The sequence below is a fragment of the Enoplosus armatus genome, chromosome 4 (assembly GCF_043641665.1).
Source record: "Enoplosus armatus isolate fEnoArm2 chromosome 4, fEnoArm2.hap1, whole genome shotgun sequence".
Lineage (NCBI taxonomy): Eukaryota > Metazoa > Chordata > Actinopteri > Centrarchiformes > Enoplosidae > Enoplosus > Enoplosus armatus.
In genome coordinates this window covers 21,082,406-21,142,500 of record NC_092183.1, presented here as the reverse complement: position 1 = coordinate 21,142,500, position 60,095 = coordinate 21,082,406, and the positions used below count along the sequence as shown (strand labels likewise).

The 60,095-nt window shown below is 43.0% G+C and overlaps 4 protein-coding genes across 6 annotated transcripts; 3 read left to right on the top strand and 1 right to left on the bottom strand.

Annotated features, from left to right (window-relative positions):
• Positions 1-3,702: 3,702 nt before the first annotated feature.
• LOC139283821 (leucine-rich repeat transmembrane neuronal protein 4-like) lies at positions 3,703-6,061 on the top strand. The gene is made up of 3 exons (XM_070903861.1): positions 3,703-3,818; positions 3,902-3,996; positions 4,443-6,061. The coding sequence occupies exons 1-3, from the start codon at positions 3,703-3,705 to the stop codon at positions 6,059-6,061; spliced, it is 1,830 nt and encodes a 609-aa protein (XP_070759962.1).
• A 13,141-nt stretch (positions 6,062-19,202) lies between these two features.
• On the top strand, positions 19,203-24,851 carry vsig8b (V-set and immunoglobulin domain containing 8b). Its single transcript, XM_070904377.1, has 9 exons — positions 19,203-19,281; positions 19,457-19,639; positions 19,983-20,062; positions 21,659-21,828; positions 21,989-22,190; positions 22,456-22,608; positions 22,712-22,834; positions 23,061-23,199; positions 23,313-24,851. Exons 3-9 carry the CDS (start codon positions 19,990-19,992, stop codon positions 23,551-23,553), a joined length of 1,101 nt encoding a protein of 366 aa, XP_070760478.1. The 5' UTR covers positions 19,203-19,281; positions 19,457-19,639; positions 19,983-19,989; the 3' UTR covers positions 23,554-24,851.
• A 1,772-nt stretch (positions 24,852-26,623) lies between these two features.
• On the top strand, positions 26,624-27,601 carry tas2r202 (taste receptor, type 2, member 202). Its single transcript, XM_070903860.1, has one exon. The coding sequence runs from the start codon at positions 26,624-26,626 to the stop codon at positions 27,599-27,601; it is 978 nt and encodes a 325-aa protein (XP_070759961.1).
• A 2,576-nt stretch (positions 27,602-30,177) lies between these two features.
• dock5 (dedicator of cytokinesis 5) lies at positions 30,178-58,672 on the bottom strand. Of its 3 annotated transcripts, none has more exons than XM_070903615.1 (51): positions 58,529-58,672; positions 52,543-52,626; positions 52,264-52,304; positions 52,115-52,170; positions 51,742-51,838; positions 51,451-51,599; positions 51,203-51,338; positions 50,935-51,092; positions 50,411-50,492; positions 49,676-49,805; positions 48,909-48,981; positions 46,526-46,668; positions 46,238-46,363; positions 45,977-46,101; positions 45,262-45,360; positions 44,945-45,017; positions 44,750-44,853; positions 44,335-44,515; positions 43,911-44,008; positions 43,701-43,790; positions 43,205-43,305; positions 42,928-43,062; positions 42,724-42,835; positions 42,292-42,362; positions 41,948-42,054; positions 41,633-41,769; positions 40,392-40,487; positions 40,128-40,226; positions 39,628-39,798; positions 39,403-39,503; positions 39,262-39,320; positions 38,852-39,006; positions 38,632-38,717; positions 38,137-38,293; positions 37,973-38,013; positions 37,801-37,891; positions 37,558-37,677; positions 37,211-37,300; positions 36,633-36,737; positions 36,208-36,349; positions 35,660-35,741; positions 35,465-35,549; positions 35,200-35,286; positions 34,906-35,082; positions 33,702-33,785; positions 33,477-33,614; positions 33,075-33,247; positions 32,761-32,905; positions 32,491-32,650; positions 32,119-32,237; positions 30,178-31,971 (listed from the first exon to the last, which is right to left on the bottom strand). In XM_070903615.1, exons 1-51 carry the CDS (start codon positions 58,569-58,571, stop codon positions 31,870-31,872), a joined length of 5,616 nt encoding a protein of 1,871 aa, XP_070759716.1. In that variant the 5' UTR covers positions 58,572-58,672; the 3' UTR covers positions 30,178-31,869. The 3 variants fall into 3 exon arrangements, with proteins under 3 accessions (XP_070759716.1, XP_070759718.1, XP_070759717.1); XM_070903617.1 differs by having other exon boundaries at positions 32,491-32,638; positions 32,749-32,884; XM_070903616.1 differs by having other exon boundaries at positions 32,761-32,884.
• Between the last annotated feature and the right edge of the window lie 1,423 nt (positions 58,673-60,095).

Below are 60,095 nucleotides of genomic sequence, written 5' to 3'. Positions count from 1 at the left end.
CATGTTGGATTTAGCCTCAGCACCTGAGACATTTGCAAAGCCATTCCACATTATTCGTTCAACTCTTTCATAAAGTAATCTGCTGCTTGACTTACCAGAGCAATTCATTTTAAGTTAGAAAGGCTAGATTAGCTAGGTTAGACTTCCATATATGAATATACAATGATTGTTCAACAACATCAAGTTCATCAAATTTAGTAGCACATTCAAAATCTCTCCTTCTTTGAGTCAATACAAACCTGTTATTGTCTCACAGTTCTTATAATGGGTAAATCATCTCGTAATAATGTCCCATTTTTAATTTGTGATTTTGTGAAGTGCATTCCCTCCTTAAAAAACGTTATCACATAGAAACCACAGAGTTATGTACAGTGATACGTCTTCTGAGTAACTCCATGTAATGAATTTATTTCTGTATCACTCAGTCAGCCACCTGATAGTTTCTTTTTCTGTCATACTCTTTCATTTCATTGTTGATTGTAATGCAGTATGGTTGTTCCTACCTTGTTTGTACTTTACATGCAAATACAATTTTAATGAAGCACCCGAGTTTGAGTGAGAGTCAGGTATTTGCATGAGCGACGGGATGCTCTGAACCCCCACCCCCTGACACACACACACACACACATTATCAGTCTTAATATGGGTTCTTAGGCACTCAATTCAGTGTACCCTGTCTTATGGTAGTAAAATATAAAAAAGATCAAACATTTCAAAGATTAGAAACAGCCATCACATAACAAAGCCCTGTCAAAAAAGTAGGCAAATATCAGAAAAACATCTTGCAAATAAGCAACAGAACCTTGATGTCTTTCTGCACAAAGTTGCTGCCGTTTCGCTGCTCTGCACCTCGAGTTTTGAACATGATCAGCAATAGTGATGGAATGGGTTGCTGCAACGTGTGCACCATGAGATATGAAATGGGAAAGGTTTTTGTGGATTACTAGAATGCTATCCACCCTTCTCAAGACAAAGGCCACTGACTTGTATCAAAGAGATTACCTTCCAGCTTAGATATTTCAAATATCAATAGAGGCCATTTTCAAAAATATAAGCGTGGATGACAATCTGCTGTTTGCATACAACAGGGGTTTTAGTTACGGCGACATGGCTGCACCGTTTGGCCTGACAAACAATTGCTGGGAAATAGGGTTCAGTGAGAAGAGTAAAAGCTCAGGGAAATATGGCTGAGCGGAGGAATGAAGCTATCTATCATCTGTCAGTCCACCTGGCTGTATATTACATTGATAACAATGACAACAATCTGCAGATACAGTACGTGTGCGCGTGCACAGCATTGCAGGCCTTAAACAAGTCATTTTTTTTAGCTCATATTGTAACATTATAAAGGTCTATATGAGTATCATTTAAGGTGGAATCACATTTTGATCTCTCTGAAGGGGTTTGAGGTTCATTGTGCAACATAATAAACTCTCTGTATGTCTTCTGCACTTGGCAGTTAGAAGATAGTAGTTGTCACCTCTCTGAGGATGATTACATTGTCAAATCTCTATATTTTCATATACAAGATAAGATCCGGTCCATAAACTGATGGTGGAGCTGACACGTTGTCACTGACAGTCAGTGCAGCACGTCCTCCCTCACTGTGTACGGGTTTCGCGGTATTCATCTGCCTAAATGTTTTGCAAAGCAAGCCTCGTTTTACAGCGTCATTGTCGAGCGGCACGTTTTTTCCACACTTTTGGGTGCACATTTCATGAATGGCATGTGATCCCCCAAGACACGTGTGAGGCAGCGCACCCTTTGAAGAGCAGCTTTTGTTTGACATTCAGTCAGCAAAATGTGCTACTATAAGTCTGGGAGGTATTATCTTAACAGAACGGCTCATTTTCACACCTCTCTCCGATTCACTCCTGCTGTGGTGTTCATGGAGCACATTTCATTGAATACAGTCTTCTCCTACTTCTCAATACAATCCACAGGCATCAGAGGAAATCTTGTTTGACCAAGAATATTACCAGGCCCCCTGCCAAATATTGATATGAATTCATTAGCTCACTTCTTTTAGCCACAAGTGATCTGGATGCTGATTTATCTCTCATCTTTGCCGAAGTCATATATTTGTAGATCAGTGTCAACAGCTCTTCGTCAACAGGACATTTCTTTTTGTGTGCACAAGGGGTTGCTGTTACCACACATTACAACTCAGGCTCTCCAAGGCCGTGCAGTCAAAAATGGTGTTTTCCACGCTGTTGTGTCCGATGTGATGAATGTCTGTTCAAAGCAGACTGAGCAAAGTATAAAAAAGGACCACAGAGTGACATGTCTCCCTATCTCTACCTACTTGCTTTTTTACATCTTTCCTCCTTCCTCTGCTGTCTGTTGACTGCCCACTTCATGAGGGCCGTTAATTTGAATACCAATAATCCTACTGTTGCCACCTCTTCAGCAGCATCTCTAGACAGCAAGAGGTGTTAACTGTTTATCTACATAAACTCCCCTGCTGCCTGAGAGTGTAGATGGATGCTGCGTGTCAACACCACACTTAAGCTGTTACCATAATTATCATTCTAGCAAGATACTGATAGAGATCCAAAGTCCTCATTACCCAACTTCCTGTAATTTCATTTTCAAACGAACGATTGAAAGTGTGAATGAATTTGGATCATGCTGCCCCCTTATTTTGATGAAGGAAGTAATATGTCAGATGTTATGTCACCATCGTCCTCCTCGTCATCATGGTCAGCGGTGTGCACTATTACATTGTGTATAGTACCAACGTTACACTGTGGCTCCCCACATCACCCCCCACTTCAGCAAGTTTTGGATTATAAGAAAATAATTTGAAATCCCAAAAATAAAAGAAGATTTTAAAAAGATCTAAATCTAAGGGATACAGTGAATATATACACCAAATTCCATACATTTTGTCAACATACATGTTTAGAATTCATGGAGCACCCTATGGAGCAAGGTACATATATATCTTAACTTACATTACAGTGTCCATATATATATACATATATATGTATATGTGTATACACATATATATATATACATATATATGTATATACATATTTAACATATATTACGAAAAAAGATATGGCATTCAATTGAATAATCAAATATCAGCTGAATAAACATGGATAGGCTTATATGTGTGCTTAAAGACGCCTACGCCTCAGAGAGGAGGCAGAGAGAGAGAGAGAGGGAGAGAGAGAGAGGGAGAGAGAGAGAGAGAGAGAGAGAGAGGGAGAGAGAGAGAGAGAGACAGAGAGAGAGAGAGGCAGAGAGAGAGAGAGAGAGAGGGAGAGAGAGAGGCAGAGAGAGAGGGAGAGAGAGAGGCAGAGAGAGAGAGAGAGAGAGGGAGAGAGAGAGAGAGAGGAGAGAGAGAGAGAGAGAGGCACAGAGAGAGAGAGAGAGAGAGAGGCACAGAGAGAGAGAGAGAGAGAGAGAGGCAGAGAGAGAGAGAGGCACAGAGAGAGAGAGAGAGAGAGAAGGAGAGAGAGAGAGAGAAGGAGAGAGAGAGAGAGGCAGAGAGAGAGAGAGGCACAGAGAGAGAGAGAGAGAGAGAGGCAGAGAGAGAGAGAGGCACAGAGAGAGAGAGAGAGAGAGAGAGGCAGAGAGAGAGAGAGAGAGAGGCAGAGAGAGAGAGAGAGAGAGAGAGAGAGAGGCAGAGAGAGAGAGAGAGAGAGAGACTGCATGGAGTGCAGGATTGTGCATCAGTCTATTGGCGCTCAAATGGGTTATTGCGCACACAGCAAGCTGCACTACAGCGGCGGCTCCAACTACGACCCCAAGTGCGAATGCGTCCCCTCTCTGAGCGGCAGACAGAAACCAGCGGTGTTCGGACCGCTGCGGGAAAACTTGCGCGTTTGTTTGTTTCTCTCCTTTCTAATTGAAGACATAAGTGATGCTCAGTGTGCGGATCGACTCTCAGGCTGCCTGAACTGCGATTTCTCTCATCTCGGAGCAATTTGATGTGCTCTTTACCCATCCATTTGAGAGGATTACTCCTTCCCTCGGTAACGATGGGTAAGTCATTATGCTCTTCACAATTTAGTGGTACAGTCTCTCCCTCATGAGGCTCTTCTAGCCAAGACGACGGCTGTGATCACTGCTTGCAGACAGATTTATTAGTTCTTCAACTGAATGTCCTACTCAAGAGAACAAGGAGGTGTACAATTTATCTAAGCATTCATTTAAATCATATTACCCCTTTCCCTCCACATGTTCCTCTGTGTCTGATATTTCCACATATCCATACCTTAAAAGTAGCCACTGTCAGGCTCTTGTTATCAATTCTTCATGAAGCAGGTCTGGTGTCTAAGACATCAGACCTCAAGCTGCTCCTCTCTACATGATCTCCTGTTGGAAGAATTCATTTCTCCACTTCTTACTTATTCAACCGTATTTGAGCACACATTTTCTAAAACCAAGTCATCCTTTTGATTGCCTGTGCCCCACTTTACCCCCAACAGGTTCTGTGATGTTGGACTGGAGGTTATCCTGTCTTCTTCTGCAGGCAGCTGTTTTGCTGCTGCTCGGCAAGGGGGAGAGGATGTGCCCCGCGAGTTGTCGCTGCGAAGGGAAGATTGTTTATTGCGAGTCTGGCATCTTCCAAGACATCCCAGAAAACATCACCGCGGGATGCCAAGGTCTGTCCCTGCGCTATAACAACCTGCTGGTTCTGTTGCCGTACCAGTTCGCTCATCTCAATCAGCTTATCTGGCTTTACTTGGACCACAACTCCATCAATGCTATAGATGCTTTAGCTTTCCACGGCGTGCGCAGGCTCAAGGAACTGATCCTCAGCTCCAACAAAATAACCCATCTGCACAACAACACATTTGGCGCCATACCAAACCTGCGAAATCTGGACTTATCATACAATCAGCTGCAGTCTCTGCAGCCAGGACATTTTTATGGTCTGCGCAAGCTGCAGAATCTCCACCTTCGATCCAATGGACTGAGACAGATCCTCGTCCGCACCTTTCTGGAATGCCGCAGCCTGGAGTTTCTGGACTTGGGTTACAATCGCTTGAGGAGCCTCACCCGCACAACGTTCTTAGGCCTGTTCAAGTTGAAAGAGCTTCATTTAGAGCACAATCAATTTTCTCGGATTAATTTCTTCATTTTCCCGCGCCTTACCAACCTCCAGGCTCTTTATTTGCAATGGAACCGCATACGATCCATCAATCAAGGCATGCCTTGGACCTGGCACAAACTACAGAAATTGGACCTGTCAGGGAATGAAATCCAAATCTTGGACCCGGCGGTCTTCCAGTGTATGCCGAACTTACAAATACTCAACCTTGAATCAAACAAGCTCAGTAGCGTGCCTGTGGAAGCTGTGGCAGCGTGGACTTCGCTGACCAGCATCAGCCTGGCAGGTAACTCCTGGGACTGCAGCCCCAGTATCTGCCCTCTCATGGGGTGGCTCAAAAACTTCAGAGACGCCAAAGACATCACTATGATCTGCAGCAGTCCCAAGTCTGTGCAGGGCGAAAGGGTCGTGGAGGTGGTGAGGAATCACTCGACGTGTTTGGACGCGTCAAATGTGTTGTCAACCACTGCCCTCATCATTCTGACTTCCTCCCAAGCTGACATCACAACACGCCTCTCTCCGTCTGGAGTCACAGACCTGGCTCGCATTGAGTCACCTGTACAGAGATTAACCACTTCGCCTGTCCATCCCGTTGGGACAGATATAAAGGCAACAGAGTCCACAACCATGAGCTCCGCATCACCCATCTCCCCTGAACCCCCTGCATCATTTATCCCAGAGCTACAGTTTGAACATATGGCTTTCCATAAAATCATTGCAGGCAGCGTAGCCCTGTTCCTGTCAGTGTCATTGATCCTTCTGGTTATTTATGTGTCGTGGAGACGCTACCCCAACACCATGAGGCAGCTGCAGCAGCACTCAGTCAACCATAAGCGCAGGAAAAAGGCCCGCAAGCAGGATCAGGATCTTAACTCTCAGTTGCAAGAGTACTATCTGAGCTACCACTCAAACTCAGAGACAATGGACTCTTTGGTGAATGAGACAAGGCCGTGCACATGCACCATATCGGGATCCATAGAATGTGAAGTCTGAGCTGCCCACTCCACCTTAAGAGACTAAAACTGCAATTACTAAGCAGAGGTAAAAATGCATTTTTCTGTGGTTTTATCTCTAATGTGAGATGATAGACTCAGCAGCACTGAAGGAAATACTTGGGGGCATAGTACAATATAATTATGTGCGCAGAAAATAAGACTGGAATGGAGAGATATATTTGGAGCTAATTATCACCATGACTGACATGAGAATGGTGGCGGGGTCAGCCAGGTTAGCCGTGTACGATCTGGACCTCTGCTACAGTAGAAGTCTGAGGAGAGGCTGACCTTATTCTTAGTCAAACTATATCGCCATAGAACATGTGAACCAACAAAGCCACTTTTTACTTGCTAATTTTGATTTTTATGATGTAGCTTGTAAAGCATTTAGGGTTGTATGTGTGCATCATTGAGTGTATGTGTGTGTGTGTGTGTGTGTGTGTGTGTGTGTCTGAATGTGTGTTCTGGGGATGAGCTGACAATCTCCTGGTTTACTGACTTCTGGAAGAGTTACAGTGTCGCACCTTATTCTCACAGACACTATTTGTCCAGTTAAACTGCTTTGTATTTGGCAAACTAGTGCAGCAATTAGAAGCCGCACTACCACCAAAACTGGGGGAGAGACCATCTTGTCCTGAGACATTTTTGCATGAATTCATTCTCCTTATCTAAGATGCGTCTCTCTCATATTAAATGATCAGTTCTAATTGATGATAAAGCTGCATTTTGGTTCGTTGTGGTACTAGCTAAACAAGCTAACTCTATTCAGAACTCACGAGTCTAATCTCAGGACCGATATTTTCAAACTGTAAAAATCTGTTAGGTCCAGCGAAGGCCTTGATGTGTCAGAAGTAATGATGTTGACTTTCATAAAGAATTTTGTATTGATTATTCCTATCATTATGGTTATGCATTGTTTGTGTAAAGACATGACAATATGGGTTCTTGGCATTCTATGTGATAAACGACTGTATAATTAAAAGAAACACTGACAATTGATGAAAAACTGTGTGTGTGCTGAGAGTATCGACGACATCGGCATGACATGGAGGGACAAAAAGAAATCCCTTCTCTACATCCAGGCATTGTGCTCTTGATGTTATGCATTTCATTGGATTTGTTTGCTGCATGCGAGAGGAGCTGCCATATTTTCTATCGCATTGTTTTCTGGCTCTCTTCTCTCCTCTCCTCTTCTGGCACGACAGTATTGACAACAGTATTGATCGTAACTGGGTTACACACCTGACGCTCCGGGTAGGAGGCACATGTCAGTCCCTGGGACATAACAGAGCTGCTGTAGAAATGAGCTTTTTTTTTTTTTATTCTCTCAGTTTCGCTTTTAGTGTAAGTGGAGCCCAAGCAGGCGATGCTGTTCTTTGCTTGTCCATGAGACAAAAAAGACATTCCGGTCCCTGAAACCAAAAACAGATTGTGAGTCTCTCTTTTATATAACCATGTATTCTCTGTCAGTTTTGGAAATAGTGCTCTTGTGCTGTGAAAGCAAAGGGAGTACAGAGGCAGGCTGCTGAGGGACTGTGGGTGTTACGGGTCAAGGCAGTTATGCTATTAAGATATCACCCACCTTGGTGTGTCTTCTTCCCGTCCCTGTTTCTTTAAAAAAAAAAAAAAATTTCGGCTTCTCACTGCGAGGAGAGAAAATTAACCATACATCAAGGGACATACGGTATGTGCATGTGTTAAACCAGACAGGATTAGGCAGTGCATGTAAGAGTATATAAAAGGTGTTGATTTTTTCCTGTGTGGACTGAACTAAAATAATCTATTGCTTATTTCAGTCCTTCCCCCACAGCTGTCAGTTGTTTTCTCCGACCTGTTGTGAGGTAAACAGACATTCCCTATCTTATCGTTATCAGCCATTAGCATGTTCACACATCCCGTGTGCAGTGGGCTCCGTATGAAGTTTCTGACTGGTCAAAGGTTGTTCAGATAAGGATTTACGATCTCCCATAATTCACTTTCTAAACATGACTCAGGCTTTCTTTAGCCCCCAGGCAGGCGTGGAGGCCCGCTGCCAACAGAATTTATATCCATATATTCAGTTTCTTGCTTATATGATGAATTTCTTTCAAGGGCCAATGGGAAAATCTGCGAGGCCATACGAATAAAATGCAAAATGAACAGAACAAATGATTTGTTGACCTAATTTTGGCAGATATTGTAATTAGTGTTTGATTTGTCATATTGTGATTGATGAAAAGCAATTCCCCGTGTTTTGAAATCTTTTGGTGTTATGTAGCCAAGAAAAGAATGCTGATTAGAGCGCTGCGGTCTGCATCTTGCAGATCATTATTGAGGATATTTGTTTGGATGAAAAATTGTGGGGATGCACGGTATTGACTTAGTACAACAATGCACAAATAGAACCACACTCCACCTGCAAAATCTGGAGAGAAAAAAAAAGTGGCCTTTACGCTCTGAGAAATGAAAAATGTCTTTTTGAGTTAATGGAGGTACCTAAGCAGATGAGCAAGGCCAAAAACAGAATCAGTGAAATCATGCCTGAAAACATCCAAACATGCAGCATGTTTTCTCTTTGCTTCCTGTAAACACTCACTGTGAGCGGTAACTTGCTCAGCCCTCACTGGCAGGCATGAAATTTTGATTTACATCTCTCACTGGGGATCTTTTTCTAAGGTAACAAGTGTGCAACATTCTGTTCAGCGTTGCCAAAGGTTGCGCCTGTGATTTAAACGGCAGGCACAATAAACTAAAAGCAGCCCTGATGATATTTCATCAGTTTTATTGTCAGTATGCCTCAAATACACGTTTTCTTTTTATCTGGCAGCCTGATTTCCATTCATGAGATTCAAGTAATAGCTCAACGTTTTGGTAAATATGCTTATTTGAGTTTCTGCTGAGAGTTAGATGAGAAGATCGATATTGTTAAATTCTGTAAATGCTCGTAGCTCTTTTCCGAGAGCACTCCCTGTTGCGTCTGTACTTACCAGCCCACCATCCACTGGAAGGGATTTCTTCAAGGATGATTGAGTCAGAGAGGTCTTAAATTGGACAGAATGAGCTCACTAGACAGAAGAGGGTCGCCTTTTCTTTCGTTTCTTTCTAGCAGCATTACATCCACTCTTATACAAATTTAAGGATCCAACATGTAGCACCTTTAAGCTAGCAAGTCAAAATAATGAGTTCCAGGCTGTTAAATCCAAATTATCATTACGTCAGCTGAAAATAGAGTCAGTGAAGAGTGAAAGTATTCAAAGACAGTTGTCGCAGTTTGGGAGGAAAAGAAAGTTGCTCTGTCTCCTGTGCTCCCAAACAGGATTTCTTTGTTACCCCACCTTTTGTGCGGTGTATGTCACCTGTAAAATTCATTTGAATACTAATGCTTCACAGCTTTTGTTACGTGTCCCAGTAGTCCCTCATTGGAGGAGAAAAAACTGCTCCTCGCTGCTGTTTTTGTTCATGTCAAAGTGGTGGTGGTGGTCAGAAAAAGATCTTTCAGTGGCCAGTAAAAGCAAATAACATCATTATTCCAGCAAGAGTACATTAGTTATGAGTGTTGCCACAAAGAATTTCGAAATAAGAAAATAATTTTGCACCATAATATATTCATTCATTCATATTCATCATTCCAATTCACTGCTCGCTTGAAAACTTGAACATATACAGGATGCTTAATGAGGAAGCAAGAATTTTGATTGCTCCGCATTTCATCTTAAAGCAGGAGGAGGAAGAAATCAGTCAACAAGTGTATTCATTGTGTGCTCTCGTCTGGTCTGTATGTGCTCCTGCAATGATTCCGGTATTCGCAAGGTTTTTCACAATAAAATAGCTTTCTATTACAGTGAAATCCTTTCAGCGATGTTGTGTGACATTATAAGAGACAGAAGTGGAAAGGTTGTTCCAAACATCGAGTATAATATATTACATTTTACGAGTTACTTCCTCATCCATAACGAGTGATCCCAGAGCAGCTTTGGTTTACTTAACATCAGGAAATCATTTGCAGCATAAACCCAGTTAACAGCTTGACCTTTCTAGCTGCCTTTTTACTTCCCCTTGACAAAATGTCTACAACATTTAGAGCCTTAAGTCATGTTTATATATTTATATCTAATCGTGTAGCCACAGATTTAGAGCCATCTTGTATCTAACACACTCTGTACATGCACACTGTATGATGTAACAGTAATATAGTGCTTTCTTTGAGATGTTACCTCATTGTTTCATTGTTTCTTTGATTTATTTCCCCTGATTCTTCAACAGCTCTGCTTCCCCACACCAGGGAAATCACCCAAAAGCCAACAACAATTAAATGTATAAGATTTATAAGCAGCACCCCTCGTCATATTGTTGTTTCCTGAGTAATAAAACATCACTATGGTACCTATAATAAAGACATTGTGGCAGTGTCCGCGGAGGATCCACTTTAGAGGTAAAAAAAAGGGAAAGTCATTCAGTTCTGTGAAAAGAAATTTCCTCTGTTTGGTAACCTCACACACAAGACTCAGAGTCTCCTTTCAAAGACTGCCGTGTGATCTGAAAACTGCCTGTGTGGCTGACAGACAAGCCGACCTGCCGAAACTGGAACAAAGAAAAATAACAATGATAAATAAAGTATGTGAATAGGCACACATCCTGTCCAGATTCTGTCCATTGTCATTGTTGTCATTTTAGGAGCTGGAATAAAATGCAATACGATTGATCATTTGGAAGCAGATTAGGTATTTAACTCGACTCTGGAAAAACACATTCAAATTGCGGTAAATTCAGGCAATTCCAACATACTGCAAGTAACAGCACAAACACTGCCATTATAAACGGCTGTAAAATATTGCTCTTATTAAGTTTTTTCTGCATGGGGACTCTTTTTGACAGAAGTCCCTCAGGCTCAGTGCTGTGGGCTTCTCTGCTACTGCATGAATGATGGCAGCATTAGTGCAGCAGAGGCACACAGAGCCACGGTGCTCTAAAAACATCCTAATAAAGATAAAAAGTACCAAACCCATCCTTATTACCACAGAGGCTCCACAGTGAATGTTGTTAAAGGGCGTTGGGGAAAAAAAAACAAGTTACACAGGAATGAATGGGCAGCAGATTGCTGTTGGATCACTGGGGTTTGACTGCCTTTAACAAGATGAACCATATGAGATTCCCCCCACAAAGCCCTCTCTGGTTTCTGTGCAGCAGATTCTTCTTCAGTTGGTTGACCTCTATCGGCAACGAAAGAGCTGTGACAACATCAGCACCAGTCTGGCTCAGCCGACACCTTGGCATAAATAATAAAACCACATTTTCAGCAGAGCCTGTTTGCTAATTAGAGCAAAGATCACATCAGCAAAAAAAGTGGACATACATCACATTTGACGGTGGTGTCATTATAATGTCGTTTTGTCATTTGGCATCTTTTTGGCTCGAGAATCAAATCTCTCGGTCGCATCTCCATCCTGCATCAACGACGTATTGCTCATTTTTTGCCGATGGGACGGCAAAACTCTCACTTGTTGACAAATCATTTCAGTTGACAAACAGTGCAATCTCGTGTATGATTGAAGTCCTAGGTGTGACCGTCCAAAGACTCCCAAGCATCATTCATCACAACTATTGTTGCTGCAGACCTGCCTCCTCACAGCCGATTTAAACTGCCTGTTCCTGTTGGCTTTATTTGAACGTTCTTCAAATATTGATCTATTTAAACGCTACATACGAAGACGTGTCTGTGATGGTTTGATAACTGATCTATCTATCTACTATCTGATTATCATCCTGATTTTCTCCCTCCGTGTTTCAAATCAACAAGCCAGAGTGAGTGAATGCCACTCGTACTGTATGTCATCTCAGGGATGCAATTACTTCTCAATGCTATATTTACATTCAGTTCAGTAACACACCAATCAACTGTATATTCCCCAGTTTAATCTATAACTCATTACATTTATGAACAAGGCCTTGACTATAACATACCTTTGGCATTGTGCTTCTCAGGGACAGAATTGAGCTTCTGCACATCATCATGAGTGTGATGATTGCTGCAGCTAGAAATAGTGAACTAATTCATTAGCTGATGAGAATTTCTTTTTGTTGCCTTCAGTGCCCTGATTGCTCTTGAAATAATACCATTCATCACTGTTGGGTATCCATTGAATAATTTTATGTTGGTACAATTAGCATTTTAATATTTTATGCAATATGTAAATGCCTTTTATTAAAACACATGACTGTAATATTCATGTACTCTGTCCTTAATGCCGTCATCTCTGTAATGTTATGATAATTTGTGTAGTCATGTGCAAAGAGTGTTGTCATAGCAAATTGCTTTGCCTGGTTAGACTAGAAAGACATTTTAACATTTTAAACAGATTTGATTTATTTATCTACTTTATTCCACACATGGAAACGATGCCAGAACAGCAAGTAAACTGAAATTACTGAGCGACTGTCTGTGTTTGGGTATTTGAAATGTGTGTGTTTGACATGTCTGTGGCAACTATGGAGTTTATATTACCATAACTTTTTAACATGCTATCGTCTGTACATGACATCTAAAATGTGCATTTGAATTGCAAAACCAGCATACAAATAAATAAAACATGCTCAAGTAATGAATTCATATATTAGTGGCTGCACTGATATGCATATTTACAGCAGCACAAAGTTGCTCTCAGTAGTTTCTTATGAACAGTTAAAGGATGAGGCTGGCGATATTCTATACTTTTGTGTTTTGTCAACAAATCCCATTAAAACACCAAAGCCATCAATGTGTTAGTACGTGTCTAGATACTTTCAGACTTCCTCAGCCTGTCTGTGGGTCTCAGCCCTATACCTATTGGTTCCTACTGAAGACGTGAATCTTTACAAAAAGGTCACAATTCATTTTTTTAAAGAAAGGCTTTATGATTCCCCAAAACAGCTGGTCGTTTTTATCAAATATTACTTTAACCAGATTTAATGGAGCATTTGTTGGGACCATATTCAGCCACATATTTGGTGCTCTAGTGAGCATTTCTGGCAGCAGGACGGCGCATGTGGGATTGATTCAAAAGAAACTACGCTGGTCAAGTTTATCATAATGAAATGAAATAGAAGACTTATTGGAATCTTTAAACCTCACATTTTGTGCAAGTATTTTACCTAAATGAAGCATGCATGACACATCTTCTGTTCACAAAGTCTTGATTAAAAAAAACTATATGCAACTTTATTTCAATCATTTGTAAAATCATTTAAATACGTGTTCAAATGTGCATGGCAGACTAACACCACAGCTGCAGTCAATGCACAATGCGTAAGCTCTCACCAGGATACAAGTTGAGCGCATCGTAACAATGTATCACACCTGTATTAATAAAACTGAAGTGAAGAATGGAAAGTTTATCAATGAGATAGCCTGTGTAACACTATGCAGACAAACAACTGGGCCTCTCTAGAAGTCTATAACCTTATCAAATCCTCTCAGCTAATTTGCGCAGTGAGTCATTAAAGCACTCATTAAACATCTTGATGAGGGATTGACCCACGCGACTGCTGGAGCGTACAGTACCTTATCACACATGCACACTCTGGATATTGAACTTCGCTGCAACATAACAGATGAGCCCACATGTCCCAAAGCCTGGTCTATTTATCATGACTCATGACCAAATCCGGCTTTTTTTTTTTTTTTATCTGATGTTTCTGGCCAGGGAAAACATTAGCTCTGATGTGGATGAGAATCTGCAGCCTGATGCAGTTGACAAGAAATATACGGAGCAGTAAATATAATATAATATATATTTTTTTTCAAATAACAAGTAGGTGTCGATGTATAGATTCACGAACAAAGATGGTTGTTTTTCATGTGACTGTGTTTTATCTTTAGAATAGATCTTTAGAGAACTTTTGAACATTTTGAGCAAGATTTAACTAAAACTGCGTTACGTTGCTTGTGTCACCTATTCTCAAAAGCAGCACTATTTGTTCTGCGAACAAAGGCAAAAGACTGCACAGATTGAATGGTCCAGCCCACCTAATCCTTATTGAAGTGTGTTATTTGGCATCTGTGTGTCTTAAGTGGAGTGTAGCCAGGGCTTCTCTGAGTTCGCAGTTCGGCAAAATCACAAATCAAAAGTATTTCTGTCCGATTTCTCTCTCTTTATCCCACCAGACTTGTGTCAAAACTCTTTTCTTTCCAGTTCAAATGGGCAGCTCAATTCAGAGCGGGCAATCCGCCCACACCACCCATTCATCTGCGTAGATGGATTGGGTGTGTGTGTGTCTGTGTGTGTGTGATGTGAGAGGGAAGTTTTAGACCTTCAGAGTATTATGTGAGGTCATTCTGTGATGTCTTCTGGCCCGTCCTTGCTTCTTAACAGGCTAGTTTATGAATGGCAGTTTGATTTAAAGTTAAAGTCAGGATTAGGCTGGTCTTAAATAAGAGCTGTTCGAATCAATGATCTCATATTAACAATGGGTCAAATGACTGTGTGATGTGAAAGGTCACATCTTAATGACAAATCCACAGAGAATTATCACCAGATTCAGCTTTACAGCTGCTTTACAGAGCATTTTGCTGTCTTTCAGCTCATTGTTTTGATTTTATGGCCCACAACTTTACTGTTTTGGTTCAGACTCACCGCACACATGCACATCAAGTTGTATAATGCCACAACAGGCAGCTGTTTTCTGTGAAAAAGCCTCTGCACTACCTGCCCAGCACCAAACAGACAGACAAAGTTAGCGACTAGCTGGTGAACTTAGTGCATTTAGCCACTAAAGAGCCAGATATTGGAAGCAAAAACAGAACTACAACAAAGTGTACATTGGACTTAAATTTTCACCAGGTGGACACAAACACGACTCCAAGTGAATGTTAATGTTGCTCCGTGTCTGTTGGATATATAAAAAGACAACTGTTTGCTAACATGTTAGCCATATCAACTTTATGGACCTCGTGGGTTTCAGCTGCAAGGACGTCCTTTAACTTCCCGTCTACACCGGAAGTGGGAATGTGTCATGTTGACATCTGCTGCTTCTGACCACCTTGCGCCTACGTTTTAACAAAACATCAGTTTTGTAATATAACGTACAGCATGAAGATCTGCCAGAGCTGTAAAAGAAAATGTGAGACTTTCTTCTACAGCAGCCTAACAAACGATCCCCCGCTGTTTACATTAACAGCACTAATTAGATCAGCTCTCCCACACCAGGATCAGCTGGTCATCTTACTGTCACAACAGTATGGTCACGGTGTCTTGTCAGAATGTGTTTATAACAATATGAGTGCACAGTGGGGACTCATTCGGTTCGTTTTTTTTCTTATTACACACGGTCCAGCTTATTATTGTGTAACAAGCTAATTATTCCCAATCGTATTATCAACAGAATATACATTATATTATAAAGTTGGGTAAAAAGATGACGAAAAAGTGTTTTAATTCATCTTCAGAAATTCAATTCCAGACCATAAATCCAAGGTCGGCTGGTTAAGAGACTGTTTGTGCAAATAATGTCAGTAACATAACAGCCCGCATCATCATACTGATAACGAAGCATCGAGCTCTTGAACTCGCAGTAAGCCAGTTGAGCTGGCTGTAGGCTAGCTGACGCCGAACGTAACTTTGCACCAACAATCGTCCCGTTAATCTGATCTCTCTGTGGTGGATGGAGGTGTGTTGTGACTTTCTACTTGCACTCACTATAGCCAGCAATAGTAGCCGGAAGTGAAGAGACAAAACCAGAGCTGAGGTCAATAAGGCGATAACATGTCAATCTTACAGCTTGATGTCCTTCTCCGGAGTGACCGAGTTACTTGCTTATTTTCATACTTTGAAAGGGAATACGCTACTTCCCCAAAATGTTGAACAATTCCTTTAAGGGTTGGGTCACACTGAAGGTTAGACCAAGGGTTATAAATGACGACAGTGGATGGAGTGTCCTCCCAAACTGTCTTATAGCATGAGCACTTGTGTAAATTCTGTGTGAGAGAGTCTCCTGTTTGCGACAGTGTCGTGTTTCTATCACTGCCCAGCATTGACCGTAACTCCCCGAATACAACAAAGTCAAGTTCACTAATTTGAAGCTGTGACAACAACAAAGACATACAGCATCAAAAGAATGCAAATTCTACTCCTCTAACTATTGTTGGTGTTTTGATGAAAATTGCCGTTCCTCTATGAATCATTATGTTGCTTTCAAGCATGGCCAAGCATGTATGCGAGTCCATTCGGCTGAGCTTCAATTCTGCAGAAATAATTTCCTCTCCAAATGAATGTGTGTGATTTTGTTTTTTTTTTATTGACTGAGAACACAAGAGACAATAAACAACCTGTCTTTTGCCATAACACAGTCGGTGAACCAGGCTGTTATTTTCCTTAATTCTTTTTTTTTTTTTAAAGAGAGAGAAGCATTAGATTACATCATTATGTCATAATTCCCCAATGTGTGTGGGAAATACGAGCTATCGTAGAAGCAGAGAGGGGCCGAGAGATCTGAAGTTCTCTTTCAGAGAATACAGTTTCTATTCCACTCCTGCGAGCGAAGCTTAGGGACCGTACTCTCCATGGACTCTTTCTGTGTGCCAGACTTCACTGGGTTTAGCACAAGAAGCACAACTTATTGGATTATGGGGTCCACCGTCTATGCACATATTGCTGGAGGCTGTGTGTGTGTGTGTGTGTGTGTACGGGGGTATAGATGTGGGTGGGCAGCTTGTGAACCGAGGGAGGGATGCAGTAGAAATACACGATAAATTCCCATTTACTTTCCTATTTCACATGCAGACTTTCTCATGGAGCCCTGCCTTTTCATGTTCAGAGGTTAGAAGTTTAAGCAGGCCAGAGGAGCTGCCTACTGTAAATGAAGCAGGACCTAATTTCCGTCCTCAGGAGGTGTTTTGTCTGCACGGACAGGATAAGGTTTTTGGCACACATTCCTGGTTAGATGGACTCCCTGCTGATGATATAACGCTCCATAATTGTCCACATGCAGACAGAGATTCGCAGTAGAAGTAATTTACTGCAACAAAGAAACGGTCTCCATTCGTGTCCTTGGTGCCTGTTGGGTGTAGTCACCCTGCTCACCCTTCACAGATTTCAGCCTAGGTAGTGTGGGATGTTGTATTTTCAGGCGGAAGTTAATCTCTCCTTTTCTCTTTCGCCCTCATCTACTTTTACGTCCTCTTTTAAATGCTGTAGTTGTAAAGATAAAATCATGATAACACTGTCTCTAGCTGCACTAGTTTCAATACTGTTAATACGAGAGAACGAAAGCGTAGCAGGCAGCCAATGGGATTTTGTCCTGCTGTGTCCAGCACCATCCGAGCATGTTTTGATGGCAGATGTGCCCTTTCCGTAGTGGGTTACTTACTGAGATAAAGAATCACAGAGGCTGGGAGGAATCCTTACATTTGCCTCTTTATTATTTATTCTACAGCATGGCTCATGGAGAGCATGCAGGGCAGGAGCAGCTGAAAACTGCTGGGTGAGAGGAAGTAATCAAACCGGTTTCATCTTGTAACAAGACAACGGATTTGGTTTGATTCAGAATTGGTGAATAACGATGCTACCTCCGTACGCGTTATTGCATGGTGTAACTAACACCACCCGGGCTGCAGAGTGTATGTTTATGATGGGCAGGACATCTGTGAATAACGGCTGATTGTTGTAGAGGAGACAAAAAAATCAATTTCACTGTCAGAGTGGACATTTAATTGCGGAGATTCAGGGGGGTCATGAATATAGTGTGTGGCCCAGAATGCGCTGGCTGTATTCCACTCACGTAGCTCTTTGAGGGGCTGCTTCCCTCTGCCAGAAGCGCCATCCTTGTCCCTGTGGCGTTCCACCTTAAAAAGATGAATATATGTGCCCAACTGGCTCCCTGACATTGACACACCGTGACTCACGCTGCCGTGCTATTTCAGTATGGCTGCTGGCAAGCCCAGCCTTTCTGTAGCCTCTCCCCTCCCTGGTTTTGGCCATTTTGTTTGTCTCCCCGGCAAGGCTGTTTACTTGTAATTTGGACATCTGTCAAGGTGGTTGGTTTGCTACCCTGTGGTGTGATTAGGCTACCTTTGCCAAATCTTGGAGGATAAATGGGGTTAGAGCAAGTCTTGGCTTTAAAGACAAGGCTGGAGTTTGGCTACCTCTCATCTACCAATTTTTGGAGTGTAATTAAGAAACCATTGGGTGACAAAAAGGGTGTCACAGCAGTCACAAACGTATTCATCATGCTTGTTCACACTCTCTCCCCTGCACTTTGCATGGTGGTCTCATACAGTGTCCTAGTACTGTCTGTTTGTCCCACCTTGTCACACAGTCTGTTCAACGCAGCGCTCCGGTGCCAGAGCCTCCTCCTACACCATTGGGGGAGGGGGGGGGGGGGCAATTAACCACCTACTGGTAAAGCAGCCATACCGCATAGCCTCACACACACCCTGACATTTGGAGGATCACTCGCACACACTGCATGAAGCTCAGGTATACACAACGTGCAGCAAAGGGTGTGGGGGGGGGGGGGGGTCGGATCTGATTTCAAATTTGCTTTCTGATCATGTTTCATCCTGAGCATTACTAATTTGTTCATCTCCTTAATGAACATTATTGGCAGGATTGCATTAACCCAGCACTTAAGTTTTCTAATGGCGAGCGCCATGCCCCGTGCTCACATCCCACAGCCTACTGCACACTCTCACTCAATCAATACTGAATAATTTCACTGCCCCATCCAACTTCATCGAAAACGTCTTTCTTTTCGTATTTTGGATCATCAGCCGCAGTGAGATTTAGCACCTTCAACACAGACGATCTAGACCACGACGACCAATCATCTGGAGCCGTTTTATCTCCAAAATCTCCAAACTCCATTTTGGTGAATCATTCACAGCTGATGAGACGTTGTGGCAAAGTAGGCTGGTTCAAATAGCTGTATTCCTGTGACAAGCTTGATCGCCTAATGAAGGCTTTATTTACAGCCAGGACACTGCACAAGTTTGCACTGCAGTTCTACCACACTGTCTTGGCACTGAGGTAGAAATCGACTTGCCTCTCGTAGTGTGTCTGTGAGCAACAACAACAATGAGAAACAACAATGTTTTCACGGGTGTGTCAGCAGGGTGTGTCGGGGAAGGGCTGGGGGGAAATGTCACATTGCTGTTCAGTACATACAAAGCATTCGTCATTTTGAGAAATCTATGCAGGAACTTCTGATATGCATTATCATGGAATGGCAGGTGATAGCATAAAAGGCAGTGCAGCAACACTGGCACAGGTAATCATTAATCTCTGTCAACAGCTGCTGTGTGTAGGCGTGTCATCAGAAAACAAATACAGACAGTTTGACCAACAAAACTCTTTGTCTGCATTATGATTCTTATTTTCTTTATTATTTGAAACACATTTCCAACCTACAAATGTGCGTTTCCACAAATAAAACCTCTCTGAAGGAGGTTTGAAATGTTCCCAGCTCTAGGAGTGGCCAACAGGTGCACTATGGACAGAGAGGGTGTGGCCATAGTTACTGCTGCTGAGTTTCACCTGAGAACAAAATAAGCAAGCTTCACCAGTACTGAAACACTGCCAGGCCTCAAAGGACGTACTTTTGCTTTGGATTATTCTTTCACTTTAAGGTATGTCAGAGCTATTATACTTTTCTCCGTTTTAGTCTCTTGGTTGTGTGAACCTAAGAAGTGAAACAGGTTGTCTTTCCTGTGCTTGTTCTACATTGATATTCACTTTCATTCTAGACCTGACTCCTTCTAACAAAAAGGGAAAGAAATTAAAGAGCAGTACAAGGTTTCGTGTTCGGTTTAAGATCTGTGTTAGAGAGGTGGAGGACAACCACCAGTAGACATCTTTTCACTTCCATGGAATTAAATTAGAGGCCAAATTCAAGCATTCAAAGATAATACACAGTCATTGAAATTGCAGTCTCTGAATCATTTCTTCTCTTCATGTCACACTTGCTCTCAGGTTTATAATGGATCCAGTATTCACAAGCGTGAGGCTAAAGGTGGCTGTGCTATTTCTGGTAACAATTCAGCTGAGGACAGGTGAGTCTGATTTATTTATCTCAGGAGTGTGTTTCTGCTTCCGGATAAGTACGGCCAAAGCAAATACAACATTTGATATGTCCTTTTAGTGCCCCTTTTCTCTCCCGCTGACCGCCCTTCGTACAGGCAGGCTTATTCTGATCAAAGCAGAGAATATATGAACAGTTGCACCAGTCTGATCACAACAGACTGGCGAGGAGGACGTACTCTGAGCTGATGAGCCGACAGTAATACCACTGGGTGAATTGCATGCAATCAAAGAACCATGTACATGTAATGTGGGCGGCTGATGGGTACCCTGCATAACGTTCACAGCTCTTTTCATATGTCCTCCTGTTGGTCAGGGTCCAACTGGCGTGTGCATTCTTAAAGTGAGACCCTGAGAGACTTTCTCGTCCCCACTGGAGAAACTGGTCTCCATCCAAGCTGTCTGTTTTAATAGACGAACAACGTGAAAACGGAAGTGAAGTAAAATGAAATGCACGCAGCAGAGTGAAAGTAAACAGTGTACATATGGAACACACATGCAAAACCGTTATCAGGATTCACAAAAACCTGCGAGCCTACTGTCTGGGCCAATGAGGAGGTGCACAGGATCTGAATAGTTAGTAGTAGCTTTTTGTGTCAAGCTCAGTGACTGCATTCACTGGCAAGTTAGCTTAGCTGCCTCTCCACATGGAAAACATGTCGTCCTTAGATCACAGCATTTTGCCCACGGGGGCTTTTGCAGTGTAAACATTTGACTGACTAATTTGAGCTTTTTCCAGACTCCCTTCATCACATCTGCCGTTTACACGCTTTCATAAATACCTCTGATGTACTTTGTTTTGTTGCAGTGGCGCTGAAGTGCTTTCAGCGTGCTACAGTGGATTTGGTGATGAGTGGTGTCAAAAGAGAGGCTGATTTGATTCATCAACGTGGCCCATTAAGATATTTAGTGATTGTTAAACATCTAAATGTGGGAACGGTGGAAAGGAGTTCGCTCCAGATGTCTGAGAGTGAGTGAGTGACAACATTACCGAGATAAATAACGTGGATCTGGTGAAACGTGTTGCCACTTAATAATAACCACCGCTGAGTCCTTTCTGTAAATGTCAAGCTATCAGCAATAATTAAAATCCATGACCATAAACAACGGTGAGTCAGCAGGGTGTGTGTCAGCCCAGAAACAGCTTTTAACTGCCACTCGTCAAGAACATTTCTCATGTTTGCGCATCTATTCAGTTTTCATCATCATTTACTAATATATTTCTGACGACTAATGAGCCTCGAGAGTTTTAAATTAATACGTAACTCATTTTTGCAAAAAAAAAAATACCACTTTTATTTCTATTCCAGCTCCAAACTCTAAAATCCTCCTTAGTTTGACTTAAGAGGCCAATTAGTCTCAGATCAGTACCTACTCCCCTCAGAGAACTGTTTACGAGCGCAGGCCCAGAGCCTGAATGCCATTAAGTGGGGAAAAATATTAATGTGTTTGAGAGAGAAATTAGGTCTTTTTATATTTGTCTTTTGGCCTGGGTAGACGATTATTAAAATTGGAGAGGGTGGAGAAGTGTATATTATGAATTCTGACTCATTTTTCGCACCCATCAGATGTGGGCAAGGCAATGGAGGTGACATCCTCGGGGCCACAGACCATTCAAAAGGCCAAGGGGGAGACGATCAACCTGGGATGCACCTACACCCCCGCCCCCCAAGACACAGGAGAACTGGACATTGAGTGGTCCAACCTCAGCCCGGACATGACACAGAAAGACCAACTGGTAGGTGTACGTTTGAGGCCTGAGAGGGATGACCTAGAGAAACCAGTCTGGCAAGTTGGATAAATGACTGTGGGGGTTATCTTTTACCGTGGGGCTCTGTTAGTGGAAAAACCTGCTTTGAAGAAGCGTCATCACTCAACGCAATCTTTTTGCATGTCAGATGTTGTCATACACAGGGGGCCAGATGCACCGATACGGAGACCCCAGCGTCTCCAACAGGCTCAACTTCATAGGGAACCCCAAGCAGGGAGACGCTTCCATCTCTATCTCCGATGTGAGGCTCTCAGACGCCGCCACCTACCAGTGTAAAGTCAAGAAGGCGCCGGGTGTCGACATGCGAAAAGTCTCTCTGATGGTGTTGGGTGAGGAGGAATTCCTTTCTACCGGTTCTACCTGTTCATTTTCTCAGCCGTCTCATTATTCTTTTAAATGCTGCTCTCACTCGCGGGGAATGCAGAGGCTCATTCTTCTCTCTGCTCCTGTCTCAGTCAGTTATCACGCCTTTCACCTCAGCCATGCCTCTGATTGTTCTCCTCCTTCACACCTTCATCCCTCCCATGATGAACTGAAGCTTTTGAAGCGTTTTCTCTAAAAGCTGTTTTTTGTGCCATGTGTCGATTTCACCAGTTCCCCCGACGGCGCCAAAGTGTTGGGTTGAAGGCGGCGAGGAGAAAGGTGGCACAGTCTCTCTCCGATGCGAATCCTCTCAGGGATCCACTCCTCTCAGCTATGTGTGGAGGAGAGAGAGCGGCGGAGCAATGCCATCCACTGCAACCCAAAGTGAGGAGGCAACACGACAGACAACAAGGGCTTTTCTCTAATACATTCGTGATGCTGTATTTGTATAATGTGCTTGTACTGAATGTTGTCTTCTTTCATTAAGACCCGGAGACTGGGGAGCTTTTGATAAGGAACCATACAGACAGCAATGTTGGAAGTTACGCCTGTGAGGCAAAAAACGCTGTCGGCAAAGCACAGTGTAAATATGCACTGCATGCATACAACCGTAAGTCTGTGATACCATCATCTAATTTTACTCTTAAGTGCTTAGCACTCTTACGTTCCTAAAGCAAACTTTTTTTTTTTCTGCTTCATGGTTTAAATATTTGCTGTAGTCTGAAATGCAAGTTGTAAAATCACATGTAAGCCTCTTGTTGAAGCTGGAAATTCATAGCTGCAAAGAAGGAGAGCTGCACTTGTTTGATCTTAAAGCACCACATCTTCTCTTCCAGCCACCAACAAAGTGGGTGTCATAGTTGGGGCGGTGATAGGTGCTCTCCTGCTGCTGCTCCTCCTCCTGCTTCTCATCTGGCTCCTGATCTGCTGCTGCCACAAGCGGCGCTATGAGAAAGAGGTGGCAAATGAAATAAGGTATTTTGTGTGTGTGTGTGTGTGTGAGCTGGAAACAATTTCCCAAACATCCGTGAGATAATCTCAAATCTGAGAAACCATCTGACTGAGACCTGTGTGACTTGTTTCCTCAGGGAGGACACCCAGGCCCCGGAGAGCAGACCATCCAGCAGAAACTCCAGTCTCCGCTCAGTGATGGGATACCGCACCCACCCCGGGGTGCAGTACAGTTCCGTGAGGAACCACCTGCCCAGCGTCCGTGAATCAGGCCTCAGTCCCGTCTACACAGGCGGGAGCAACGGCACATCACAGCCAACTGAAGGGGGAAATCCTCCTTCCCTAAAGTACGACCATCGATACGGATACCCTGTGTAAATGCCTGATTTTACTTTGCTAATTTTTTTTTACTTTTAGTATAAAACTAAGCCTTCTGAAGAAAAAGACTTTGCCCTTTAAGTATAAAACATCTTGAAAAGAAGATGCTGTTTAAAGTATGTATATGACAAAAGGTGCAATACTATATATTTTACTGGAGAATAATGGGAGTGCTGGTATACAACTACTGGGGACACACCAGCCCTTGGACAGACATAAATGTACAGCTGGATGACATTCACAATGCACTGTAGCACATCATTACTATTGTAAACAACGTGGATTGGTTCAGATTATTGCACTGATTTTGCTAAAACTGTGTGTAAAATGTATATAGCAAAAAAAAACTTTATTTTTATTGGTGCTTTCTTTTGACGCATATGTTGCTCAACCAAGTTACTTTTTTCTAAACACGTTTACAATAAAACATGTTTTAGCTGACAAAATCGGTGAGGAGAGTGCCATGTAACGTCACGTTCAGGGATCAGTGAGCGCTCAGATTTTTGTGCCATGGCTCCGTCTTTTATTGCCTGATGATATCTGCGCTGATGAATTAATAGAATCCTGTTTGAAACACGTCTCCCACTCTCAGGATGTAAAAAAAACAGATAAAAACTTAATTGAATGAGTTGTGTTTTGGCATCATAATGAAATCAGACATGCCAAATTAGGTATGATTATGTGAAACCAGTCGAATTATCTATATGGTCAGAGGTTCAAATATAACTCCATTAGAGGGAGTTTGGAGAGTGCATTAACTAGGCGCTAGAGCTTAGTGCAGAAACATGGTCAGACAGGCTGTTTTCATAGCCTGCTGACTGGAGACTGGCTAAATTCAAACTTTGAGCCGCTTATGAGTCAGAATATTGACAGACAGCGAAGTCAATTTTGCCTCTGATCCTCTTATGTGCGTTTGCCTCCTGGAACATTTTCCATTTGTAGAACAAAGTGCTGCAAAAATTGCCTTGTTTGTGGTGTGTGTTTCTCCCATTTGTTTTTGCAAAGCCGCCAGTAAAGCAGTTATTCGTCTAACAGCTTGTAGTTGTGGCTCCACCCTGCAGCTGCCACTCTCAGATTCCAGAGTCAGCACCGTGCCCGCGGCCCCGCCTCCCGTCTTTAGTGGCCTGATCCCATCTTCAAAAGGTGTGTGTTGAATTAACAAGAGCTGCAAGAAGTGGTGAGGGTCGGAGGGCCCTTCGGGGCGGGGGCTGCCATCCGCTAATCTGCAAAGGCTGGCCGTTAACAGTGTTACTGTTCCAAATCATCAGAAATAAAATGCATCAAAATTAGACTTTCAATTTTGGACACGCTTCCCTCACTTTTAGATTAGCTTTTCTTGGAAATTTCACTAGCAGCACTTTAGTTTGCATTCGCCCCTCCACCGCGCACACACACACACACACACACACACACAAAAACGACGGTCAACTTTGGTGTCCACGTCCATATCTTTCTGTTTGCTCAATTCAAATTTGTAAAGAAATGCACACCCACCAGAAGGACCAGTTCTCTGTGTACAGAAGCCTTTTTTTGTGTGCAAACACAAGTCTGTCCTTTGATCCATGCATGAACTGGGGAAATAGATACAATAATTAATTACAAATAATTTTCTGGCAACTTCACTTGGAAACCACGTAATCTCCTCTTGTAATAATAAGTTTCTTAGAGGGTGGAACTTCTAACAGGATTGGCATAGTAATTATTTAACCACTGCAGAGTGTTCTTTCACATCTAGATTCAAAGAGCTTTTTTTCTGAAAATAACTTTTTATGCTATTGTGCAAAAAAAAGGCAGAATCAGACCTTTAAATTTGACTTTGGATTGTTTGGTCTAAAATGAACTATTCGTTATAATAACATATTTAAGTTAAAGTGCTATTCATGAAGAAAAACATTGGTGAGGACCTTGGCAAGCCATATTAATTGCTTACGTGATTAGGATCCTGGAGGATCAACATAAAAGTCAAAGTCTGTCTACAAAGTTAGTGTCCTCCACAGCACAAGCTACAGTGATAAGGTGTCGCTTTAGCAAGGCTCCTGAAGGTGACTCAGAGGTGATTTGCTTTTCTTATCAGGTAAATAGGTGTGTGTCCTTGTGTGTGTGTGTGTGTGTGTGTGTGTGTGTGTGTGTGTGTGTGTGTGTGTGTGTGTGTGTGTGTGTGGTTTGGTGTTTGTAAATATGTGGCCGACCTGCAGGAATAACCATTTGCATGCAGAGTCCGGGTTGAGTGTGGTCTGCGGACTGGCTGAGCTGTCATGCTGCACCGATCGACACACAGTAAAGTCGCCGGATATTCATAATGAGCACATGTCCCGCACCCCCCCCCCCCCCCCCCCCCCCCGTGTCAATGCAAATACACCGTCACCACTACCTGTGGTCATAACTGATGCAAATCATACCTAATGCTTATATATAAATCCCAGCCGGAGAACACTTAAATCCTACGACTTCACCTTGCTGTGTGCATCGTGCAGACAGCTTTGGGCTAGGATTAATTCTTGGATAAACAAAACAAAACAAAACAAAGGATTCTTCAACTGCAGCCGAAGGTATTGAGTAAGACAGCGTATTGTGGCGACTAGCAGGCAAAGAGAAAGTAAGCGGAAACCTTGAGTAGGATTCGGAGTGATGAAAAGCCTCATCCAACCCATGGGAGCTTCATTTGAGGTAAAAATGTTTTACCCGAATTGCTCTAACTCTCTTAACTCAGCTACACTCCACGTCCTTTTGGAAACGACCACCTGAATTGTAGATTTCACGTACATTTTTAACCAAAACAGAAGATTTTAAATTGAACCCATTTTGATCCGTTTCATGTGCTCCAAAAGCTAAATGTGTCAATCTTCTCCCCAGGCCCCACCGACAAACTGTGACTGATTCCATTCTGTGACAGAAATGAAGAATCGTCTGGTTTGGAGTGTGTGTGCATAATTTTTTGTTTCTTGTCATCTCTTTGAGCACAGCAAAAACAAAACACTTTCCGATCCCCACACAGCCGAGTGCTGCATAGGGGTCTAAAAAAAAAAAATATTCTCACAAAGGTTTACACTGCAGATGTGTGATCGTCATTATGCTTGGGACAAATAAACTAGCCCTCTGGGTAATGACCGGTCTGTTGGCCATCACAACTGTCTTCTTTAATGTCTACATCTTCTTGATGAGTCTGTGGAACTACAAGCAGAAGAAGCAGTGGACTCCCAGTGAAACCATCGTCACGGCTCTGTCGGTGGCCAACGTGGCTCACCAGCTGGTCTGTTACTTCTGGATGACCATGGATGAGGTGGACAACAAGTGCCACATCGTCCAGATGCCTTATACCATCATGCTGCTGTTAATCTACAGCCTCAAGTTCACCATCATGTGGGACACCAGCTTTCTCACTTTTTACTACAGCACCAAGCTGGTGAACACGCCCAATCGCTGCTACACGCACATCCAGGCCGCCATCCTCAAGCATGTGAGCTTGGCTGTTTTTCTCCTCCCTCTGTGCGGCCTGGGCACCTGCATGCCGATGCTTGTGGTGTTTCACCCCGACAACAACACCGCATCGAACAAAGACTGCGGGGTTTTGATGCCCGACACGCTCCCTGGCCAGGTCTATGAAGCCGTGTACCTGCTCCTCGCTGATGTACTGCCCGGGGTGCTCATGGCGAAATGCTGCATCTCCATCTCAGTCCACCTGGCCATCCACCTCCGCCACATGAAAGCCAGCACCAACGGAGCCCACCGCCCGAAGCTGGGCTCCCAGATGAGGGTGATCCAGATGTCTTTGTCTCTGGTCGCCATCTTCATCCTCTTCCTCGTGATCGACCTGTATGTCCACTACCAGATAGCGGTGAACCACGAGAACGTCATCGTGCTCACGTTCTTCTTCACGTCCATCTACACCACCGCCACCGCCGTGGTGCTGATCTACGGGAAGAAGACTTTTTGGAAAGCTCTGCTACACGAATTTAACGTCTGCCTGGACGAATATCCGTGTTTGTCTTGTCTGAAGGTGCCTGAACAAAAGACTAAACCCAGCACTCCTGCAAAAGTTAAAAACTGAGAAGCCAATTTGCTTTGCGCTGAGGGTCTTTGTGCAGAAATCAATTGGTCATTGTCTGAACTTATTAAAAACTTTGAAGGAACTTTTTCTTTTTATCTTTCCTGCTAGCAATTTCAGTAATGACTACTGTCCTGCTGTATCACCATTAATTACAATTTCTTATATCAATAAGGTATTTTAGCTGTGTTAGCCAGTCAGAGCAGGGAGGGTAGACGCACAGATCACACAGCCAGGTAACCAGCTTTCCATCTGAATCACAGGCGCAAAAGACTGCACCTATGAATATGAATATTTCAGTAGAACAAATAACAGTCAGGCCTGTAAAATAGATCCCCAAGCATGGTTGCCTGGACATGATGTAACTCCGTACCCATCTAAAAATGTTAAAAAATACATGTGACTGTAGTGAGAGTACAGAACATATTAATAAAACAAGAAAGCACGCACAACCTGAATCCATCTTTTTTTTCTGTTATCGTCACAGGGGTTTTAAGGGTTTTTCCTCAGTCAGGTTGCAGATAGTAACTGGAAGGTTGCCAGTCCAAACTCCTGCAGCAGTTTGCGGGGAGGTAAAATAAACTAATCGCCCCCATCTCTTGTGTATCTGCTCACTGGTCCTCAACACAAAGTGTGCAGGCCTGTACTCGACAGCTCCCAGGTGTGACTGCGTGTAACTGCGATTGTGTGTGTTGGTGTGACGCTGGGCGTAGCTGAAAAATGCACTCAGACCCGACAAACTTACCATGAGTAAATAGAGGTTTAAAAAAAAAAAAAAATGCAGCAGACCTCTTTGCAATGCTCCATTAGTTCACATCCTCCAGCACCACCAAGTGAGGTTCAAAGCGGAGACACAATAGTGCAGCTAATCCCACTCCACACGGAGGCTCGGGATCCCTCCAGCAGCTAAATGGACAAAGTAAGAAAGGGCATATCTTCCTTTGATGCACTAGCTCCACCCTTCCTGTCTTTCTATCTCTGTCGGAGGGAGTTGGGTTTGGCATGACAGGGGCAAACCATCTCCATATGATCAAATACTGGCCAATATGTATGCAAATCCCCACTGTGGAATATCATTCTCTATGAGATGACAAGTGGATGGAAGAAGTATTTGGATCCTTCAGTAAAAGTACCAATACAACAATTCAGAAATACTATATTACAGGTAAAAGTCCCGCAGTCAGAAAGTACAGAAGTATTATCAGAAACATGTACTTAAAGTATCCAGAGTGAAAGTACTCCTTCCTCAGAATGGCTCCATTATGACAATTTATATGAACTACTATTATTCATCATATGACATTATTACGTTGTTAATACTGTTGCATTCTTGTATTAGCAGTGTTTTACTGTTGAAGCTGGTCGAGGTGGAGCTAGTTAACTTTAACTACTGCAAACACAGTTAGTTCAGACCAGTCGGCCACGAGATAAATCTCAGGGGTCGTGGGAAATATTGGATCATTTTACTTCCTCTGGGCCTCAAACAGTTATTCAAATGAAACCATCAAAGAGGTTTAGAGAGTAAATGTCTCCAACAACTCAAAGACATCTGAAATGTAACAAGGAGCCTCAACCAGACACTGCTTTAGTGTAAGAGGTCACAAGACAAAAACGCTTTTTTAATGTAAAATCTAAATCTGAGAAGTCACTATAGCTGACAAATGTAGTGAAGTAAAAAGTACAATATTTCCCTCTTGTGGTGGAGTAGAAGTATAAAGTACAAGTACCTCAAAATTGCACTGAAGTACAGCACTTGAGTAAATGTACTTAGTTATGTTCCACCACTGTGAAATTACAGTTTCAACCATTTGTGTAGCTTTCTGCTGGGGAAAAAACTTTCCAGCTGCTTTCCATCGAGTGTTGTCTCAAGGTAATGGAAACTGTGTGTGTGTGTGTGTGTGTGTGTGTGTGACCTCAGACTAACAACTCAAAGTTAGACGCAGATGTGTCATTGGCGTAATGTCAGTGGAGAGGAGGCTGGAAACGTCTGCAATATAAATGAAAGGAACTGGGCTGTTGTGATTGATGTCCTCAGATTCTATACAGCATGAAGCTGTAAACATGTCTATGGTATGGAGATTGTTTCCATGGAGATGTTCCTGAGCATCCAGCTAAACATGGCAGTTCCAACGCTGCTATCCTTGCATGGGTGAACATCACTTCAAATAGCTTTTGCTGCTTGAGACTTGCATGGAGAGTGATATCCTGCGCCTCACTATCTGACAGGAAGGAACAGGCTAATAGCAATCCAGATTAGCAAAACCAGCACCCATCCCACAACTCCCATAAACATCAGACAAACTCCTCCCTGCAGACGGCCTCCCATGATAATGCATCTTTAGCTGTGCAACGTGAGCTACAAAAGGAATCATTTCCCTACACCTACTCTAATTGCATTTGAAAAACATAAATCACCAGTACCGTGCCAAATCGTTAGATGTTTTGAGTTTGAATGGCCAATTTTTCATGCCATCAGCAGCGACTGTCGGCGTGAGCGCCGAGTTTCCAGCGAGGGCACAGAGAGATGGAGAAGATGCCTTTCTAAAATGATCATTGTTGCCACAAAAAGGGAGTTTGCTGGTCTTTCAACATGTCTTTATTTTTGTTCAGTCATCAACAGCTTGTTCATAAAAAAAAAAAAAAGATCATTATATATCTCTTGAGGCACTGTTTGTATAAAAGTTCTGTTAGGAAATGTGTACAATACAAAAAAAGTGAATCCCTTGTAAAACTATTTAAAAATAAAAATAAAAATAAAATACTGACACCTTATTTATCGATTCAATTTGATCATTTTCAAAACAGCTTACATGCATAGATTTAGCACTCTGAAGGCACATAAATGTATTGCTTCTTTTTGAAAACAGCGCACAGTTAAGCAGTATGTTGAAATTATTCTCAATTCATGCTGCATAAAAATATACCACCTCTGTACACACCGGGTGTGCAAAACAGTGGAAATATCAAAATTCCAAAAATAGCAATAATTTAACTTTCAATAATGAATTTATTAAAAAGAGAATCTACCAACACCTGAAAAATAAAACTAAAGTGAACTTCAAAGGTATTTATGCTTGTACCGTCCAGCGTTTAGGGTTCTTTAAAAGACCAGTTCGAAATTTTGGGAAGTGCTCTTACTTACTTTCTTGGCGAAAGTCAGCAGCCAGTTAGCTTAGCTTAGCATAATGACTTGAAACGGGGAAATGGCTAGCCTGGCTCTGTGTGAAGGGAAAAAAAAACCCACCTACCAGCACCTCTAAAGCTCACTAATAAACACATTACATCTTGTTTAATAAAAAACAAAAACAAAGTGTAAACATGAAACTTGGTGGTTTGATGGGGGGGGGGGGTTATGTGCTGGACTGTTTCGTGGCCGGAAGCAGCAATTTCCTGGAGTGTTTGAGAGCACATTTCCCAAAATGTCAAACGATTCCTTTAAGGAAGAACGTACTTCCACTGAACACCAACATCAAACGTGATGCAGTTTGGAAGCACCAGTTACAGTATTCAGTTTATCATAAACATCTAAACAAATGCATACTCTGCAACACATTCATTAATGCCATCCAGTGTCTCTAAAACATTGTGGTTTAAGAAAACGGGTTTGATCATTATATTACCGAACACCATCGTAATAACTACATTTCAAACAAACAGTTACATTCTGTACATTGTATTCCCTGCTCTTGATCAAGTTTGACGTGTATCTAATGCTGCTTTTTCCTGTCTGGAATGCTGGTAAACTGCTAGCGGGGTGGGGGGGGGGGCAAAGTCATCCAGTGTCACTCCAACGCATAAAAGCAAAATATTGCATTGGTCATTCCTTTTCCCTGCGAGTGATAAAGTCTGTACAACATACTGACTTTTCTTCAAGAAAAAAAAAAAAAAAGCATCCAATCACTGTTTCATTGCCTCTTAAAAAACACACTGAATCCAAGGCTGTCGTGACCTTATGTACCCAAATATATCATATATCCTTTTTTTTTGCACAGTAGCATAGTACCCTCTTACGACAATAAGCCCACACATATTCTTCCTTGCGGCTTAAACAACAGCTAAAACTTAAGAACAAAGGACTACTCTGAATTATTAGTGACTTGCATCAGAAAGAATTTCTTTCAGCTGAAAATCTGGCATACATCCCACGAAGATGAGGTCCTGCATCTATACCCGACTGTGGCGTTTCCACAGCGCCGCCAATGCAAGTGCGCTCTCGTCGCGGCCAAAGCAGAGAATTAGGGAAACTTTAAGGCCTATGTGTGGGTGCAGCCTTAGTGGGGGGTGTGCTCGTATGAGGGGAACATTGACTTCCTCGTTTTTGGAGGTGGCGGAGGAGGCTTACTCTCAATTTTCATTGGTAGTGGAGGAGTGAACTGTGGGGAAAGAGAGAAGAGGGTTCATGTTAGAACTTCAAATAAAAATAAAAACAGAATATTTTAACGTTTACTTGTCATTAAATATGCATCAGTAAAGGGGTGCTATTTTTCCCAGAGCAGACGTATCTCTTCAGAGGTACGTACCTCTGAAGAGAACCCGGGGATGTCAATCTCGTGCGGGTGTTTCTTCGGAGGCATGGGTGGGGGTGTCCCTGGGGTGTCAATGGTATTGGCATCATTGTCACTGAGAAGCGACGAATAACCTACCACAAGAGAGAGGAAATACAAGCTTTTCAGACCGCATGCATCTGTGGATATGCGTATGAGTATGAGTGTGTGTGTGTGTGTGTGTGTGTGTGTGTGACCTGATTAGGGCTGTAGACCAGAATGTGCTTACACAAGGTTAGTAGGCATGATATTCCCCCTTGTCTGTGTGCAAGGCAAATTTTTAAGAGAAAATAAAGTGATGACATGCAATGCGGTGTTTGTCAGAGCTGCAGTGTTTTTGCTACATACTGGAGCTGCGTGGTGTGCACGGTGTGTTTGGAGAGGCAGGTAACGGGCTGAGAGGGTTCGACAGGCTGAGCTGGGATGGAACACCGTGGAACAGGGAGAGGGTAAGCCGTCGGTCTCCTAATTGTAAACTCTTGGGTCTCTGCTGCTTCTCTGGAGGAGTCTGGAATTAAATGACAGAAACTTAATATTAGCTCATATGCTGGTGTACAGGGTCATGGAAACGACAGCAGAACATAAATATAAAAATAACACCGGAACAGAAGGCCTTACCTCATCTGCATCTGACTGCCTCTCCAGTAGGACCTGCGACTTGCTCACACTCCACTCCTTCCTGTTCTTTCTAGCGATCCTGTTGTCCTCCTCCGAGCGGGACAAAACCGAGGCCCTGCGATCGCTGGGACGGGACAACAAGGAACTGCTTGTGAATAATCAAGGGCAAGGAGAGAGAGAGAGAGAGAGAGAGAGAGAGATGCAGAGAGATGTACGATCATAAAGACAAACGGTGATTTGCGATTTGAGCAAAGACAAAATCAGTGTTGGAAGAAAGCAGTCTGAGGAGGCAGGGAGAGGATGCAGGGACTGACTCTTGGGAGGAAATGCAGGAGGGCCCATCTGAGGACGCGGAGCCGCTGGAGAGGCCCGAGGAGGCGTTGGAGAGGGTTGAGACAGTGGACATGCGACGCAGGGTGGAGGACAGGATGTAGGGCATCACCACAGAGCCCACGCGACTCTTCTTCCTCTCAGTGAGGGAGCAGGGCTGGGACACACAAATGGGATTAAGCATCATCGGGGAATCTTGGCAGGGGAGGAGCACAATGACAGGCAAAACTCGGGTTGCAACGGACTGGCTAAAGGAAGATTTATGGTCCTGCACTAATATAATGTACACTGCTTTGAATGAGAAGCGTTTGATAGGAAGGCAAGAGGGCCAATAGCTTAAGTTGGCACCCTCTTACATTAAATTGAGTTTGCGGTTGGCAACGCACCAAGGTTATGACGCCATAATGCTTCTCCACTTTCTCCCGAAGGTCTTGGAAGCATGTAACCAGACGGTTGTGTAAGGGCTTCAGCTGCTCCGTCGTCTTCTCCCCATGTATGCGAATCCCATCTGCCAGGAGGGGGATCTAGAGGGGAAGACGGGCACTTAAGCATTACAAAACGTGTTCTGCTTTGAGGTCAGTGTCAATGACAATGATGGTGGAAGGATTTACCTGCAGGGCGATGAGGTGTTTAAGGACCTCAATGCGCTCGTGGTCCTCTGGGTGCTCTTGGATGTAGGTGTCTGTGAAGAATGCCTACAGAGGATGAAAACAGGAAAATTGGGCAGCTTTTTAAAACACACTCGCTTAAAATATCGCCGCAAATAACATTGAATAGGTTTCCACAGCATGACAGAGAGGCCACAGCGGTTCCCTTATGAATAAAACTTTGTAGCTCCTAACAGGCTTGAAGCCAGCCAGAATTCATGTTAATGAATAAAGGATTTACACATTCATATGAATGTTTGCAGCTGTATGATTTATTTGTTATCAGTGTAGTTTGGCAATGTTAGATAGGTGTGTATTCTTCTCCAGAGCAATTACTTCAGAGCCAAGTGTGCACAGAACCTGAACCTGATTTAGCAAAAAGCTCAAATCTGACATATACAGTGCTGTCTGTAAGAAGTGGGAAAGTGAGTTTTAGGGTGGGGCTCTGTACTCGGGATTTGAAGACCGGTTTCTAGCACTAGGTACTGTTCAAACGTAACCTATTACAAGCCATATTAGCCACACGGCTCTATTGATGGCAATGCCGGTCTGTCCGTCAACCCCTTTGGTCCAGATTGAAATAATTCAGCTACTATTGGATGGATTGCCATGACATTTTGTACAGACATTCATGGTCCCTGGAGGATGAATCCTAATGACTTTGCTGATCCCCTGACTTTTCTTATAGGGCCACCAGCAACCATCAGCCTTAGCTAAGATGGTAAAAATGCTAAACATTATACCTGCTAAACATCAGCATGCATATTAACCTCTTCATTGTGAGCATATTAGCATCCTGATGTTAGCATTTAGCTCAGCCTCACAGTGGACATGGTAAACATTATATCCAAACATCAGCATGTTAGCGTCGTCATTGTGAACATTTAACTCAGTAAGTACAGCCTCACAGAGCTGCTAGCAGGACTGTAGACTCTTGTTGGGATTTATTTGATTGAGACTTTCTATGATGGTTGTGATTATTTCATGTCTTTGTATGTTGCCCATAAAGTGAGAGTTCTGCTTGTCTGTCTTTTTTGTGTTTCTTTGTTCCAAGGCCGCTTTAAGATCCCGACCCCAATCGGAGGACAGGATTAATCCATGCCGTTTATTTATCTGTCTATTTGTGCACTCTGGTGAAAAATCGTCTTATTAAACAAAAAAGTCAAACCTTCTCATAGTTGGAGAAACCGCCCATGACAGCAGGGTCAACAATGCCACTGAGCATCATGGACAGTGGGTTGATGGACAGCGAGCGATCACAGGCTTGCTGCTGCACGAGGTTACTCAGCTTTTCATTGGCCATCTCCATGGTCTCTATGGCGTTCGCCAAAGGACTGATCTCCTCCTGCCCATCAGAAGAATTACATGAAGAATAATGTGAATTTGAGGAATATGTCAAGTGAAATTAACGGAAAAAAACAAAAACAAGAAACACAGTTTGAGCATCAAGGTTGTTTCTTACCACCGAGACAGATTTGACTTCAAACCATTTCAGAATCCCTGGGAAGCGATAGGCGGTAATGTAAGTTGTTCTCTCGATCCACATGGTCTGTAGCGCAGAATAAATATCAATGATTTATTAAAGGGTGACATTTTAATGTCTTTATTCATCTCCAGAGTGAGGCATGCGCAAAGACAAGGTTGTTTATGCATTTTTTTTGCAATTTATGGGTGTGTGCTTACACATATGAGCTTAGTGCTTCAAAGTAAATTTAAAAAGTGCTCACAGCAAATTCATTGTCTGGGTCCTTTTCACCTTTCCTGAAGGGCCTGGAATACTGGAACTGGTCCACTTCATTGGTTCTGTAATAGCTGCAAAAGAACAGGGAAGGACAGCAGTGAGTGAGCTGTTTGACCAGAGAACTATAAATCCCAGGGTATTCACGAGAAAATAGATCAGCCTTAAGTGTTCTGTTACGTACTTTAATATCTGCTCTGGAACCCCCTTGTCTTTAAACTGGTGCGGCACGGTGAGAACAGGCTTGACAGTAAAACACTGGATGTCTGTGAAGTTCAGCTAAGGATAAGACCAGGAATAGTGTAGAGGAGCAGACAATGACACACAATAGCAATGCTAATATGCTGATGCTAAGCAGGCATAATGGTTACCATGCTCGCCATTTTAGTGTAGCTTATTAGCATGCTAACATTTGGCAATAAACACAAAGTACAGCTGAGATTGATGGGAACGTCATTGGTTTTGCAAGATTAGGTCATAAATCAAAGTATCAGACAAATGTAAATAATGACCTGATGATGGCGCTGGATGAAAAGTTACAGAATCACCAACGTTTTTACAATTCCCCCCCGAGGGAGACATGAATGTCTGTACGAAAAATCAATCAGTATGTGCTCAATACTTCAGATATTTCACTTAAAACCACAAACACCGGCTTCCCTAGAGTCATGCCGCTGATGTGGCTAAAAACCTTGATAAACAAGTAGCGTGTGTCTTATCATACAAGGATACTCTGTGTGGGGGAGTTGTGAATGTTGTCTCCAGGGGGCGCTGTGCTGGTCATCCGTACTGCATTAGGGAACTGAGAGAGCAACTTCAAGCTGAAGTCTTCCAGCCACTCGTACTCCTTGCCTCGGTAGATGAACATCTTGTTCTGCAGCAGACAACGGTAACACCACACATGAAGCTCAATACAAAGCTAGAATTGACGAGGGCGCTCATTTTCCATAATACATGAGAGGTGTGCTTGTGCAACGCCGTGACAGGACTGTTTTCAGTCCGACATCCTCTTGTGTCGTCAAGAAGCCAATAACCTTTGTCGGCATTATTGCACATCTCCCCGGGAAAAGCTTCAAAAAGCCAGCTCATTGCATAAGCACGGTGTGCGATGGTTTCTCTAAGTCTCTGTTTATTGAAATAGGTAATCATTTCCTTACCCTGAGGAAAGAGGGGAATCCGAGGCCATAATATCCCACAGCAAAGTACTCTGGCTGTGGCCGCATCGCATGCATTATGTTTTCATAGAACTGGGCTTGTTTTTTCTGTGACAGAGGACAAAGAAGCAGAACATATACAGTATGTTGTTATCAGTCTGTCAGTGGTTACAAAATGAAACCATTCATAATAAATCAATTACAACAACGTCTTCAAATAAAAACTCTTAATTTTCTTTGATGTAATTATGAGAAAAGATTGTCGGAGCACAATCATACCAAACTGCTAACGCTGAGCGACTTCATATACAGATTGTTCATAATACGTTCAAACTCCACAGCATCAGCAGACACTATCTCTTCCCCATCTCCTCAAGTTCTACAGCCTTGTACAAGCTAGGGCACAATAGTCTTGTCCACTCATCGAACACATTTCAATAGTCTTGATGAGACATTAACAATAAAATCATCTACATTCAAGTTGTTTTCACGTCAGCTTATAAGGCTTCCCGTCTCAGTTTTAGGAGTGATATTGGTATTTTGTTTGTGAGGCTGAATTAACAACACGTGCGTCTTCTTACCAGCAGCTGACTCAGCTCCATGAAGTCAAACATGTGGCTCTCGTGCATCTTGGCCAGCTGCTTGCCCAGCTCAATGGCCTTCTCCCACATCTGAGGAGACACGCACATCGCTCAGTTAAAAGGGGACATAAAACCTGAACATGAACACAAAGGAGCACAAGCTAGACTTCAGTCATCTGGCTCCCACGGCTGTCCTCCTCGGTGGAACCCCCCCCATCATCACGGCTTCGAGGTAAAACGGTTGCTACGGAGCAGCCAGCGAGAGATCTGAGTCTTAAGTAACCACCAGTGTCACAATGCTAAGCAACGTTCGACGCCAGCTCACAGGCAGAGCAGTTCGTACTCACCTTGCCCTTGTCCAAGTAACATATGATCTCCTGGATAAGCCTCTCTTTCAGCTCCTGTTGGGTCCATACATGCTCCCCATCTCTGGGTATCAGGTGAGGTGCGCAGGGTTTGTCAGACCACTGGGGAAGCAAGTTACCATAAAATCGACATTCAGGTAAACATTTAGAAGCACGGCGAAGGGTTAAACAGCAGCTCAAACATAAAAAATTCTGATCTCGTTTAAGCTGGAAAACAAAGAAGACCTCCAGTAATTCAGCATGTAGTAGCAGAGTGTAGGCCGCCTCTGTGTAGTTCTCACAGTCCAGGTGCAAATCTCGCAGCTTGTACAAGTACCTGGTAACAAGAGCACGTCAGTTAGACACAGTTTGCCCTTTGGTCCCAAAACCAGATGCTCTGTGTCTCAATCGGACTCACCGGATGTAAATGTCCTCCCTCTTTTTCTCTTTGTAGAAATTCTACAAAAAAATATCAATTACATATTATTGAAAACGTTTTCTCTATATCAGCACAGGTAAAGGCTTTATATGTACATGCACATGTCGTGATAACCCATTGGTAAACATAGACACAGGGCGCACCAGCACGTTGACAGTGCAGCTCATGCGGTGCTCAGGACTTTCGTCATGTGTGATGGTGCGGTACGCCAGGAGATTCTCCAGCAGGCTGCTCAGCAGCAGAGCCAGCTCCTCTCCGGACTGTGACAGGTATCTGTGGCGTCTGCAGTGCTCCAGTAACCTGCACACACATAAGAACAAACAAACAAACTTCACTGACTATTCTTTAGCCGTAAAGGGCTATTTCTAGTTTATCAGTTTCCTGACGAACGCATTAAAACCTGTTTTCGCAATTGTTTGAGATCATACATTCTATATATTTCTATTGATTAGAGACTGCTTACGATTCTAACAGACTATCTTGTCCTTCTGGCTCATTCACAAACACAATCACAAAGGCAATCCTATGTGAATTCTCTATCACACAGAATTGAAGGTTTTTTGACGATGTGTTGTAGCGCTTAAACAACTTTCAGAATAAAAGAAATAGCTTCTGTTTGATCTGCTCCTCTGCCTTACGTTTTCTCCAGCAGGACTTTGTACTGCTCATCCCCTCGGCCTCCTTCTACCTCTTGATCCAATTTAGTTATCAGTTCGTTCTCAAACTGCAAAGATAAAAAGGGCATTAAAAAACACACCCTCACACACATCACAAATGTCATGTTTAGCCAGGAGCTGCTTGAGTCTTTTTTAAACAAAAAAAACACCAAAGCACTGAACTTCTGAGATAACTTTTTACCGTTTCGAACGTGCGTCCGGGGCTGAAGTTGTGCTCACACTGCATCATGTCAAAGAAGATCGGGATGGTAGCTTTCCTCAGCTCAGGCTCGGGCACCAGTGTGACCTCCAGAATGGGCCCAACCATGGCTGGGATGAACTTCATTTTGTGTGGGCCTGAGGGGCAACAACACATTATCAAGCCGAAATATCATAGTATGATTTGAGAAGGCAATAAGCTGGTGCCTTCATTTCTCAACAAACAGAGGACAAATCTAATAATGTGGTAAACAAAACAACAACACACTGCGAAACTGGACAATAAAAAAATATTGTCTTGTTATTCCCTTTGCATTACTGGCAGGCACTGAATAAACAATTCCACAAACTCTATGATAATAGCAGCATTATCAGACGGTGCAAAATACTTACCAAGATTGTACCACATATCTCTGATCTTAAATCCAATAGTCTTCCTCATGTCTCCATATCTGTGGCAAATTCAAATCAAAGAGCTGTGAAATTACGTTCTCCATTTAAATAATCTTTTTGATCAATTGTAAATGATCTCACTTGTTCAGTATCTTATTGCGTTTCTCTTGAGAGAAGGATTCCAGCTGCAGCGTCGTGTGGGTGAGGAACGCCACAGTCAAATGAAAGTAGTTATTCCACAGCTGCGAGGGGAGCAGGGTTTTCAAATATTAATACCATAATTACCTTCTCATAACACTAGCTTTTGATTTTGTGTTTAATAAAAAATGTGACCTCTACAGAGGCAGGGGGGAGGACGAGACACACCTGTAGCTCAAAATGTGCCTGGTCCAGGAAATACATGTTGAGGACGTCCGAGTACTGGTTGATGGCCCTCAGGAAGACCTGCATCTGCACCAGGTTCATGATCATCCAGTCGGCGGGGAAGACGTTTCCCATGAGGTCCTTAAACATGATGAATGTCTCCATGAGGAAGTCCTGAGGGCAGCAGAAGAATAAAATCTTTACTGCAAGTGCATGCACAACGTCGCTTTACAGAAATACAATAATATCCAACAGGCCCACACTTAAACCAAACTAAGCAAATCCAAAGCAGCGCTGCCACGTGTCAGGCACGCATAATGCTCCCCGCGGTTTAATGGGGGCCGAGTGACATCCTCATCATGTCGGTCCAATCCATGGCATGAAATGTCTATAATCAATATTCTCTTAAGGAGCAGTGAGTGGCCTGGGTGGTTTAATGCCCGTTATAGATGAGATGTTTCAGGACAAGATGTAGCCAACAGGGGAGGAACCAGGACACTTACAATGATGTCCTGTCTTGTTTTGAAGGTGCTGATGTAGTGGGCGTAATGCATGTCGTCCATTTGCTTCAGGATGGCCGTCATGCAGGCAAGATAGTGGCCCTGCCGCAGAGGAGTCCACTATTACTCACATGAAGTATATGTCCATAAAAAAAAAACATGCACAGCACATATTCCATGTTGTATTTGTGTTATTGTTGTCTACTACTACATTTAGGTATTGTCGACGTCAGTGTTATTACTACTGGAACGAATGCTGAGTCTTACAATGAGAGAGGAGGATCTGTCCATGCTGATGACAGTGCGATTAACCCTGCGAAGGAGGCGCTCCATTATCAGCTGAACGTGACCTCTGGTTGGACCCTGCACAGACAGAACAGCATCAGGTACAATTACCAGCTGAAACACAGCGACACACACATGCTGCAGAGTGCTGTCGGTATCGAGGGGTCAGTTCATCTAAATGACAAAAACAAAAACAAAATAAATCTCAAGATATTTGGAGATCGTTTCGGTTTCATTTGCCCAGTTTTGGCGATATAAATATACTACAATATAATACAGGTGAATTTCTTTCTTTGTGGTGCTCAAAGTATTGAAGAAATACTACATTTCAACAGCAGGGTGTCTTTCTAGAAACACTACTACAAATAATTCACTCTGTCAACAGTTTTCTTTGGGACTATTTCTTCGGTAGAAAGAAGAAACAAACTAGAGCTGAAACAATTAGTCAATTAATCAATTAGTCAACAGACAGACATCAGTAACTATTTTGATGATTTTGCAAGCAGAAATGGCAAACATTTCATGCAACCAGCCTCAAAATTGCGAGGAAGAGGTCACCTCAGGCTTTAGGAAGTTGTGATGGGCATTGGTCTCTATTTTCTGATGTTTTAAAGAAAAAAAAACTGCGGAAAACTGCTCTCAGATTTGCTGCCATTTTTCAATGCTTTGAGCATCACAAACAAAATTACATTCACCTCCATTGTATTGGGACGGTGGCAGAAAGGTAAATTACCAAATTATCTGTGTGACTAGATGTTCCAACTGTCCATTCATTTTAAACCGCTTATCTGGGACTAGGTCACAGTGGCAGCAGGCTAAGCAGAGTGGCCCAGGTGTTCCTCTTCTTAGCTACGTCCGCCAGCTCCTCCAGGGGGACGACTACACGCTACTAGGCCAGATGGGATATGTAATCCCTCCAGCATGCTCTGGGTCTGCCCCTGGGCTCCTTCCACTTGGACATGTCCAGAAAAACCTCTGAAGAGAGGCCCGGATCACCTCAACTAACTCGACGCAAAACAGCAGGGGTTTTACTCCAAGATCCCCACGGATGTCTGAGCTCCTCTCTGTAAAGGTGAGCCCAGCCATCCTATGGAAGAAACTCATTTCGGCTGCTTATATCCCCCACTCTCATTCTGACTAGATGTTTTTTTTCTGTAATGTTTGTGTTTAGAACCTTTGATTTATGATCTCTGTGTGTCCAAAAGTGAATTCTGACTCCTCACCACGTCCTTGCGGTCCAGGTTGTCCAACACTGTGCTGAGCAGTTGGGCGCAGGCCTCATGGTCAGGTTTACAAGAGTGGTCGTCCAGCTGCCCACTCAGCTGGTCAGTAACAAGTGGCAGAAGCACATCTCGACAATCTGTGGCGACAGAGCAGAGAAAGACTGTACTCATTGGATCACACAGCGCATTACCTTTTAATGAAGCTGACCTGACAAACTTGTATGTTGGTGTAATGCAGACTTGTTTTTCCCTTCATCTTGTGTGAAAAGTCATTATGTCTTTTTGTTTTTTTTTTTTAGCCTTGAGGACTCCTACCTGGCTGCCTGAAAAGGTCACTCTCCACCATTTTACACATGCAGCCCAGCTTCTGACGCACAAGCTGCGAGTCGGGAATGCTCTCAATGAACTTCGCTAGGAGAACACTGAAAAGAGAATGAAAGGAAAAAGCCAAAAGAGCAGCTGTGACCACCTTAAATCTATTTGCATTTCACATCTAGTAATTATTGTCACGGAGGACTAATGAGCAGCACACATGGCGGGTTGATTTTACAGCAGCAAGAAATGAGAATAACGCCTCCTTTACTCAGAATTAAATCTGATAATTTGCACTGAGACTGGCAATTATCATTTCCTGCTGTGCAAACGCTCTGGAGAGTTACCTGAGCTCCACAGGGTCAAACACAGTCTGGATGTCATTAATGATGCTGGGGAGGTATTTCAATATTGCCCCCTGAAAAGGAAAAGAATCAGGTCTCATCAGGCTGAAGCAACGGGGCTGTCTTTTACTCCCCAGTAAAACAAGCCTTTTAACAAAGCTTTTTCTCACCTTGCTGAGACTGCCAACAGGGAACACACGTTTATTTTGCAGCTCACTTGTAAAACTTTTCAATAACTTGTCCATAACCGTGTAACACATTTTCAAAGCTGGACTACTACAACACTGGAAAATGCTAAGACTGAAAATTAAAGCAACGTCTTCATAGAGTCTGGCCGGCTAGAACAGGATGAATTGGTGTTCCCACATGATTTCCAGTTCTATAATACAACAAATAACAAATACCGGAAACATCAACCATTCTCCTTCAACTTACCTTTATCTTCACTCCCTCATCAAGCGGTCTGTCCATGAGAGTGTTGAAAGACAGGAAAAGGGTGCGAATGGAGTTGAAGAAAGCGTCCCCATCCTCACTGTTCCCGTAGAATCTGACAATAAAGGCCAAACATTGCATTACAAGAAGTCATCCTTAGAATATGAGAGTGAAAAGTGGATTCTTGTGCAGCAGCGCCTCCGATACCTGAGATAGAGGACCCGGGACTGCACGATAAACCTGAACAGGTACTTGAGGGCTTTGAGTGCTGCGTAGAGCCTCTCGGTCAGGACGGGCTCCTCGGCGTGGCCTACGTAGTAGTTGAGCACCCCGGTTAGCTTCCTGAGAAAATGAATGAGTCAGGCATCAAGGTTTGCTGGTAATTCGGGTGTGGGTGGAGAAGAGGAGCAAAAGAAGCACTAAAAATAAACCGGGTGAAGGGGCGTAAGTGATCAAAGGTGGGAAATGCAGAATGGAGACTCACATGTAAGCCAAAGTGGCACTGAAGTGCTTGTTGATGTAGGTTTCCAGGACGGGGTTGAAGTGCTGGAATTTGATGTCGCCAATAAGTGTGATTATAAATACCTGGTAATAGACAAGAGGAGGAAATCAGAGCCTTGTCCAAGATGAAAGAAAATACATAGACTGTTTATCAGTGGTTCCCAAACTTTTTACTTGTGACCCCTTAAAGTTAGAATCCTTAACATTTTCATGAAATTGTCGGACCCAGCACCCCCAATTACGATGTCGGAAAGGGTGGGGAGGGGGTTTCCTACCCGACAAGAACTTCTGATGGGGTATACTGGTGCTTTAAAAGCGTTCAAATGTCGAAACATGGGTGACTTTTATTGTGAAGGAGTCACAGGAAAAGCCATGTACAATACATACATACATATATATGTGTATATGTGTATGCGTATACATATAGATATAGGTATAAGTTATCACCCATTGACACTATGGCGTGACAAAAAACTAACCAAGGCATTGAACACCAGAGTATCATATGTGTCCTTTTCTGAGGTCTCCATCATGATGTTGAATAGGGCATCAAGAGTGTCCTGGAGAAACTGTGCACAAAACAGAAACCTGTTACAAAAGTGCCATTTGAAGGACATTATGCAGCATCTATAAAATTTAGCAGCATATTAAATATTTAGTGCAGCATTCGTGACACAAAGAGAACTCACTTTGACAATCTCCCCTCCCTCGACCTCCATCAGCCTCTGCAGAATCTGGTCCAGATCCTCAGGGTTAGACCTCCAGTTCAACAGGCCAAGTAAATCCACTGGAAAAACATGGACACATCAGTATGCATTCAGTGGGAGCAACACCTCCTCTGCTACAACATCAGTTAAGATACTTGCGTTAAAAGCCTGAAATTTCAATATAAACCTAATTAGATCTACATCAATCAACCTCAACACATCAGCAAAATATTGCCAACACAGATCAGCTTAATTAATTTCGAAGCAATCTGGGGGGGAGGAAACGATGGTGGCACTGCACCTCTATCTGCTGTGGAGTCTGCGTCATTTCTTAAAGATGACTTGTGACAGGACATCTTTTAATTATCGCAGAGTGGGGAAACATAGAAAGGGTGCCCTTCTGTACCGTTCTGAGTGAGTTTAGTGGAGCAGGTGAGCGAGGCGATCTGGAAGCTGTCTTTGGTCACAGGAATCACTCCCGAATGGTGGAACTGCTTCCCCGTCTGCTTCTCCTTTTCCTCCACTTCAGTCCAGGTCGCTGGCAAGGTGAGATAAACCTTTGCATCCTCGGCCTTTTTCACATCAACCTAAGAAATTCATAAAATAAGGAATGAATCGTGAAGCATATTGATCGATGGAAGTCTAATTTCATATTTATTGATTGAGGAGATACTCATGCATAATCCATCTACCCCCTGTCAGCTATTCGAGACACCGATTTTTGTGTAATTGGATAAAATCTCCTGCTTATAAAAAGAGAAGTGCGGTGAATTAAATTTCATACAAAATCAAAATACAAAACCACAATCCTGCCACAGTACCTTATAGACGATAAGTTCATGCCTGCCATCTTTTAGTGTGGTCCCGTCTCCTCTCATGAGCCGGACGAAGGCCATACCAAAGGGCTTCTCCGATTTGTCCCGAGCTGAAGGATACAAAGGAGCATAAGCTGTATTTAACATGGTGGCAGGATTACATGCGGGCGTTTGTCATACAAATAAGGCACAGTCACTCACAGTCCTGGGAGGATCGGTGTCGAAACATCACCCTCAGGTGACAGCGGCACACATCTTCAATGGGAATTGTCACCTTGCAGGAAGGAGAGAAAAGTCAGGGGAATTAAGGAGAGTGTGAATACAGGATTATACATATGGAAGAAATGCTATCTGGTGGGAGATTTGTATGAGTAACACATTCTGTGCTGATATCTTCCCCAGAAGATTATTTCATTGTATCGAGCCGCAGTAAATCCATTTGAAAAACTAATGAGAGAACATGAGATATCATGCTGAAAGCACAGAGCTGCAAAGGTGGGTCCTTGACTTGAGCTTACCTTCACGGTTTCATTCCAACATGGCTGCTTCACCTGGTAGTAAATGACAGACTTGTACTCGGTGATGCCATCATAACCCGCCCCGGGAAATATCGCTTTCTATAGAAATTTTAAGGAAGGAGATTATTTTACATGACAGGAACCATATGAATTTGCTCTTTGATGCGTTTAGATCAGCTTTGACAAAAAAAAAAGCAATACATAAACCACTAAACGCAACGTACAACTGAGGCTGATGGGAATGTCATTCGTTTTGCAGATATCTAGACACAAGCCAAAGTATCGGACAAGTGGAAATTTTGACTTTGACTGATAATAGCACAAGAGGAAAAATCAGGGGATCACCAGACTTCATTCATTCAATTCATCCTGAGAGGGATATGAATGTGTGTACCAAACTTTATGTCATCCATCCTACAGCTGTTGACACTTAAGAGATTTCACTTAAAACCACAAATGTCAACCTGTCAAGTCAGGGAATCGCCAAAGTCATAATCTGGGGACCACTAATGTTGGAACAAAATTCCATGGGGCCAAAGTGACGGGCCGACCCCTCGACGTAGCTTTCCATACAGCCACGATGCTAGCACGGCTAAAAAGTACAATATTTACAGCAAAATCACATCAGTATAATAAGATGATGCCAGCACAGTTAGTTACATAAGTTTGAAAAGCTAAATGAAGATCATTTGTTGCATTCACTGGTCTATTTTACCTCCATGGGATTGCCTTCATCATCGTGCACACACAGTATGACCTCTACATTTTTGGGGGTCTTCTTTTTACCACGGTCAAACTCTCCCTGCAGCAAGGTTACGTAAATATCATTCCTCACGTTTCCTGGAGAAAGGACAACAGATGATCAGGTGGATGTGCCGAGAATTTATGAACCCTTCTCACGGCATTGTAAGCAATTAAAATGAACACGACCATGGCATATGTAGAGCAATGCCCAGCAACAAAGACTGTAATCCACCTGGGAGGATGATTTCTGGAAAGCCCATTTTCCTGACGATAGCCGTGCTGCGGTCCACAAAGTGGGGGTAGTCCTTCCTGACTTGGGCAAGATCCCCTGGGAGGAGCTTCAGGGTCACAAACAGCCCTGCCAGCAAACATGTAAAGAAATTCAATGAGGCAGACACTGAAAGGACACACCCTGTAGACCCCTCACACATCATTTATTTCCCTCAAAACAAAAAGGTCAATTTAGAGCGACCCTCTGAAATCACAGGGGGACACACTGTCTGTGAGCACTTCATATTACCCTGGCCTTTGTGATTGACCTCCCGCGTGGCAATGACTTTGTTGAAGACAGCAGTGAGCGGCTCGTTCTCTCCTATGACTCGTGACGGGATGAGCGGAGACATGATGAGCTGCCTCTGACGGATGTAGGTTTCCATGGCGATCCTGGGAGAGAAGTATAGGGTTGAGTAAGAGAAAAATCAGCTGCCAGCATCTCTGACAGGTGACAAACACATGGACAGAGGAGCTGCAAAGGCAATGTGAGGCCTTCGGGGATCTCTTGACAAGAGGCACATTATCCCTCTCGACACCCCACTTACCTCAAGTGACAACCACAGAGCAAAGTAACAAAGTACTAGTACTACACTGAGTTTGCACTCTCTACTTTACAAGACTCATATGTGTGTGTTTATTTATGTTTATTATTTAAAAAGTAGCAGTAAAAACTCATGTCATTACCGTCTTCTCGTTGCTTTCATACAGAATTCAAATGCACTGTACACGTACAAATATCCAGCGGTGCATCAATAAGTCTTGGTGACCAAATTGGATTACACGGCCTCTCTAATGAGCTGTGAAACCGTCAGACATGTCCATCAACATGCTCATTATGGAAATCCTCACATGCACAATATTTCGGCCAACTGAAATGTTTCATTCATCACAATAATTTGGTATTGTCTTGGGGTTGCACTTTAAGCTAAATGCTAACATTCACCATCTTAGTTTAGACAGTGCCGTAGATAAAATGTCAAACCTTGATTTGATTTTTTTTGTGCAACTTACCACGTTGTCTAAATTAGTTTACAGGTGCAACTCAAACATATTTATCCCACATGGGGTGAAACAGAGTTTTCTGTACAACTCTTACTGAATATGGACGACACACACGTCACAGCGGAACAACAAGTCGCTCATACAGAAGTGAATATGTCTTAAGTATACTGCAGTGGGTCGGTCAGTGACAGAGGGAGGACAGAGTCTACATGTTGCTTGTGTGGACGTCACAGCAGAGACATCGAGGAAGGTGTCAAAAGGAATGCCAAAAAGGATTTTGTGTGTTGGAAGAGGAAATATCAGATGTCAGGTAGGTGAAATGTGGCCGGGCAGGAGCATTTTTACGATAGTTCCTGATTTGCATTGGCCTGTTGTATCGATTGCTGTACTGTACAATGCTATATTAGCATTACTGCTAGGAGGAATCTGTGACTAGAGGTTAACAGTGTAGACAATTTGTTGAAACTGGCATTGCATTTGAGTTTTGATGAATACCATTCAGTTGGCTGTCGAGGATATATTGGACTTCACGGTGTGTCTTCCTGTTTGTGAGTCTAAATGAGAAATATAATACAGAATCAAAATGTCACTGGACAATTTAGCGTCTTTAGCGTGGACTGTATGGATTGATGTGGTAATTGCACTTAATGTTTAGGGAGCGCTGTTTCAGAAAATGTGCTTAAGCGACTGAAAAATCAGCATTCGGTGTTCTGTTATTTCAGTCATAGAAAAATATTTTCCATTGTTCATTGTAAAATTAATTTAGCGTGACCTTTTTGTTATTAATTTGTAATTATCCAGTTCATGATTACCAGTGGCAAATAAGCCACTCAGCGTTAATAAAATAAAGTCATTTGTCGAGGCTGCAAAGCTTAACAGGTTGTTCTATGTTACAATTTGTCTTTTGTGAGGTACACATTTAAACGCCTTTCACACATGTAGTCTGTCCCTGACATGTTCAGGAACATTTCCTGCATGGGGTCGTGTGCAGAGACAAGTACGTGTGAATAGTGAAAATCACTGAAATGTTGTCCCAGTAATTTACTGGGAACTATGTGTGAAAGAGGCTTCAGAGAACCAGCATTTACTGAAGAGCAGAAAATTGCAGGAAACGTTTACTTAGGAAACATCACGTGTGCAAACTACGCTTGAAAAATGTAATTAAAAACCGACATTTAATGACAAAAATAAGCAGCCACACATTTGATGAGTCCTGATAACTACTCGATCCCACAAAAACATATTTTTTTGACTGTACCTCTTCAACAACACGCAGTGAACTGTGACACAGCGAGAAGAGACAAATAAAGGTTAAACCCAACAAAATGTTGGTTTAGATGTCAAGAATCAGTCAAGATATTTTTGGAGCTCCTCCATCTAGGATCCCCGTGAGAGCTAACACTCAGGGTTGCAAAAAGTTTTTTTTTTTTTTTTTATTTGTCCTTGAAATGCGACATAGGAAAAGTTGAATTGCATCCTTGAAAAAGATGTGATGGAACACAGTAAGCAAATATAACTCGCGTCCTATTCAAATTCATTCCCATTATTTGTGCTCAATGGTGTAATGTTAGAAAACAAGGATGAGCCTGTTAACAGCATAAGAAGTGTGACAACACCAAAAGACTCACTGCTGAAAAGGGATGAAATGCTGTTTATCCTCATCGTCTGTTTTGCCATGGGCGATATCTGTGACGTCCATCACTGCAATGACACAGGGAACATCACAGTAAGGCTGCTGTCAAGGATGGACGGTGCAATTTTTTTTAGTTATTGCAAAAACCACAGCAAAATAGGAATTTCCGAGTTTTTATAGTTCTAAAAGTTAATTTGCTCACCATAACTCTGCTGTATTTTCTACTTTTAAAAACAGAAGCTGAGCCAGGTGCTGGATCTCACTCACCTGTTGCCTGGCACGGCAGACAGCCAGCATAGTGAAACAGATTGAGGGTTCTTGATCTCCAGCTTGCTAATGCCTCTGAATTGTTCATTCCACCCAGTTCTTTTCCTAAAGTGTTTGTTTTTTCCTTTCTTTTTTTTTTTTCCTGGCTAAGAATAATGTGACTTCTGAGTTAGACGTTCTTTCTGACTCTGGTTTCAGTCCATTTGCTGGAACAGCAGAGGAAACCATTCCTCATCAAATCCACTAATCATCTGGCCAAAAACAAAAAGACGGGTGCTAAACCAATTTCCACCGACTCCTTTGCCAAGGCAGAGTGGAGGCATTTTCTAGGTCAGGAAGCAGGTGTTCCCATTTCATTCAGTACATGGATCCTTCATTTTTACACCTCGACAGAACCATTCAAGCAACTAAAGCACCAGAGAGGAAAGACATTTTTTGTTGAATTGACTTTTGTATTGCTCAAACAAATATTAAGGCACTTGAAAAGTAGCTCACCCGCCACACCAAACGGCCTCCTCAGTCCTCCAGTGTGTTTCTTGCCCTCTTTGAGCTCCATGCTGCCCACTCTGATGATCTGACACACCAGGAAGAGTCGCTGCCTCATCAAGTCACTGCTGCTCAGATCCTGGACGCAAAAGGACAACCACAAAGATGATTTATTATGGCATACTGAGTGCTAAGGTGCATTGCATATAAAAGGCAGAGGACTGTCTGTATCACCAGCCTGTCACTGTGTGCATTCATACGGCCGGAGCTGTAGACCAGATGGCAAATATTACAGGATGAAAGCACGCAGTAAAACCCTCATATCACCTTTCCGTTTATTTTTCTATGGATGTTTTTTTTTTTTTTTAAGTCAAAGCAGTCTTGACTTGTGTGCTTTGAGGAAGTAAATATAACGACAAAATTTCAGCTCTTTGCATTGATGAATGTGGTTTTGTCACATTCTGAACCACTAATTCCTGGTGGCACACACGCCGATTAACACAATGACATGTTTGCAGGGAACTGCTGACTGTGTCGTTAGCATAAACAGCAGCATAATAATGCAGGCAAATGTATTCAAATTTTCAAAGACGTGCCGTGAATGTGAGGCATTCAGTGAAACTTGTGGTAAATTAGGAGCGATCCAGGAGCAAATTGTCTTCTTTGTCACAGATTTCAGGCAGCGTTTGGATGGTTTAAATCCGAAGCAGAGGGAGTGCAGTCAGTGGGTTGGGATTCAGTTACCGTGAATAGCGCTGGCAGGTTGTTGAGTTTTTCAATTTCTTTAGGCATCCCCATACTGTCCCAGCGCACCAGGAAGTTCTCGCTGCATGAATTTGAAGAAGAATCAGATTTCACATTGTCAGAGGCATCGGGAGAAATAGAAAAGTGTAACTAATGTAAAAACTCTGCATTATTTTATCTGTTTTATCTGATCAAAGTGTCAAGAAAATTCAACAACGCTTGCACATTTTGAATAGTGACAATGTAAACGTCTGTTGATCCCTATGGACCTTTCACATGGTGGACATTTTGACTTGCTAAATATTTTCTGTTTGCTGGGTTCAAAAATGTGATTCTGTGGCCTGCGACTCTTCAAAAGAGTTTGACATTTTTTGGAGCAACGCAACAAAACCTACAATAACAATGACTTAAACGACTTGCTGCTTGCAACTGAAATTACCTGACAAGATTTATTGAGCCCAAATTGACGAGTAACCTCAGCTCGATACTTAAGTGTGGAATTAAGAGAAAAGTGAGGAGCAAACCTGATGAATTCAGACTGGTCGGGGTCATACAGAGACATGAGCAGCTCAGCATCTTCTCCAATGTTGCAGACAAAGTTCTTCAGGTTCATGAGTAGACTGTAGGTGTGCACTGTACTGAACAGGGTCTGTCGCCTCATTTCCAGGTTTTGTAGCCGCGTCTGCAGGAAAGAAAGGCCCCGCCCGGGCAGTACATGGACACAGGTGTTATTTGAAATGGACAGCTACTACGGAAAAGAAAAGTGACTGTGTGGACAAATCAGTATCGTGCCTTCTCTTCTTGTATCCTGTCATCGACACTGCGGGAAGCGATCTCGTGTGCTCGGAACAGACTGACCGTACTGGTCCAGTCAGGATCCAGCGTGTTTCCTGCTTCATCTCGCACCACCAGGTCCAAACCCAGAATCCTGGGCAGCGCAGAGAATCAAACAGCATCAGTCGAGTTTACAGAGCAAATAAAACTTTACAATGGTGTTTATGTCACAAGGCATTTCATTGCAGTACAATAAGGCTTCATACCGGTTTCCATAATCAATCTTTGCGGTGACTTTCTTTCTGAGCTCCACAAGGTCATCCTTAGGCAGCGTTCCCGACACTATCTGAGATCGATATTCGATGAGGCTGTAGGCCATCTGCTGAACCCCCCTGAACAGGGCTGTCTTGTTCGCCTGTCAGATAAACATGTCTACACTTATAACAATACATCCTTCAGAGGGATGAAACAAAAGCAAAAATGAGCCAAAGTTGTGCGAATCAGAGGGGTGTACAGGAAACAGAGAGCCTGATAAGAGAGAGGCAGTCTACACATACCACGTAGAGCTTGTGCCATATCTGTGCCCATTCCCTCAGAGTAGCCCCGAGCTCCAGCACCAGGGGTAAATCTGCTGGAATAATTATTTCCTGCTGGCTACCAGCCACAAGAAGAGAATAATAAGATATTGGAAAAGTGGCTCATCACTCACAGATCAGGTCATATCATTTGGACGGACTCAAGTGCATTTCTATACATGATAAATAGTTGGGATGGTTTCCTCTACACAGCCAGGAAAAGCATTACTGAATCCTCACTTATGATAATTGCAAGTGCACTGCTATGTTATTGGAAAATGACATGGCAAAGCGGCAAACCAAAAGCAAAGTGGATTATCATCACGATGATATGTTTACTGATATGTGATCTCACCCTGTTCCCTCAACCGTGGCCTCCTTTAAGTGGATGTAGGACGCTGGGAATATTCCCTGAGGAAACAATGAGGTAATATCAATATACACACACACACACACACAAACACACCACAGCATAGGCTACAGGACTGCTAATGACGCCATTACCTTGTGTGATTTCTTGCGTAGCGCGTAGCCCCTATACCAGCCTGAGGAAATATAAATTGATAGAGAAAGATGTTACAGTGAGGGAGAGGCAGTGGACAGGAGACAGGAGTGATGACAGCCCACCCTGTCAGGACATTGTGGTAGACTTATTTGCATTATTATGCGTGGCATATTGAGCGCCGGTTAGTTTAACATTTCATTTAAGTTCCTGTGCCAGCATGCTTTAGAGAAGGAAAAGAGGGACACGTCGGGGCCTGTTGTGCATTCAGGCTCACTCACCTTCCAATTTCTCAAGTATGTGCACCGTGTCCCCCACCTGAAGACACAGCTCCTGCTCTCCGCTGGGATCATAATTGTAGATTGCTGAAGGACGAAACGGGACCGTCTCATTATGAGAAACACACAACATTCAATAAAAAACTGTTAACAAAGAAAAGACTTTGCCCGACAGTTTGACTGACGAGTTTTGTTCCTCCTCAAGGTCCAGTGGATTAAGAGAAAACCCCAAATCCCTTTTCTATCACTCATTGCACAGAGGAGCAAGTCTGCTTTTAAAAAAAGTTCTGGATCAGAGGTTTTTAGTTTCTCCCAGGAAAAAGAAACCAATTCACCCTCCTTGTCACAGAACTTGGCATCGCAAGCATAGAGGATCTTGATCTTTGATTTATTCCTCATTTTACTGCTCTTTTCTAACAGCCGGCTTGTGTGTTTGTGCAGCAGAACTGTGACTCAAACTTTTAAAGCATTTGACGATTCTTAATTGAAACAGATGCCCCGAGGCTGTGTTTAACGTTCCAGTAAATGGGACTGTGCTGCAGCAGGTAGCTTCAGCGTCAAAAGTGAGGCGCAGAGCGATAGCATCACATCCTCCACAGTTGTGATATCGTCATACCAATGCAGCCTTTGGTCAATAGTCAGGTTGTGTTTCTGCCAGCTGGCTCACCTGCGAGCCCTGCCCTTCCCCACACTCAGTTTATTAACCTAACAGCTTTCCTGGAGGCGACTCCTGTCTTTCCTTTGTAACTCTCTAACCAGGACACGTATGGGAGGGATCACACAAGAATACGTCTGCGCGCGCAAATCACAGGCAGATGCACGGACGTACACGCACACAAAACCAGGCAGACGTTGCAAAAGAGAAACCTTGGTAAACAATACTGTAGCAAAGGTCTTTGTCATGACTTGAGGGAGCAGCAACAGCGCGCAGCCACTCTTTCTCATAGTGAGATAGAGGAACTATGAGCAGAGCTCTGCCCTGACTTGCATGGTGATAATGCTTGTTGCTAGAGGCTAGATTTCACAGCACGCTTCAACTGGCTCAGCTTATCACACCTCAGTCTGAATACCAAATCTTGACTTGACTGAATGTGACTACCCTTCTCTCTCCGAGACTTCCGCCTAACTGATTGACTTTTCTAGCTTTACAGAAAACACATTTTCCCCAACAGACAACTCCACAGGGAATCAGTTTGTAGTCTATGACTGTGTTTGTGTAACCAGCCCATGGGCTCTTAAAATTTTAAGTTAGACCCATGCCGGCTGTGTCAGGATATCACCTGCACAGGTTCATGCGAACGACGTCTTCCCGTGAGGAAAACAAACACTGAAACCTAGACGGGTTCAGAGACACTGTAGTGCCAAGGACACTTTTCCCCTTCTGAATTTCCTCACATATAAGCAGAGGGTTCAGGCCTTCAGAGCTAACATGGCAACATATTGTGTTGTTTCATTCAAAGAGAAGTTAGTGATGTAGTGTGAATTCTCAAGATGAGAGTTTGTTTTCACCAGGAAATTATTTGTGCAGCCTGAAAAATATCGAATGAAACGTGCGCTGAAGAAATGACATCTGCCTCTGGTCATGCCGAGAGTGACAATGGTCCATTCACCAACTTGACACAGTGTCCGGGCATGGCAACAGCATGGCAATGCGCCAATGGCAGGAACCCAGTTGAGCGTGTTGTGATGCCACACTGTCTAAACTAAAGGCAACAGTCTGGGCCTTGGCAGCACAGCTCATCTGTACAAATCTGAGATGCACTGCCTTCCTCTTAAACCTGAAATACTGAGGCTGTGGCTGCTGCTGTAAATTCCAATAAAACCTCCGTCAGTGTAGGTTCAAGTTGACGCGCATACTCATTCTAAATCAAAGTGAGCCTGATTCACCCTAAATGATTTATCATATGAGTGGATTAGCCAACAATTAAAGAACAGCCCGGCTGAACTGTTTGAGCAGCTGCTGGCAGCTCATCAAACTTAACACAATTCGATGAGAATCTATTGTTCTCACCACGGACTGTGTGTGAAAGCCAAACATAAACAACAACTACTCCAAGTTACGGCCATGATGTAACTCACAAACAAATAAAACAAGCGAAAAGAAAATCATGCAAGATACAGTCTAGCAACCAATCCTTGAACACACAATTGTACAGAAAAATAGGTCCACTGAGTTCATTCTGATTCTCAGTATGAAAGAAATGAAATAATAACGGCAGTAATGGGGCAGACATAAGCCATGCTGCACAAACAGACTCTGATTTAACAAAAATGACAACCATAACTTTCACTTGCACAGCAGAGCTTGTAAGCAAAACATTTTACAGACTAATCTATAGAAAACATGTAAATAATCATAATAAAACAGTAGTATTATAGTTTAAAATCAATGGAAGACAGAGGTGTTAAATAAATGACGATTCATGTTGTGAATTTGTAAAAGGTCTTCAGTAAGCTACCATTCAGTATCATATATCTCTATAACTCTAATTTCAAGTGATACCAAAGTATGCAGAAGTACAAAGAGCCATTAGGTAAAGGCAAGTCTATTAAAGTTTGTTTCTGAGCCAATTCTCCTCAGGCAGGACGTTTCAAAACATAAAGGCCTCGGTGGAAAAGCCTTTTGCCTTCTTCTACTGTCTAGACAGCCAGAAACGATCTGCAGTTCTTAAAAATGTGCTCCAGTTAATAAGTCCTTATAGGTTATCCATAAATCAGAAAGTTAATTCTCAAGTTCAAAGCTAATAGTGCAAAAAAGGATCACATTAGACCAGTGTGGGCTCATCTTTTAATTCTGGTTAAAAACCCCTGCTGCAACTTTTAACAGAAAGAAAATTACAATTGCCTTATCTGAATTTCTTCCTCCAGGTTCATAAAGAATAACTCTCAAATTATGTCTGAGTTTAAAAAAGTCACGAGTGACCAACCATCTGGTCAGTCCATCAGAGGAGAACAAGGTCAACACTTATCTCACCGGCAGCAATCAGGTTTGACATTGCAAGACGGGAAAACAGGGACGCATCGATTGTGATCTACGGAGGCTGAAAATCTCAACAGCTTTACGTTTGTTTTGCAAATAAGATGCCCACGCAGCGTGTAACACCTGCAGAGAATACAGCTTTAAGCTGTTCATCATTTTGAGGAAACTTGTTTGTTATTCATTGCATAATATTGCAAAGCGCAAGTTGTGGCTGAGACATCCTTTCCACACAACCACAGTCAAAGCAGGCATAACTCAGTCTTTATGACTTCAGTGGCTTGAATGGCAGCTCCCTGAAGAAAACTCGAGGTGATTACAGGCAGCAGGAGTGTTGCTTGTAAGCAATTGTAAGGCATTATAATCATTATTATACTACATATATATATATATATATATATAAATAAACAAACACACAGCATGTAAACTCCAGGGGTCTGCTGCGATGGATCAGATGTAGTAATTATAACAATTATATATTAAAGTCCCCCTCCACTCAAAAATGTGTTTTGCTTATTGTTACTTGGAAGCCAATCATGGCCCAACATGCAGCTTACTCAGGTGCGATGTGGACACCTGACGCCTCCATTGAACATACACCGAGAGTGTACTCAACAGTGAAGTAGGAGACATCTTGCATCCAGCTGTTTAACTTTTTAAATGGAACATATTTGAATATTCAAAGATATGGACTTTTCAATGAAGGAGTAGAAGCAGATCTGCGTTTATGGATTTTCAAGTAGTGTATTGAATTGTTTGTGGAATAATCCTATCAGACACAAAGGGAAAAAAATATTTAAAGAGTGCGCCACCGATTTAGCATTGCTCTCCCATAACATGGTGGGACGCACAATGTACAGTTTTTAAAAAAGGATCAAAATCGATGCAGCAGAACGAATGAAAGAATGTGAAATCCTGGCGCCGACATTACCCACGATGCAACTCAACTGCCACCAGTTCGGACAGAGACTCAAGCTTCAATGACAAGAGGGCTACAAAGGTCTGGTAAACTCACTTCTTTCTAACTCCTTTTTCATTTCATTTCATTCATTTTTGCATTTTCAATCTTGTAGTCTTGTAGTTCATGATATTTCACGCAGCTACCTCTGGAGCCACTGAAAGGCTTTACACAACTTTTTTCACATGCAGTAGTACTCCACAAGACCTGTAAACAGACTTTGATGTGTAAAAAGTGGAGTTCCCCCCTCACCTGGAATGCAGTTATTCGACGAGGGAATCAGTTGGCCACAAATGTGGAATGTTGTTCATGTAAGCTGACAATAAAAATGGCCAGCTCTATCTGGGGTTTTATTAAAAATCCATGTAAGCATTTACATGATTGCTCATTAAGGAGACCTTGCCCTGACACCTAATAAAGCCTGGGGATGTCATTGTGGATGCAAATAATGTAAAAAGACATAGATGCCATAAATTAAACTAACCAGGGAGCGCACGAGTGCATGTCCTTCTTTCAATGCTGCATTTGAGACTCTAGTGCAGTGCTTCTCTTCAGGATGTAAAAATTAGGAAGCCATCCTATTATGATGGTGTCACAAATTCACCATTAAAGATTGTGATATCTTAAGCCCCATATTATCCACATTTCCCTGTAAACTAGCAAGATACCACTGATATTATCAGAAACCCTGCGATCTCTTGTTTCATCCCAAAATGTAGTTGCCTGTATTTGGGTACAGTCTGAGTTGACTAATCGGATTAAAAATTAAGACCTTGTACAGGGTCTCTTGGCATTTTAAGGATTAAGTACAGCGTTACTGACTCCTGCCCTGTTTCTGAGGCGAATGCCAGGAGAATGGCACAGTCTACACAATCATGCAGGGCAACAGTTTTGAATGCCATACTGGGATCTAAAAGGATTAGCACAAAACATTCCTCAACATCAACTTCTAAAACAAGGTCACATATAACCAAGAGAGGGGGTGTTTGTGCTGCAGAGCACTCCATACCCACCTGAATCAGTGGGCTAAAAGGGTGTTTAGTCACGACAGAGCAAAGAACACCTGCTTTAAATCCTGGGATAGAGTCAGCGAGAGGATCCAGGTGAGAGCAGATAGCCGGGGTATTTTAAGCCCTGGGCTCTGATTCACACATAAGAGTACACTGTATTCACTATCCCCCACATGCAGGGTGTAACACATCTGCTGCACACCAGGAAACACGGTCTGTAAAAGTGTCTGTAGCTTTAAGCACAGATTCTGTGGTGAGTCAGTCCGCTAACCAATGACCTGCCGACCTGCGCTGGCAATAAAGCCATTGCAGTAACCCTGCTAGTTGTGCTGATGTGCCCAAAGGGCGTGGAGGACTACCTGATAACAGGACACAAACACAAACACACACACACACACACACACACACATAAATGTGACAGAGGCCACACCTTATTTCAGCCCAAATAGAAAAATGGCAAAACTATAAAAAGTTGTAAGGAAGATATAGCCTCAGAAGACAGACACAGTTCGGTCTGTGTCAGCAAGTGAGCAAGTCTATGCAAATGACATTCTCTGATCTGACATGCATACAACACAGTCACAGCAGTGGCTCCCATGTGGGGCCCTACAGGGGTCCTTGAGGGGGCTTCAGGGGACCTTCCAGCAAAAACGAGGATTCAGTTAAATTCGCTTAAACTGCAACAAGTCAGCTCACTGAGATTAAGCACAAGAACGACTGGTATGCTCATTGAACTCTTGGCTCTCTTCCATTTTCCCTCACCACCTATTACGGACAGTTATAAGAGCAAATGTCTCACTACGTCTATTAAATGTCCAGAGCCCCTGGGACAACGAGGAGGGCAAACAGCGAGTTCCCTGGCGCAAAAAAAGGAAAGGTCAGTGGAACCCAGCTGGGCTACAGCGTTTCAACCCGACAGAAGACAACAAAAGTCGCCAGAAACTAACTTTCCCCAACTTTCCCCCAGAAGTTAGTTGACTTGCTGAGTTCACTCGGCGAGCTTTCCACTTAGCAAAACACACGCAGCTGCGTTTGAGGACTTACCGACTCCGTACTTCTCTTTTTTAGTAGGAATCCAACGGGTCATTGCGGGGTGGAAGACGTGAAGCTGGCAGAATAAATAAATATCTATGTACAATTACTGAACGAGGACGGGCGGTCGCACTCCTGCTCGTCCCGAAGTCTACAGTTCCGCCATCATGACTTGTAAACGGGGAGGGGAGAGGAGGGCGCACACACACACACAGACAGACACACACACACACAGACAGACACACACACGGCTGGGAGAAGAGAGGAGAGGCGTGAACCGTGAGCCTCCCGGACTACCCCCACAACAACAACCCAGACACCACACACACACACACACACACACACACTCCTCTCATCTCGGGTTTGTCTCCAGGAAGCATGTCCCCCAGACATGAGTCAGTCGATAAACTGTAACAATTCCTCATAACTCCACAAATGGACTCCAATTGGATTCAGGGAAATTATTAATGAGCACTGTCCCTCGTTCTGCTCCAAGGACTCCTGGTGTCGGCACTAAAGTTTTTCGAACCACCGGCGCAAAATCTGACAATCAAAAGAGGGGAATAATTAATGGAAACCAGAGTTACAGAATCACTGATGTGGCATGAATAAATAATCAGCAGGTTGTTGGTTTTTTTTTTTAATTTAAAATGAGAAGTCCATGCTGCTCACTCACGCTCACTGATTCAAAGGAGGCCGAGTGTATTCTGAGTGAGCATGGAGACGGACGAGACCTTGGACACGGTCATGTGCATACGCTCACATAAGGCTGCGTTTGAATGAACTGTGCAGACTTCATTTCATACAAGCAGCACAATTCATTGTTTGGAAAAAAAAAAAAAGCACAGTGGGGTTGAACTTGTCCATCAATGAGGCCACTGGCTTTAATTTAAATGTCATTTCAGCATGGCCAACGCTCACCACCCTCCTTCCCTGCCCAGCAAAGTAATTTACAGCTGCTGGCTGAGATCTGGTAGCCCACTTAGCCTTTTGTTTGCCCATAGTGTGTGTGTGTGTGTGTTTTTCCCCTGCTGCCTCTGGCCAGCCAAATGGTGCTGTCAATAATGCTCAGCCATCCAATGTTTTTGTTGTTCCCTTTGACAGGGTGATGTCCAACCCCCCCCCCCCCACACACACACACACACATCTATTGTGATGTGGCTTCTTTAAAACACAGCTTGTGGTGAATTAGTACCAACACAGCACAAAACAGCCTGATTGAAAGCTATTAGGCTATTGAATCTTATTATTTTGCAAAGGACAAAGAGGCTTTTTGCCGGCCAGAACTATAATCAGGAAAACATAAATTTAAAGAATAATGCCCTCACATAATAACATTTCTGAACTGTTGTCTTTGTACACCACAACATACTAAAGCGAAGTTACACAGAAGTGTGCATCTGCGATGAACAATCGTTGTCTTTTCTTCAAAACCACTGTATGTTTAACAAACCTTACACAGCTAAAGGATTCGAGCACATTGACTGAGCTCATCCTGAAAATCAGGCCTTGGAGATGTATTTCTCAGCTATAGGTAGAATTTCCAAGGTTATGACTTGAGCTGTTACACATGATTATT

What these genes read in the sequence shown, in the direction of transcription:
- LOC139283821 (XM_070903861.1), top strand. Translation starts at nt 3,703, where the DNA reads ATGGGTTATTGCGCACACAGCAAGCTGCACTACAGCGGCGGCTCCAAC. An exon ending in CCAGCGGTGTTCGGACCGCT is followed by an intron (nt 3,819 to 3,901) that starts GCGGGAAAACTT and finishes ATCGACTCTCAG; the next exon opens with GCTGCCTGAACTGCGATTTC. An exon ending in CCTTCCCTCGGTAACGATGG is followed by an intron (nt 3,997 to 4,442) that starts GTAAGTCATTAT and finishes TACCCCCAACAG; the next exon opens with GTTCTGTGATGTTGGACTGG.
- vsig8b (XM_070904377.1), top strand. Translation starts at nt 19,990, where the DNA reads ATGGATCCAGTATTCACAAGCGTGAGGCTAAAGGTGGCTGTGCTATTT. An exon ending in AACAATTCAGCTGAGGACAG is followed by an intron (nt 20,063 to 21,658) that starts GTGAGTCTGATT and finishes CGCACCCATCAG; the next exon opens with ATGTGGGCAAGGCAATGGAG. An exon ending in TGCACTGCATGCATACAACC is followed by an intron (nt 22,835 to 23,060) that starts GTAAGTCTGTGA and finishes CTTCTCTTCCAG; the next exon opens with CCACCAACAAAGTGGGTGTC.
- tas2r202 (XM_070903860.1), top strand. Translation starts at nt 26,624, where the DNA reads ATGCTTGGGACAAATAAACTAGCCCTCTGGGTAATGACCGGTCTGTTG.
- dock5 (XM_070903615.1), bottom strand. Translation starts at nt 58,571, where the DNA reads ATGACCCGTTGGATTCCTACTAAAAAAGAGAAGTACGGAGTCG. An exon ending in ATGAGGGAGTGAAGATAAAG is followed by an intron (nt 42,363 to 42,723) that starts GTAAGTTGAAGG and finishes TTTCCTTTTCAG; the next exon opens with GGGGCAATATTGAAATACCT. An exon ending in AGATATGTGGTACAATCTTG is followed by an intron (nt 39,007 to 39,261) that starts GTAAGTATTTTG and finishes GTTGCCCCTCAG; the next exon opens with GCCCACACAAAATGAAGTTC.